The 72,089-nt window shown below is 42.3% G+C and overlaps 1 protein-coding gene and 1 long non-coding RNA gene across 2 annotated transcripts; both read left to right on the forward strand.

Moving 5' to 3' along the window:
• The first annotated feature begins 1,977 nt into the window (after positions 1-1,977).
• Positions 1,978-30,006, forward strand: TMEM167A (transmembrane protein 167A). The gene is made up of 4 exons (XM_062613864.1): positions 1,978-2,082; positions 14,632-14,741; positions 25,043-25,077; positions 29,594-30,006. Exons 1-4 carry the CDS (start codon positions 2,080-2,082, stop codon positions 29,662-29,664), a joined length of 219 nt encoding a protein of 72 aa, XP_062469848.1. The 5' UTR covers positions 1,978-2,079; the 3' UTR covers positions 29,665-30,006.
• A 2,721-nt stretch (positions 30,007-32,727) lies between these two features.
• On the forward strand, positions 32,728-42,916 carry LOC134161214 (uncharacterized). Its single transcript, XR_009963882.1, has 3 exons — positions 32,728-33,298; positions 39,266-40,849; positions 40,928-42,916. It is a non-coding gene; the product is annotated as an uncharacterized LOC134161214 (long non-coding RNA).
• The last annotated feature ends 29,173 nt before the right edge of the window (positions 42,917-72,089 follow it).

Here is a 72,089-nt window from a genome sequence, read left to right on the forward strand (position 1 = left end):
TAACAAAATAGGAATAAGAGGTATGAACATGCTATGACAAAATGACCATGCAACTTGCTGATTACTTATTAAATGAGTGAGGAAATATGAAAATTAATGAACCACCATAGTTACTAGACTAATGTAATCCCGAGACAAATAAGAAGAAATCTAAAATCAGTATGTATGAAATGTACAGTACAGAAAAAACAGTTATATAAGAAAATACACCTTAAACTCTACATCTGCTTATGTTGAAAAATATTCATTTTGGTGATGATTAACCTGAAACTACTGTTTTACAGAGAACTCAAAACTGCAGTTACCAAAGTTACCACTGCAAATGAAGTTGCACTTTAGAAGACAGCAACAGCACTGTAAGTGTATGTTTGTTTCAGTTGCCTTAATATATTTTGCTTTTTGTTTCTTTTTCATACACATACTTCCACTACGCTGCAGCCTGTTACAGCACCTTATGAAAGTATGTCAAATATAACCTCAGCTTCTTCTGGTATGATGAGAAATTTGTTTCTGCTTAACAAAGGGGAAAAAGCAAAACCTGTCCCACATTCAACAAGCAAAACCAATTTGTCCCCAGTATTGAAAGATACAGAATGACAAAGACCTCAAGAGAAAGCAATCATCTTTGTAAAGTTTAACATCATTCAATTTCTATAAGATAAAATGTATTTATAAAAGGAGAACAAGATTGTTCATAGAACTTCAGAACAGAGGTTTGCCATGACACCAACACCTCAGCACCGTACACTAAATACGAAATAATCATAACATTCTTACACAGAACTGGTCAGAATGTATCTAGCCTTTTCTAAAGACCCTCACAGGATCAAAACTAATTCAATAAAAAGAATAATAGTCTCCTGATTTTTTATTTTTTAAAGAAAGCATGCTACAGCTTTCTCATGTTGAGCCAAAATGAAGGCCTCTTTCATATTGCTCAATGGAAGTACAGCATCGTCAAAACCAACTGCAAGTGCAAGTCACAGCAGGTTTTAGTTGTACCAGGTTTCTCTGACACACAAGTTTAATAGGCCTGCCACGCAGAATCCTAGACTCACAGACTGGTTTGGGTTGGAAGAGACCTTAAAGCCATGGGCAGCGACACCTTCTACTGTGCCAAGCTGCTTCAAGCCCCGTCCAGTCTGGCCTTCAGCACTGCCAGGGATACGGCATCATAACCACCTAGATGTAGATGTGGATCTAGATGTAGATGAGTAACACCTAGCTGTTGTAATAATTTTGTGTCATCAATCACACAAGAAACACTGTGGTCATGACAAGGAAACATACCACCATTACCCAAAGCAATTTAAATTTTACTTGATGTGTTAAGTGCAATTGCAAGAAAGGGAAGCATGTGAAAAACCTCTACCAGCAATGAGTACAGGACAAGAGCAAACTGGACCGGAGAGGTCAGACCAGGAGGTTCTGCTTGCTCGAGGACAGCCCCCCCCCCCCCCCCCCCCGCTAAACTCGCTCGTAAAAGGAAGCCAGTCTGTATTTTACATGAGAGAGAACAGAGCCTGAACTTTACAGTAAAAACTAACTCATTAAGGCGATAGCTGTGTTCTTCGCGCTCGGGCCGGGTCTCCCCTCCGCAGGACCGGAGAGCACAGCGCTTCCCACACACCCCGCGGGCGCACGGACAACCAGCCCGCCCCCTGCGCAGCCGGTAAACTGCCCCACCACCCGGCCGAACCGGTTTGGCTGAGCGCTCGATACCCTGAGGGCACCAGCACTAGCTGTCCGAGTAGGGGCCGCTCTCCCCAGCCCCGGTAGCCAGCACCTCCTCATGGCGATGGGGCGGGGCGTCAGGCCAGCCTCACCTACCTCCTGCCGCGCCGCCGCAGCCGCTTCCGCCTGTGCCGAAAAGCCGCGCTCCCTCGGCGGCACGGCAGCCAACGAGAAACCGAGCTCGCCCTTCCGCCTAGCCTCTCTCCAGCCGCATCCGCCAATCGCAGTCCTTTCCCGTACCATCCCCCAATCCCGCTACTGGCCCACCCCGTGCCCCTGAAGGGGCGCTTCCGCCCGGCCCGGCCTAGCCTGCCGGAAGTGTGATGTGGCCGAGAGCGGGTCGCCATGGTAAGTGCGGGGCGCGGGCGGGCTGGCGGTGGCTCCGCCGCTCTGGGGCACTGCGGGACCGGGCCGCTTCCCGGCCCCTTCCTGACGACCCTGCCAGCCGAGCGATAGCCCATGGGCCTGCTGCCGCCCCGCAAGCCCCGCACATCTTGTTTTGGCTGGGCGTGGCCTGGCTGTGTCGGGTCTTTGAGCCTTTTCAAGGCCGAGGCCTCACCCCGCCCTGGGGCAGCGAGCCGGCGGGATCGCAGCCGTCCCAGTTACACCGTAAAGCCTGGCTTAGCAATTGGCCTAGCAGTATGTCAACCCGGGCATGTCTGCGACCCTTTGCCTTCCTGCCTGGCCTGGGTGCTCGGTGGCGCAGCAGTCCCCGCTCCGACCTGCAGTGCGCCTCCCACGGTGGTGTTTCTGTTCTTCCATTCTGATTTAATGCATATGTCGATGGGCATCCTTGCTTCCAGAGCAGTAAGCTGAATCTTGGCACTGACTGCTGTTCTCCTTTTGCAGGAGTAGTGCCAGGGGCCTAGGTCTGTCTTCTAATGGAAAGTGTTACGTCGTGTATAGAAATGATGTAGAGGTTTATTAGCATTGCCATTAATGTTTTCTGTGATTTCTGCTTTTTGGGGGTTGGGTTTTGGGTTGTTTGGTTTTTGGGTTGTTTACATTCTGTGTATAAAGAGTGTAAACAACTTATCTATATTCTTTATATGACAGGAAAAGGTGGAACGGCTTTAATCTGACAGAGGGGAGATTAAGATGAGCTCTTAGGCAGAAGTTCTTCCCTTTGAAGCTGGTGAGGCCCTGGCACAGGTTGCCCAGAGAAGCTGTGGCTGCCCCATCCCTGGCAGTGCTCAAGGCCAGATTGGATGAGGCTTGGAGCAACCTGGTTTAGTGGAAGGTGTCCCTGCCTGTGGCAGGGAATTGGAACTGGATGAGCTTTTAAGGTTCCTTCGCAAACCAGGCTGTGAGTTTGTGATTCTGTTTGCATTTGGGTTAGAGTTAAAGCTGTGCTGTGAAATAATCTTTGGCAGTTGAGACAAAGATCTTTATATAAAGCAGTGCAGATACATGATTTTAAAATTAGAAGGAAAAACAAAGGAACAGGTAAAAGGAAAAAATGAAAACCGTTTTCTCTGTACAAGTAAAGGTACATAACCTTCACTTCAACACAGAATTGTTTTGAGTATTTTCATAATTTTTCTTAGAATCACAGACTATTGTGGATTGGAAGGGACCCTTCAATATCTCCTAGTCTGATACCATCTGCTACAGGCAGGGACACCTTCCAGTAGACAAGGTTCATCCAGCCCCTGTCCAACCTGGCCTTGACAGGTTATCCATCACCAGTGATTTACACTTTGCAGCTTCCGCAGTGTTTTTGTACTTCCCATGTATTTATTAAAAGATCAGTATCTCTTGGATTTTCTGATGGTTTAGTTCAAGAAAAAGTTCTTAGGCTCCAGATCTTGTCACCAGCAGGAAATTGCTGGAAGTTGCTCACCTGAGCATTCCTTGGCATATCTTTTAGATAAACCTGTTCTAATCTGTGGCTTCAAGCAGTGAACAAAGGGTTTTTATGCTAAGAGGCATAAATTATCTCAGAAGATCTAAACATACAGAGAGCAAGTGAGGTAGAGGGGAAGTGAATACCTCACCTCTAATCAGTGCCTTGAAAAGGTAGATTGCACAGAAGTAGAGCATCACCTTGCTATTTTCTGTAGTACTTAAAACGATTTGAGATTGTAAAAAGGCAAGATAACCTTGATGATCAGCAGATGAGACAATTGCGTTGCTAGTTTAGAACTTAAATATAATATTTATACCTAACAAAAAGATTGCATGTGTACAAGATCTTCCAGGAATTTTTTTAGCTGTCCATCTTGCTTGTTGGAGGCTACTCAGTATGCTTAAAGGAACCAGAGATAAGATAGAATCTTTCAGTGAGATTTTTCCTGTGATTTTATGTCAGCATAGGTTAGAGTAAGATTCCTCAGTCTTGTGTTTGAATTTCCTCAGGGAAAACAATAGTTACCACAGAATATTCAGGACTTTGGATTTTCCAGGAATCTACCTTGGTGCCATGGCTGTTTTTAAAAAAAATTGTTTCGTAAGATTATCAGTCATGAGCTGTAATTAATGACACTTTTCTTTTGAGCTCACCCTTGGCTGTGGGATAGGAAGCAGCTGCTGTCTGTGTATCAGCAGATGGCAGAGAGCAGAGATACAACTCCAGTTCATTCTCTTTCTCCAAAGAAAATGAGCTGCAAACTGTGGCCATTAGCACTGTGAACAGAGTAATTTTTGAAGCAGAATTTCCAAAGGACTTTATCCCTTGGAACTTTCTATCCCATTGTCTCCCAGGCTTCCTTATTATGTTCTTACTAAGCAAGTCCTGATTTGTCCTGGGTGAACGGCCAGCTGCTGCTGAACAGAAAGCACAACTTGTGTTTGTTTTTCTCCTGTTTGCTGCGAGTGAGTAGGAAAAAAAAATCCACTATTTTAACTTATACCATCTTTGAAAGCACGTAGAAGCTGCTCAATGGATAAAAAAGTTACTGGAAAAAGAAGGGATTCAGTATAATGACACAGCTGCTTAATTAATTTAGAAGTGTATGTATTGTTTACTGACCTTCAGAAATAATGTGTCAACTTCTGCAGTTTTGTTTCTGGAAACGAAACTTTCCCTGGTGGGGTTGAGAAAATTGCCACATGCCCGTGGTGGGTAGGAAAAAGGGAGGAAGCCTAAAGTAATATTAAAATTGATAATGAGCCTCTCACATGCCAAAGTGTCACTTTCCCTCGTAGCAAAAAGGTACAGTTTCAGCTAAACATGAGTACACATGCAAAAAGTGGCTTAGTGGATACATTTTCTGTCTGCAATTGCAATTTGGTGATGGAGAATCAAGAATTGCAGAGGACTTCACAAAGATGTCTGCTTTCCCTTCACCCTCTGGTTAGGTCTGACCTCAAGCCCCACATTACTGCTGAAAAAAATAATTTGGGAACTTTCCATGAGGGCAAACATTTCTGCTACAATCTTTGTTGCTCTCTTAGAATGGTGTTTATAGAAGGAAGGGGAATTGCTCATATAACCAATTGTAAAAACATTCATTAGTAAATATTGATCCAAACCAAGCCCTTGGATATAAACATACCAGAATCTGAGACACTGTTGTGCAAAAATGCTCTCAGGAATCAAGTACAAAGTTTTATGTTTGGCATATTCAGTGTTACAAAGAGGAATCGATCCTGATTCAAATTTGCCAATACCTTTGCTTTTATTGTGGCCTAAAGGTAGATAGGGTTGAAAACATCTTCTAGTTTGTCTTACAGTCTTAAGGTGTCTTGGTGTTGTGAATATGTTTTGGAATAATAATGGACAACTTTTTACATGTTAAGTGTTATAACACCATGAGGCGTTGTATTTTTTTAAATAAGAAGCAGTTAGAATTTCAGGCAGTTACAGCTGAAGTAACACATTTTTCATCTGATAAATCCTTTTCTACCCAACTAATTTGATTTTGCTGGAGATCTGAGAGTTTTACACCAAATCTGTAATGTAAGAAGATGCTAGGACCTCCTTTGCCGCCAGGTGTGCAACAACTGACTCGCATCCCTGCAGTCAGTACTTGCAGCTCTGGCATGCCCCTAGCAGTAGGAAGAAACACTGCTAATTGAGGAAGAAGCAAGAAGGCTTGCTTTCCATGTACCTTTCCTCACATCAGAATGACAAGTTTCTCAGAGAACTGAAAAGGAGAGAGGAGAGGAGAAACGCAAGATGCAGTGCGGCTAGGCAGGGACAATGACACTAATAAAGTGCGTAGTAAATCTTACACCATCTATAACTACACCTGTAAATAGTAATGCTACTGTGGAGTGGGCATGTTGTGAGTTACTACCTGAAGTGTTCAATATAGATATTTCTGTGTCAGTTTACAAGAAGATATGAGAATATGGCATCAATATTTCGCTTCTGCCATTATAGAAAAGGAAACTATTCTGCTGTTGTAAGATGCATCTCTTGATCTAATTTGGGAAGAGTAGGATGCAGTGAGTCTGCTTTTACAAATTTTACCACATACCTGAACAGGCCAGGAATGACACTGCTGTGAGAAACCATTTCTTTGCTGAGTGCTGAACAGTTGTTGCTAAACATCTTTGACATTCTGTCTACTATTAAGCATCTTCATTTTATTCAGTAATAACATGAGACGTGTGGATCATTTTTTTTCTGTAAGCCATTTAAAATTAAGATTATACATTGCAGATTTTCCACTCATGATCCAAACTCTTAAGTTGAACAAAAAAAAAAGGAAGGTACCATAAAATCATCAATGTCACAATATTTCGGTTGGCTACAGCATTAGACACCATGCACATCCATGGTAATAGAAGAATCACAGCCTGGTTTGGGTTGGAAGGGACCTTAAAGCTCATCCAGTTCCAACCCTCTGCCACAAGCTAACAGCTATAGTGTTGAAATGTTTTTCTGCTGATGCACAGAACTTGGTGTTAAGACTCACCAAAAGTTTTCATTTTCAACTTAATGACCACAGAAAGAAGGTGGAAACAGCTGGCATCTAAAAATGATACCTGTTTTAGAGATACTAAGGATCAAAATGATGCACCTGAACTCTTCCAAACAAGGGACCTACAGCGGTGCCTGCCCACTGCCATGGGACATCAGAGACTTAGCAGAGCTTTTCAGTGTTTCTTGGCTAACAAAATATGTTTTTTCCTTACAAAGAAGTGTTTATTTTTCATGTTTTAAAGACGTGGTTCTATTACTGAAAAAGAACAAAAAAGTATAGAAATGCTATATATAAGTTGTGTTTTGTTTTTTTTAAATTCTTAAATAAATACTAGCTTTTTGTGTAGCCTTTAGAACAGAAAGATCATACTATCCCTCTAGTGCATGGAGCAACTTCTTAGGCTTTCTGTAAAGATGTTTAGGAACGCAGTTCAGCTTTGAGTTGCACAGGCCTTCTGTGGAAGTAAGAGATTCAGTATTATTTTTCTTCTTGTGCTATGGAGCCAATCTCTGGCTAGTTTTTGAGTTTTGCTTGTGACTTTGGTATGACAGTAAAACTTTCACCATAACATTATTTTCCTAAATTCATCAAGCACTGGCAGATAAAATGTTAGCTGTATTGCAGATGTCAAAAGTATGCAACACAACAAAGCAGAAATATTACAGTGTCTTCATTTTTGAGATCTTTGACTTTCTTCGAAGTCTGTTTTACAAACAGAAGCTTTTTGCATGCTGCTTTTGTTAGAGTAAGGATGTTGTGCAGTTCAAAATGTGCTGGCGTGTTAGAATGGCTCTTATGTCTTTCATTCGCACAGGCCTTTGACTCTTCATTGAGATTTTCTTGTAAATTCAGGTTAAACAAACTGGACAGCATGGTGTTGCAGAAGGGAGAGTTAGCTGATACACTAGAAACAATACTGCTCAGTTACCAAAAACACAGGAATGGTAAGAGTTTATAATTAGGCTTACTTCGGTGAACAGAAAGAGAAGCCAGAACTTGCTTACTTGTGGGAGAGAATGTCTTTTTCTTTACATGGATATTTTTTATCATTCTGTTTGACTACACTCTAGAAATCTCTAGTGTCAAGATTTTTAGAGCAGGAGAGGCAAAAGAGCTACAAATCAAGATCTAAGTAATTGTAGAGAGTTCTGTAGCAATGGCTGAGTATCACCTGCTCTATTTATACCTGCAGAATCTTGTTAGGTTCCCTGTTACTCTGGAGAAGCTTCAGCATCTTAAAAAGAGGCTTATAGAGTTTATTCCTGTTATCTAATGGTAGAAGGGAACAGAGGAAAACTCAGTAAAACTGTAAACTATAGAATCTGCAGAGAATGTGTGGAGCAAACAATATGTTAAGCTTTTACTGCCATATCTAACATAAATCTGTGTTGAGTAATTATACAGACATACACCTCTGTATACATAACCCTGTTTAAAAAAAAAAAGCTTAATATTGTAACTTTCACTTTGTTTTTTCATATAAGATTTTTTGCTGAAATACTGCATCTGCCAGCTGCTTACACCAAAAATTCCATTTTGAATCTGTTGCTTAACTACTGGGGGGGGCAAAGAAGAAGGAATTCAAGTAAGCATGGAATTTCAACATCATCACTTGAGGTGTCATTTCAGTGTTGGTCTGTGGACTTGAGTTGCAGTGAAAAAAACGAAGCTTTTGTAGGAAGGGACAACTGTTTCCATCTGTTAATTCATTTTCTACTTGTTTAAATAGATTTGTTCTGTTTTAAACAGATGTATTGGACTTCAGTTGACTGAAAAGCATATGTGTTAGTTCCTATGTGCTGTACTTGCCATTTAAATTGATAACATACTTCTTCAATAAATGTCTAGGGAAAGATTCCCTATTACTGTAATCAAGCCTTAGCCTGTATTTTATGAATGCAAAAATACATATTTTAGAACTTTGAATATTTTAGGCAGAAGTGTGAATTTGTGTTAATTGCACTTAAATACCTTATGAACTAAATGCTAGGGTAAGTGTTCAGTAAATGTAAAGTAAAAAACGCTGTTAGTGTTGGAGCAGTTAGTAACTACTAACTCACATTTGGATACTTACTAAGAACAAACCATTTTTTCTGAAGACCTCTTGCTTAGTTCTTCAGTATAGTTTTGGAGTAATCACTTTAAACTTAACTGATTTTTAAATTTTGTATTTTTCTTACAGTTCTAATTAGCATCCCTCTTTTACAAATGCTTATTTTCATTCATTTTTATCAGATTACATTTGGCAGCAGTGGGAAAACAAATTATTTCAGAATAGGTTGGAAAATAATATGATTATATGCATGTTTTAATTACTTTTTAGCGGTTGCTTTGACCTGCAAGTTGGGAATAGTCCTGCATGGTTTATTTCCTGTTACTGTTTTCATTATTATACTAAACATTAGTTTTAAACTGGGGAAATATGAATTGCAGTACCAAATAGAAACCTTAGATAATGAGCATTTTTTTTTTCACATTTGTAAGGATTTTGTTAAAATGTCGTAGATTGATTTCACTTCTCTGTGATAGGATTTGAAGCTGACATTACTGTGTTAATGTAGGCTTTTACATTTTTATCAGCACTTGCGTAACCACAGTGTAACTACAGTGTAAGCTCTTGGTAATGATTTAATGTTAGAAAGGCAGCTAAGTGATTGAATATCAGCATTTGTTTCATTGGTTCCAGAGAACACAATCATCAATTTTATAACATCGAGGAGGAAAGAGAAAACCAACAAAAAAAACCTGTTCTAGAAAGACTGTACGTTCTTGCAGCATCTTACACAAATGCGATTATTTCTTTAGAATATTCCAGTAGTTTTAACTGTGTTTGCCCACATAAATTGATTGTTTTAATAGTAACCTAGAGCAAAGTTTAACAACTTGCTGGCACTGCAATAGCCTTTCTTTTCATAGCACACACAGATGAAATCATGGTCACACCACAATTAGATAATCATTTTGTAAATACTGAAAGTCTAGGGAAGATTAAGCTTTGGCTTCAGTATTAGGTTTGTTGAGATAAATTGGGAGAGCTTTTGTTTTAGGCTTTCTACCAACCCAGGGGGACTCAGCACAGGGTTTATGTTCTGCATGGGGTGATTGGTTTTGTTTTTTTTTTTCCCTTTAGAACTGTGGTATCACGTGGCTTATTTTAAAGGAACATGTGTGAGGCAAGGGGATATTCAGCGTTACCTTGCCTGACGCATAGAGTTGCATCAGAAGTTACGATGTAACTTATTACAGTGCTATCCAGGGGTTGCAGCAACAAGTGGTTAAGAATTCTGTGCTGCTGTCTGCAGCAACATGGGAAAAAACCATACCTGAATCTGAGAATGTAAGAGTGATGAAATGAATAGAGTACAGAGTTGCTATGCGTGATATTTTCACTGTAGAAAAGTTTAGGATTATTTTATCTGTTATGGCTATGTCTGCTGAGACTTGTGATCTACCAGTGATCACTGAAAATTTAGGTGATCATATGAGCATGACTTTCCTTTAAGCACATTGAATTCAGTACTGCTAAAGTGCAAGAGTTGTGGATAACCAGAACTCTGAGCAGTGTCTTTTGTTTTTTTTCTTCTCCCCAAATTTAATCCAAACTAAATTGCAGAAGACAACATTGTATGTAATCAGGTTGACAGCGCTCTGCAAATGTTACGGCTCATCAGGATTTCCTTTCTAAGCCACACAGGAATTTTTTTTCTCTAAATCAACACTTTATTGAAGTGTACTGAAATTTAATTCATGCTTTTATATATTAAACTTTTGTTACCATGTACTATTCCATAGATTTATTCTTACTCATCCACAAGCTCCTTCTTCCCTCTCTCCTCACTCCAGAAAAAGGAGCTGATTATATCTTCCAGAGGCAACTGGAGACAGTTTCTTTCCTTGTAATTCTCTGGTTTGCCCCAGCATCCTCTGTGATGTCAGCTACACTGTTCAGATGTGGGCTCAGATGGAAATACATTCAAATGTCTCTAATTGTGACATTTTGTCTTCTACCTGCCATATATTCACATGAGTATTTCTAATACATGCCACCACTGCTAATCTGAACAAAAGAAAACTTTCAGGAGTATTCATCCTTTGTTTCTGCAATGTATTATATGGAATTATTAAGATACAGTATGATCAGGGAAATTTTGAGGTTTTTTTTTAACGTCTAATTTGGGAAATTATTTTAAAGAGCCTTTGGGCATGTAGGTCTGAAAGCTAAAATCTGTCGTTTAAAATTTCTAAAGACTTAAGAAAAAGCTTGCTCTTGCAAGTTCTGCTGAATACAATACGTCATTAGTGCTGCAGGTGATGTATAGCACTCAAAAAGTACCTGGAGATAGCACACAGGAGATGGGGGGATGACAACAGTGTAATTACTTAAGTAACACAGAGTGTAACTACTGCTGTGTTTCCACGATGTCAGAAATGTGCCAAATGCAGATGTAGAAAATGTCTGTATACATAATTAATGCCACAGCTTGCACTGTAAAACAAGATTAAAGTACCAGCACTGATTCTTTTCTGGATTTGGAGTCTGAGCCTTGGGAAGTTGGTTGGCTTTTCAGCAGCCTTTGGATGCAGTCTAAAAGATAGCATCAGTTGTTCCGTGTGCAGAAGAGGTTCACAAGACCTACATTAAGCCAGTCAAAATGTTTGAAAAATTACAATTAATTACTTTTGGATAAGAAGAATCCATTTTAACCAAATGAAGTGCAACCCACCCATATTATATTTTCCAAATAGCTTGGTATGTGAATGCAGTATTTTTTTAAAGGATTCCGAGTCATGTATGACTCTTACAGCAGCTCTTAATTGCATCGGTTAAAGCAGCTGGATATAAATCGCCCTTTTGTGTAAATTCAGCTGGGCCATAAGAGTTACTTCAGATGTGAAATGTGAAGCCATTTTCTCCAGAAATAAGTTTTATTTTTCAGTTTAAAATTGTAGTGAAATTTTAAAATATGCATGTCTGTCCTTTTAAAGTGGCTAAGTAGGTAAATGTGTAATTCATAGCATGTTTCAGTGGAATGGCTTTTGTAATTACAGAGATGCCCTACACTGCATATCTGGAGAAACACATGAAGAGCCCAACAAAGAGCAATTATGTACTGCCCGTATTGGTTGACTAATAGCACATTTCATGAGTATACATTTACAGTCCCTGCTTAAGGGGAAGCAAGCGTGTCCTGCCATTTTCGTGTGTTGAAGTACCCGATACCAGCAGCCTCCTTGGGAAGCAGCTGCAGGAGAAAGCTTGCAGGAATTCATGGGAACCAAGCTCTGGCAGGCGCTGCACTGTGATGAGATGTTGAGAGCAGCTGTCTCTCCCAGAGGACTGATCAAATTAATCAGTTGATAGGGGGTATCTGGCTTTGCTGAGAGGCAGCCACTCCTGGATCCAGCCAGCCCCATCAAGTTCCTAGACCCACAGGAGCCAGGACATGCAGCCACTTGTAGGTTGTAAGGGTTGTCTCTGCACTGGAATTGAGAGTTCCCTAGCTTCTGAAGTTGGCAAAAGTTTGTGCCTAGTATAAAGGCAAGATTATACTGATAATGTTGGGAGTGTGTTGTCCTTTAAGAATGATATGCCCCACTATTTACAACATGGTAGAACATAAATGATGACATTGCTATCTAAGCTGAAATACTAAAGCTAAAAAGCTAAACTGAACATGGTTTAGCAAGTGCTGTGGCTTGGGAGGAAAGCAGGACATGAGGGCTGGCTTTGAGTGTTGGATCACCACCTCACTTCTGTAATACCCCCTCTCCATGTTCTCACTCATCACAGACACCTTGCTGGGTGTCAGCTGCATGTAGTTCCCATTTACTCTTCAACTTTTTCCCCTGCCTACCTTCTCACTGCATCCTTACAATCACATTTTCATTCTGTGCCTTTGTCTCTCAGGATATGGTCATACCAAGGGCATGAGAAATGAGGGGATGGGCTTGGGAATTTTGCTTGTTGACCTAGACATTTAAATTAATTTGTGTATCTAGCCCTGCCTAATGCGTGTGTTCACGTTGGCAGTTCTATGTGTGTACTGGTATTGCTTCATATGATTCATGGAGACTTCTGTGTAAGCTAAGATTTTGGGGTTTGGGGTTTGTTTGTTTTGGTTTTGTTGTGTTTTTTTTTGTTACAAGGCTTTATATCTCATATTCAGAAGGCTCATGGATGTTTCAATGGCTTTGTTTCTACTAGAGCTTCTAGGTTTTATCTTTTAATTTCCTGTTAATGCAATAGTGAACTGAAATGTGATTTTCTTTTATAATTCCTCTTAACTATTTAGAAAAAATTGTGTATCAAAACATTAGCATTTAGTGATACAGGAAGAAAGTGCACATATATCATCAGAGATGTGCCTTAGGCTATGGAAATGGGAGCTATGGTATGCTCTTAAATCCCACTGAGATCTGCTTGAAGAAGGAAACTCTAATGCCCCTTCACGAGTGCTAAATATTCACACTTAATTAAGTACTACTATTTGGCCTTCTGGGTTTAGCATTACAAAAAAAATGAGGCATTTAGACACATCATCAGAACTCCGGAATAAAGAGTGAATTTAAGGTATTTGCTTTGCCGTTTCTTTTGGAGTTTAGACTAAATAGGATTTGCAAATCAGGGTAGATGAGCAAAGAGAAGATAAGGCTCTTTGAAGTAAGCAATTGCCTCATATACTACCTGGTGCTGTTAAGTTGACCAAAATGTCATTTGAGACATGCTAAGTTTAAAAAAAAAAAAAAAATCCACAAAAAAAAAACCCACCACAAAAAAAAAACCCGCAACAATAAAACTGCAGCTTCGTGTAGCTGGATTATTTTCACATTGTAAGAAGAATCTAGGTCTCAGATTTGGGAGTAATTAGTAGAATCATGTGGACTAGTAGGTAAATATTTCTACTAAAAGTTTTGGTTAACCTTACGGAAGAAAAAACTGTTGCTAGTGCATATTTTATTGGAATGGTGATGTGGCAATCACGTTGATGGAAATCAGCATCAGCCATTTTTCTTCCAGATTTTGTACTTGGTTGTGAAACTTCAGCAGTCCTTATATGAGTATCTTCTTTCACCCCCATAATGTTTATACTTCTGGAAAACATTGCTTCACATCAGCAATGATAGTTGCTTATAAATTAATATTAAATAATGGGTTGGCCACGCAAGACTTAGACTTCAGATAAAAAAAAACAAAACAACAAATAAATGTTTGTGGGATGTACTTACTGCAGATTACTGATACTTTAAATTTTACCAAATAGCCAGATAACAGTTCTTTCTAAAGAATTGTATCTTTTTACTGGCAGATTAGTTTTGCTATCAGACAACAGAACTTCCTAAGGCAATTCCTCCATTTGTCCATCATTTTCCATATAATTAGCACTTCTAAAAATGTATTTACAGTAAAAATGTTAAAAGATGATTTAAAAATAAAATTTATGTTATCTTTTTGTAGTTCAGTTGGGCTTAATGGTACATATTTCTACAAATCTGATGAATTTTTGGTAGAGTTTTCATAAAGCATTTATTAACAATCCTTTTGTATATTTATTACTTTCTGTCTGGGCTGTCACTTGTTTAGCTGCCAGTTACTCTTCACCTCCACTTTCACCACCACCACCATGTTACATTCATGCAAACTGCAGTTACTTGTGTTCTTGTCCAAGTGGGAACGTATGTTTTCAGTTACTCTTAGCCTGCTGCTAATGGGTTTCCACAAACTGGCTTTGGAACAGGTGCCTAGGAGCCAAAGTGTACGGTTTTTTTACCTTTACATTTGCCTAATGTTTCTTTACCCTTCTTGGGATGGATTGAGAAGGAGAAGCTACCATTTGTGGAAAGGAAACTGCCATTGTGTGCAGCTTGCTGCTAATGGAATTTCTGGCTCACTGGCACTGTAGGTTTCACTTTTGGTTTTGATGAGCATTGTCTAAGGGATCACCTGTTTTCTCCATCTTATGGAGCAACAGAAGTTTTGTGCTGCAAGGATGTAATTTTTCTTTTTTCTAATTTTCTTCTGTAGTCTGCCATCTTCAACTTTCAGAGTCTACTGACAGTCATCTTGCTGCTTATATGCACATGTGCCTATATCAGATCCTTGGCTCCCAGCTTACTGGACAAAAATAAAACCGGGTATGTAGTCTCTTCGTTTTACGAATAGACAAGCTGGTTTTAACTGCAATGTTTTAGTATCCTCTAATGGTGTGCAATAATACAAATCTTATTTTGAAAAATGTCTCATTTTTAACAATAATGATCTTCATTTTGTAACTTACAATAGAATGCAACAAAGTATTTGCAAGCACTTAGTTGCAATTTTATGGTAAGAATTTATTAACTATTAAAAAAGCCAGCTAATACTGCTTTATTAGTTAATTTTGGATTTCCAACTTTCTCATTAGATGCTTATTGAAAATACAGAAAAGAGTGGCATAAAGGAAACATTTTCCTACATGTGGCTATTGCTGTAATGATTTATTTTTTATTCTTAGGGTGGGTAAAAAAATACTAAAAGCAGAAGCTGGATTTTTGTTTGCTTTCAAGATAGTTATTTTGGAGGTACAAGTTTGAAACACATCTTTAGCAATAATCTGTAACTAAAAAATTAAGTATTTTTTAAAGGAAGTGACACTATGCTTGTGTGGTCTTTTTAAGTAATTGGTTTGTATTCACCAAGGTGAAGGAATTTCTAGAGGAGTTTTTGCAAGCTAACATTTTTTTTATTTTATTTTTTTTTTGTCCTTTGGTCACTCTAACTTCAGGTCTTGCTTTTACTCCTAAACGCATGTTCCTAAGTGACCAGTGTTTTTCTTATCTGTGTTCCCATTCTCCAAGAATATGCTTCTTGTTGCAGAGCCAATACTGCTGCAAAACAGTTCTCTACCCTGTTCAACAGCACATTTTGGGGGGCAGTGGGAAATGGGGACAGCCACAGAGCCAAATCTGTGCCTCACTTAATGCTGTTAATACCCTTAATTCTGGTTTACCATTTTTCTTTGTGCTAAAAATGAATATGACTGTATGTTGGGTGCAATGAGCAATATGCAGAGCTGTCAATTAAATGGTGTGAGTTGAAAGTAACAATTGGGCAATTTTGACCTTGAAACCACTATGGCCATGCTTAGCATTTCAGTAATACTGTCACCCAAGGATAACACAAAGGAGATAGTATTTACAGAAATAGGAATAATTCTAGCTGGTGATGTTCTAGGTGGAAAAAATCAGGCAGGCTTTTGGGCACTGGGTGTTTCACTTGTCTACTTTTTCCATTAGATAATTTGCTGTAAAAGAAAATGTGTTGGTCTGGTTTTGGTTTGTTTTTTTTTTTCCCCTTTTTCTGCCACTTCTGCATCTAATTTTCAGAAAAAGTGTCAAGTCTTAAGTAGACTCCTCGCCAAAAAACCTTCACTGTTTGTCTCCTGAAAACCTTTGTTGTAATTAGCCTCTGGAGTTGCTGTTTTATCATATGGATTTTCTTTCAACAGTGTAAGATACTTAAAGTGTGCTAAGGTTTTTTTTTTCAGTTTCGAGTTCTAACGTGAAAATGCTTGTGTCCTTTCATATGAGGCTGTGACGTTGTCACTGACATGAGAGATTTCTTTTGATAAAAGATGGAAAGAAAGGATGACTTCATGAAGGACTGTGTGGGATGGAGGGAGACAAGGGGAATTTGAATGTCTGCTAGTGGAAGATAACACAGTAGTCAATGAGGTATACACAGTAAAGAAGTAAGAATATTTTACTGATTAAAATTTTAGGGCTGTTCTTGGCAAGGAGTGTTTCCTTTAATCTGGAGCTACTCTGTTTATTCTCGAGGCAAATCTGTCTGGAATACAATAGAACTCTCTTCACAGTATGTTTTCAAAGGGTGCTGACACAGTGGAGGAGTTGGGCGTTTGATCTGTAGGTTTGTATTTGTAGAGGTGTTGGACATACTATTTTGGTTTTTATATATAGCTTGTAGAGTACTTTGTACTGGAGAATAGAACGTTGGCCTGGAAGCAATGAAATTTGTTTCCTGGATGGTAAGATGTTTACGTGGAGCTCATAATTAAGTTGTTAAACCCTGTCCCTCTTCACTAACATATTCCATGCTCAAATTGAAATGTCTAGACGTACTGGATAAAACACATTCTAGTAATATTTCATTTTACCCCAGAGATGATCTTACCTCATTATTCCTATTCCAAATGATAAAAAAGTAGTGATAAAATATTCAAGTGACAAAAGAGATGTTGATTTCTGACTGAGTGGTAACTTTGGTGAAGATTTAAATCCGTTGATAGTAAGTAAAGAAACGTGTTTCTGTTGGTTGGGAAAACTGTGTTGCAAAGTGATGTCACCCATCCTCATAATACAGTATTTCATCCTGTCGACTTCTACCAAAATGTGTCTTTTCCTACCAAGGCAACAGAATTTTAGACCTTCATTTTCCCTGACACATCTGAGTGTTTGTGTGTGCTTTGTCCTGAGCAATATCATTTAAGGTTGGGAAAACAAGTTGAGATTGGCTGTTTCATGCTAACTAGAGGAAAATGTGTACCACAACATAGTTTCTTGTCTCCATGCTAAGCAGAAAGATGTGTTAGCTTAAATGCAGCAGAGATTTCCTTTGACTTCCCATGAGCATTGCAGTGGGGTGCCTCTCGCGTACCCTACTGTAGTGGCTATGGGGTTGTCCTGGTGAACACATGGCAGCTGCATTTTTCAGCATTCCCAGTCTAGCAGCTAAAGTCTAAAGCCCCACTAAACCTTTCTCATCTTACTGGGTTTCATTCCTTTGTATTTTTTGTTCTCCAAAAACCAACACCACTCTCACCATCAGTACTTTTAACATTGACAGTGAAAACCAGGAATATGCAGCAGCTCATACACATTTGACTTATGGCTCCCAGAAAACAGCAGGTATTCAAGCCAGATTGACATGTTTAACCTGCATAATGCCGAGGATGAAGATGAACATGATGATGAAGAGAATAAAGAAGAGTGTAATTACTTTGAGTAGGTGCTTCGAAAGAAATTATTTTGGAGCAGATTCGTTCAAGTCAGCATCATTTCTGTAATAAATGATTAAACAAAACAGGTTTTGACTTGAAAGATGCATGTGTTGGACCTGAGATTAGCAGTAATATGAAAGTCCAGGGGAGCAAAAGGCCTGTACAGGCTCTTCTTCCAATGCAAGTTCCCCTGATCATCCAGAGGCTGTGATTATAGCTGTGTAGGAGGCCCAGACTTCAATTTACTTTTGCTCAGCAGCAAACTATGTAGATAAACAGATGTACTGAGCTGTTCCAATAGCAGCACAAGCTTCTTAAAAAGGTGCTGTTGTCATCTGTTGGAAGGCTTGTCAGTCCTCAAACCAGTAATGACTTTAAGACCATAAATTGTTAACTGCAATGAGGATAGATGATGAAAGCCATGTTCTGTTTTGCACATCAGAAAGGAAAATCCATATTTTTGCCAACAAGCAGTTTTTCCAGGGCTATGAATTGCTGAGGTGAGTAGCTCGAGAGAGGGCGCCTTCAACACTGGACCGGGGGCAGATCAGCGTCCAGGAGCCTCAACTCAGAGCGACAAGAGCCACCCAGGGAGCCTCGAGTCCTCGACAGGACCTGCCCAGGAGCCGGCAGCTCAGCTGACGAGAGCGAGCAGCTGACTCACAGGGGGCGGAGCCGGAAGCAGCGGCACCAGCCCTGAGTGGGTAAAAACCTGCCCCAGGGAGCGCGGCGAACAGAGCGGGTCGAGGACAGTTTGCGCGGGCAGGCGAGCGGGATGGTGAGCACTCACCTTATGATCAGGGCCCAGTCCGGGAGCTCTGCTCTGGCTGCCCCGGCGGTGGCCAGCGTAGGCACCCAGACGGAGCTGATGAGAGGGGAGGCTGCAGTGCAGAGCTCGGGGTGTAGAGAGTGTCTGTACTGGCCTTGTGAGGGAATGGTGCACAATGGGCAGGGCTGCACTCGGTGCTCCCTGGTGGAGGTCCTCCTGCAGCAGGTGGCTGAGCTGCGGGATGCTCTTAATAGACTGCAAGATGTCAGGGAAGCTGAGAGGAAGCAGGGATGCTTGCTCCACGCCCAAACTGTGCAGGGGCCTCAAGCTTTACCTCTACCTCATGAAGGAAAGAAGGAGGCCGTTAACCTGGGAAGCTGGGAATTAGTGACAAGAAAAAAAAAAAGAAGGAAAAGGACAACCAAAAGCAAGGGGCTTCCCCCTAAGTCCCCTGTCCCCACGCAGAACCGCTTTGCTGTCCTGCAGGGGGCTAATGAGGAAACGCACTCGAGCCGGAAACAGCCGGCTGATGCCCTGGTAAAGAAGATCTCTACTGGTGCTGCTAGGAAAAAGCGGCAGGTCGTAGTAGTAGGGGACTCTACACTGAAAGGTACAGAAGCACTTGTCTGCCGGCCAGACCCCGTCTCAAGGAAGGTGTGTTGCCTACCAGGGGCATGGATCAGGGATGTGGTAGAGAGGCTGCCTGCTCTAGTAAGTCCCACGGACTATTACCCACTCCTGGTGGTACATGTGGGTGCTACGGATATAGATAGTAGTAGTCTGGGGAACATCAAGAAGGACTACAGAGCCCTGGGGGAGGTGGTTAGGGGCTCTGGAGCTCAGGTGCTCTTTTCATCAATTCTCCAGGGTACAGGGGAGGACCTAAATAAAGCTAGGAGGATTGGCTAGGTTAATAACTGGTTAAAAGGGTGGTGTCATAGTCAGGGGTTTGGGTGTCTTGAACATGTGACCCAAGTTTGTAGGCCAGGTCTAGTGAGGGCTGGTGGAGCTGCTCTGATAAAGAAGGGAAAGAGCAGTTTTGGTAGGAGGCTTGCCAGACTGGTCGAGGAGGCTTTAAACTAGATGTGTTGGGGGAGGGGGGCATCATTCCATCCCAACACACCCAGTCAGTTGCCAGAACCTATAATAAATGCTTGGAGCAATGTAGAGATATCCCAGCCGCTCCAGCCAATGAGCCGGCTTCAGTTGGAGCTCGGCTCAGATGCCTCTATACAAATGCCCGTAGCATGGGGAACAAACAAGAGGAATTAGAGGTGTGTGCACATCTACGGGGGTATGATATAATGGGAATCACAGAAACATGGTGGGATGGCTCCTATGACTGGAGTGCTGGAATGGAAGGTTACAGGCTCTTTAGAAAAGACAGGTCTGGCAGGCGGGGAGGGGAATTTGCCCTTTATGTTAGGGATAGGCTGGAGAGTATGGAACTTTTTCTGGGGACAGGTGAGCAGTCAACAGAGAGTTTGTGGGTCAGGGTTAAAGGGAACATAGCTATGGGAGACATTACTGTGGGGATCTGTTACAGGCTGCCTGATCAAGGAGAATCTGCAGATGAAGCACTCCATAGACAGATAGGAAAAGCCTCACGCTCTCAGGCTCTTGTTCTCATGGGTGACTTCAACCACCCTGACATCTGTTGGAAGGACGGTACGGCCCGGCACAAGCAATCCAGGAGGTTCCTCGATTGTTTGAAAGACAACTTCCTTCTGCAAGTAATAGAGGAGCTGACAAGGAGAGGTGCCATGCTTGACCTTGTGCCCACCAACAGGGAAGGGCTCGTTGGAAATGTGACGCTCCAGGGCAGCCTGGGATGCAGCAATCACGAGATGCTCGAATTTGAGGTCCTCAGGACAGTGAGAAGAGCGTGCAGCAAGCGCACTGCCCTGGACTTCAAAAGAGCAGACTTTGGCCTCTTCAGGAACCTGCTTCGGAAGGTTCCATGGGATACAGCCCTAGAGGGCAGGGAGGCCCAAGACTGTTGGTTGATATTCAAGGATTACCTGCTACAAGCTCAGGAGTGTTGCATCCCAACCAGAAGGAAGTGCAGCAGGAGGGCCAGCAGACCTCCTTGGATGGATAAGGAGCTCCTGAGGAAAATTCAAATGAAAAAAGAGGCTTATAATAAGTGGAAGCAAGGACAGGTGGCATGGGAAGAGTAGAGGGATGCTCTTCTTCTACCGAGAAGCTAGGGACCAGGTTAGGAAAGCTAAGGACCGGTTAGAATTAAACTTAGCTAGAGGTATTAAAGATAACAGGAAGGGATTCTACAGGTACATAGCAAATAAAAAACAGACTAGGGAGAATGTAGGCCCCCTCAGGCAGGTCTCGAGAGAGCTGGCTACACAGGATTTGGAGAAGGCTGAGGTTCTGAATGACTTCTTTGCCTTGGTCTTCACTGGCAAAGGCTCTGACCAAACCACCCAAGTCTTGGAAGGCAGACGCAGGGACTGTGAGAATGAAGACCCTGCGCCCACTGTAGGAGAGGGTCTGGTTCGAGACCATCTTAAGAACCTGAACATGCACAAGTCCATGGGTCCTGATGAGATCCATCCACGGGTCCTGAAGGAGCTGGCAAATGAAGTTGCGAAGCCACTGGCCATCGTATTTGAGAAATCCTGGCAGTCAGGTGAAGTTCCCGATGACTGGAAAAAGGGAAATATAACCCCCATTTTCAAGAAGGGGAAAATGGATGACCCAGGGAATTGCAGACCAGTCAGTCTCACCTCTGTGCCTGGCAAAATCTTGGAGCAGATTCTCCTGGAAGGCATGCTAAGGCACATGAAAATCAACAAGGTGCTTGGTGACAGCCAGCATGGCTTCACTAAGGGGAAATCCTGCCTGACCCATCTGATGGCCTTCTATGATGGGGCTATGGAACTGATGGACAGGGGTAGAGCAGTTGATGCCATCTACCTGGACTTGTGTAAAGCGTTCGACACTGTCCCACAGGACATCCTTGTCTCTAAATTGGAGAGACATCAATTTGATGGATGGACCACTCGGTGGATAAAGAACTGGCCGGGTGGCTGCACACAAAGAGTTGTGGTCAATGGCTCAATGTCCGGCTGGAGACCAGTAACAAGTGGTGTCCCTCAGGGATCGGTGTTGGGATCGGTCTTGTTCAACATCTTTGTTGGTGATATGGACAGTGGGATTGAGTGTGCCCTCAGCAAGTCTGCTGATAACACCAAGCTGTGTGGTTCGGTTGATACCCTGGAGGGAAGGAATGCCATCCAGAGGGACCTCAACACGCTTGTGAGGTGGGCTAATGCCAGCCTCATGAAGTTTAACCATGCCAAGTGCAAGGTCCTACACCTGGGTCGGAGCAATCCCAGGCACAGCTACAGGTTGGGCAGAGAAGAGATTCAGAGCAGCCCTGCGGAGAAGGACTTGGGGGTGTTGGTTGATGAGAAAATGAACATGAGCCGGCAGTGTGCGCTCACAGCCCAGAAAGCCAACCGTATCCTGGGCTGCATCAAAAGGAGCGTGACCAGCAGGTTGAAGGAGGTGATCCTGCCCCTCTACTCTGCTCTTGTGAGACCTCACTTGGAGCATTGTGTGCAGTTCTGGTGTCCTCAACATAAAAAGGACATGTAACTGTAGGAACAAGTCCAGAGAAGGGCCACGAGGATGGTCAGGGGACTGGAGCACCTCCTGTATGAAGACAGGCTGAGAAAGTTGGGGCTGTTCAGCCTGAAGAAGAGAAGGCTGTGTGGAGACCTCATAGCAGCCTTCCAGTATCTGAAGGGGGCCTATAGGGATGCTGGAGAGGGACTCTTCATTAGAGACTGTGTGACAGGACAAGGGGTAATGGGTTAAAACTTAAACAGGGGAAGTTTAGGTTGAATATAAGAAGGAAATTCTTTACTGTGAGGGTGGTGAGGCACTGGAATGGGTTGCCCAGGGAGGTTGTGAATGCTCCATCCCTGGCAGTGTTCAAGGCCTGATTGGATGAGGCCTTGGGTGATATGATTTAGCGTAAGGTGTCCCTGCCCATGGCAGGGGTTTGGAATTAGATGATCTTAAGGTCCTTTCCAACCCTAACAATTCTGTGATTCTAAGAACAATATACATTACTTCAGTTATAACCTCACATCATTACACACGATCAAGAAAACCTTGAGAAGGCAAAAAATACCCTTGCTGAAATTGTTAGGCAAAATTAGCATGTTTATAGACTGCCTGAAGGAGTTAATACGCTTTTTCCCAGGTAAGATTCTACAAATATGTGTAAGAAAAGGATAGTGATGTTTTATTTCTTTGACCTCCTGGGCAGGTTTTTGAGAGATGGCAACATGAGATGCTGGACTGTGGCAGCTTTTGTGTTGACTTTGCAGCAGTAATCTGCAAATGTTAATTTTACAGAGAGTAACAACAGTTTCAAGAGTTTTATGTGCCATCCACACAGTATTAACAGGGCTGTGTGTTTTGCTCTGTGAGATTAAAACATTTACAGGTGAATGCCTTTTTACTTGCATGCATCTTCAAAAAGTGCATATATATCTTCAGGTTACTTTACTGTATGACCTCTTAGACAGGAACAGTATAATCGCCTACATGTAGGGGTTATTACTTCTACTTGTGGAGCTATATAAAAGCAGAAAAAAAATAGCTTTGACAGAAATACTTTTGTCTTGAGTAAAACAATCTAAAGCACAAATGAAAGGGCCTGCATTCTAAAAAACGAAAATGCTGGAATGCTGTTCACAGTGCATTTCACTTTGACTTCAAAAACCTGAATCACTTGCTGTCTCTTGGAACACTTGGTTCTCACCTGTCAACACCAGACTTTTGCTTCAGGAATAAAGGGGAGGCTGTTAAATGGAAAGACAAAGGGATGCTGAAGTAAACAAAGACCATAAAAGGGGCCCTAAAATATGAAGTAGTACAGAAATTATGAAAAAAAAAAAACAACAAAACAGCACAGGATACATTGACTGCTGAAGTACTATGAGCAAGTGGCTCAAAACTACCTGTCTGCATTTATGGAGATAAAAAAATAGGCAATTTTCAGAGACCAAGAAATGGAGAAGAGAGAATGAAAGCATTGTGGATGGGTTCAGAGCACTGTGGGAAGGCACTTGGAGAACTGCCATCACAGCAGGTAGTAGATAGAACCCCACAAATAACATAGACTGAAGTTACTGCTGATACACGTATCAGGAGAAGGAGGAAAAATAATTAGGTTTTTTTTTTTAGTCCATAAATCTACAAATAGACACTATAGTTGAATCCAGATGTTTTTACTGCATTCCATACTATGCAGTCATACTATGAAGGAAACCTTCCTGTAGACAAGCTTTCAACAGAGTTTTGACCATCATTTGTAAGGATAAAAGCTGGCTTCTAGTTGGGGATGCTTCAATATTCTTCCCCTCTTCCTCATATCATAAAGCAGTCTTCAGTCATGTTCCTCTTGAACTGTCAATATGAAATTATTTTAGTTCACAGAGAAATTATAAATCTGGGACATACGTGCACCCTCAGCAAGTTTGCCGATGATACCAAGCTGTGCGGTTCAGTTGATACACTGGAGGGAAGGAATGCCATCCAGAGGGACTTTGACACACTTGTGAGGTGGGCTGATAGCAGCCTTCCAGTATCTGAAGGGGGCCTATAGGGATGCTGGAGAGAGACTCTTCATTAGGGACTGTAGTGATAGGACAAGGGGTAACGGGTTCAAACTTAAACAGGGGAAGTTTAGATTTGATATAAGGAAGAAGTTCTTTACTGTGAGGGTGGTGAGGCAGTGGAATGGGTTGCCCAAGGAAGTTGTGAATGCTCTATCCCTGGCAATCTTTAAGGCCAGATTGGACAGAGCCTTGGGTGACATGGTTTAGTGTGAGGTGTCCCTGCCAATGGCAGGGGTGTTGGAACTAGATAATTTTAAGGCCCTTTCCAATCCTAACTATTCTATGATTCTATGCTTGTACATCCTTTTGGATGTGTTCTGAATAGTTGAATCCTGTTTTTGTCGTGTGTTACTTCACTTGTGAGAATTAATGTTCTGTGCAATTAGCATTAGAGACATGACAAGATAAACCTTCATAGGAGAATAAAACCGAATCTGAGTAATTGTTTTGCTATTTATTTCAACACAAGTGTTTTACATCAGATTACACCTATGAGTATACTCTTCTATAAAAGGCATTTTTATCTACCTTTGCTGAGGAAAATACAAAAGAGGCACTACAAAGCATTAAAAGTACTCAGGTTTATCATCCCTTACACCTGCAAGAAAACTTGCTTCAGAGTCTTAACATAAAAAGTTTCCCATCTGCAATATTTCCTACTCCAGTATTTTTTTTATTCTGTGTTTTTTCTTTGTATAAATTTCTGTCTGGGTTACTTTAATGTAGTATATAAAATTTTGATTAAATCTTTAGATTTGGAACACACTGACTAAGAGCATCTTTGTTTTCTTGCATGCAAAATGCCTTACTGGGCTTAGCAAGAACTTTCTCACTTTTTTGGTTCCTAGCCTGTACACCTCTGTGCAGTTGTCTGGTGTTTTCTGATGTCAAGAAGAGTGTCAAGTTGATAAACTACTGTTAATTTGGATTGGTTTAGCGTAGAAGAAGGAAAACCAGTTGACTTAAGTTATTTTATTAAACCAAGAGACTAATTAATTTATTTTATCTTCACAGATTATTGGGAATATTCTGGAAATGCGCCAGGATTGGTAATTCTTTTTCTTTGAAATCTTTAATTCTTTTTCTAGAGTATGCGTTATTCATTAGGGTAGTGTTTCCTTGTAGCAAGGAAAGCCATATCATATATCACCTTAAAAAATGAAGGTTTTTCCTCCATGAAATATGGTGAAGGTGGGGGGGAGGCAGGGTATGACTGTCTTACGTAGCATCATGGAAGCCCACATTTTCAAATATCAATTCATAGATGTGGTGTTATTGCAAAAATCTTTTGCATGTTTTACTACAAAAAAATAACCATTGACATACTTCTTATTAACAAACAAAGGAATCAATGATTCCTTATAAACTGTTGCCTGTTTGAAATTCTAAAGGATTGCTGGCAAAAGCCAGCTACTTACCTTGTAGTAATAAACAAACATGAAATTCATGATGCAGTAAGGTTCTGTTTAATCACAAATATCTTTTTTCCCTCCTTTCTTTAGTTTCCTTCTCTGCACTTTCGAATTACACAAAGCTGTTGGTGTCAAGTAGCATCTATGGGCAGGCTGATCAACTCTGATTTTAGACAGTTTCCCATAATACTCATTTATGTTTAATCATTCTGAATTTATTTTGAGAAGGAAATGGGAATATGCAACAGAAGTTTGTTCTTAGCATTAAGGTAGATCCAAGATTTTTTAAAATTGACATATCCATCATCAAAACTATATTCTTCAAATAGTGTTGTTAGTGCAGAGCAGGAACATTGAACTTGTAATTGTAGATCTTCCTGCTTGTCACCGAACCTAAAGGAAAAATGTATCATTCCCTCTTGTGCATTAGCAGGCTTTGAAGGGGACATGACATACATTTTTCAGTATGTCAGAAAGCACTAACACAAGAACCAGGGTTTTGTGAAGACCTGTTGTTAAAATAATTGCAGATATTGTGCTATTTAGATAATAGACATAGCAGAACCAATTTTGGTATTGTAATTAAAAGATACTGGCAAGGTGGCAGCTGTCAGAAATGAATTTTGAGCTGTAGCAGGAAAAAAGAAAAAGGTAAAAATTCAGCTGCATTCAGGTTTGTCTGAGATTGAACGTCTTAGCTTACCTTTTTTAGTTAGTTAATATGGAAGCATATTTTTTTCCCATTACCTATGCACAGCAAACTGTTTTAAAAACTATTTAAAGGAGTGCAAAAGAGGTTTAATGAGGCCCCTGTCAACTTGATAAAGTTAAGAACTGCAGTTCTTATGGAACAGTCTTGTTTTCCCATCATGTAGTAACATTAACAAGTTTACATTTGCTGCACCCAAGGTAATGCATGCATTCTTGTTCCCCATACTGAACTGCATCCTTTTTTCTTCATGTAAAATACTAACTTCTTTTCAACTTACATCAGAGTGGTCCAATTTAACTAGAGGAGAATGTAGTATCTTAACGTTTGTTCTGTATATTTCCATTCTTAGCAGTACCATGTTCTCAGCATGGGAAATGGGCTTTGAAGGTGATTCCCATCATTTTATTTGTGTTAATCACAAATGCATGGAGAAAGTGCATGCTTTAAGAAATGAAAATGCTTACTGACTTTCTTTACATTTAACTTGCCCAGTATGTTTAAACAACCTTTTCACATGTGCATAAGATTTGAATAACCAACAAGTGGTTACGTATATACAGAGTTGTGAAAAATGATGTTTAATCCTGCCACATGGTGGTTTCTCTTTTAAGAAAATTAAGAGCAGAAAAGTATAACCCGTATGAAAATTGTAATACTCTAAACTATAGGAGGTGGACTTCCTCAAAAATTTATTTTAAACAGATGTGAAACTGTAGACATTAATTCATTCAGTTATTTGAAGTTTAATTAAATATATGCTAGATCATGACAGTATCTTGTTGCTGCAGCAGGCGCTTCTGCGTATGGAAGGTGTCTCTACAGGTATTTTCTTTTGCTGTGGAAAGTTAGTTCCTCCTGTATTTGAAAGTCCTGCTGGTAATCCTTGGCAGGTTTTTTTTCTTCAATTTTTCTCTGAAAACTGTATCTCAGAAAAGCTGGTTTGTAGTAGGACAAAAGACCTTGCACAGCAAAAGGAAATGGAAATTTGTTTTTTTTTAAATAAACAGGTCCAGCTGTCTTGATGCTTCTGAACACATAAACCCAGGAATCTTCTTCGTTTAAAGAGTCACTGCTGTATTGACACCTCCTAACAGTTTTCATAGAATGATAGAACAGTTTGGGTTGGAAAGGACCTTAAAATCAGCTAGTTCAAACCCCTTGCCGCAGGCAGGGACACCTTACAATAGACCGTGTCACCCAGGGTCCCATCCAACCTGGTATTGAACACTGCCAGATGTGGTACATTTACCACTTCCTTGGGTAACCCATTCCACTGCCACACCACCCTCACAGGGAAGAATTTCTTATATCTAACCTGAACTTCCCCGGTTTAAACCCATTACCCCTTGTCCTGTCACTACAGTCCCTAATGAAGAGTCACTCCCCAGCATCCTTGTAGGCCCCCTTCAGATACTGGAAGACTGCTATGAGGTCTCCACACAGCCTTCTCCAGGCTGAACAGCCCCAACTTTCTCAGCCTGTCTTCATACGGGCTGTTCCAGCCCCCTGATCCTCCTCATGGCCTCCTCTGGCCTTGTTCCAACAGCTCCATGTCCTTCTTATGTTGAGGGCATTCTTGTTTTGTAGACTGGAAGTACCAGTGCAGGGGATTTTGCTCTCCAGAGAGAAGTCAGTGGTTTAAAGAAGAGTAATGCTTAAGTATCATAGAATCCCAGCCTGGTTTGGGTGGAAGGGACCTTAAAGCTCATCCAGTTCCAGCCCCCTGCCACAGGCAGGACACCTTCCACTAGACACTAGATCAGAGTGCTTCAAGCCCTGCCCAGCCTGGCCTTGAGCACTTCTAGGGATATATAAAAGCATAAAGTAGGAGAGTAAAAACACCTGGATAATTGAATAAAGGAACTGCCGATGTAAATAGGCAGCAGTCTGATTAACAATACTAATATTCCCCCTTATTGTGTTTGAGTTGCCTACCTAAGATTTTTTTTATTTTTCGTAGTTTATTTGCAGAACAAGAGAACTTTGTAGCCTTTTTGTTCTGGACCAAATGGGTGGGAATATACATTTCCTGAGTGCCTTTGCCACCAAATACAAGTCTATTAATGGAGTAAATTTAACTTTCATCCATTCTGCCCCTGGAAACCGTGACACTCATTTGAAAGAGTCAGAAAATAGAGGTGTCTGTGCAACTTATGGAATCTGTTGACCATTTTTATCATTAATCTGAAAATCTCTGGACCACATGCTGGCAATGTTATGTCTCTCTAGCAGAGAAATAAGACAGGCATCTGGCCATGTCTGTGCAGCTGTGAGCTCCCCAGACAGTTAGCTGGCTCCTATATGATACCATGCATAGGGGATTGTCGTGGTTTAAACCCAGTCAGGCAACTTGTTCACTCACTCCCAGTGAGTGGTGCCGGGCTGACAACAATCAAGGCTCCCCCCCCCCCCCGCCCCGGGGCTCTCCCCTTCCCTGCTTCCGGAGGAACTGGGAGGAGGATCGAAAGGGTGCAACTCCTATGGGTTAAGACAAGAACAGTCCAGCAACCAATGTACAACACAAATCACCACCACTACCACCGACGACAACACTGATAAGAGAAAATAACAAGGGAAGAGAATACGATACCACCGGCCAAGAAACAAGTCCCACCCGGAAGCCTGTGTCCTTTCGGGTAACTCCCAGTTACCCCCCACCCCGGCCATGACGTGCTGTGGTATGGAATACCTCCCTGGCTAGCCTGGGTCAGGTGTCCCGTCTCTGCTTCCTCCTGGCTTCCCCTCCTCCCTGGCAGAGCATGAGCCTCACAAAGTCCTTGGTCAGGGTAAACATCACTTAGCAACAACCGAAAACATCGGCTTCACCAACACTGTTCCCAGGCTGGAAGTCAAAACACAGCACTGCACCAGCTACCCCAAAGGAGAAACATGACTGCTACTGCTGAACCCAGGACAGGGATGCACACTGCATATAGCAGCTGTTGTGGCTAGAGAGCGTTGAGGTACACCTCAGCTAAGGCACAACAGCTTTTGAGCAGCTATAGCCTTTAGCCAGAATTGAGAAGAGAGCCAGTGAAAGGTTTGATGTCTTGATCAGGTTTCCAGTGCCTGCCTTCTTACTCTGTCACTAAGAAACAGCAGCAATATATTGTTTTTTGCTTTTAATATATTCTGGAAACGGCATCTCAGAAAAAATGGTTTGTAGTAAGATAGAAGTCCTAGCGTCAACCTTTGCTTAAAGCAAACACCTCCCAGTCTGTATTTAAAATGAAATATATCCTGTCCTACATCTTAGTTTTTCCACCCCCATGCATGTTCTACAGTTACACATCTGTAGTTGTAATAGCATTTCTTCCAGCTAGAAATGTTGAATATTAATTTGCAGTTGCAATGGGATTAATTAGTGTGTTAGGCTAGGAGCTGCCTAGATATGCTTGGTCATGCCCAAGTTTTGGTTTGGTTTGGTATTTTTTCTTTCAGGTGAACGGAAGAGCCCATACGTGGCTGTCAGCTGTGTCGTGATGGCTTTCACCATTCTGTTTGTGCAGTAGCAACTGAAGAGTGTGCTCTATGCCCTTCTGGCAAACATCAGAGCATGGAAGAAGTTCTGACAGGGAAAGACAGGAAAGCGTCATCAAGTCTCCTCTCACGCTGGATAGCGCTATTGGATAGCTTGCCTCATAATGGATGCTCCCCCTCCTGCTAACACACCATCATGTACAGTAGTAGTGATCATAATGCAGCTAACTCCAGATGACACATGCTCATTAATGTCAAGACAGTACTGGCACTCCTGATGCAATTCTTGAAAGGGTGTCTGATGTATATCTGAGCTTTACGGAAATTGTAATTTTTTTTTTTTTTTTGGTTGGCTGGTTGTGGGCTTTTTGTTTGTATTTTTTTTTTGGTTTGTTTGGTTTGGTTTGGTTTGTCTTTTTTAATAGACCTATTTAATGAAACTTCAAAATGATAAATGTAGCAATAGCAATAAGACCACTCATACAAGAATAAGGATCATTGTGAGTTTCAGATATTTTTCATGACTGTATTTTAGTTTTTACTGTCTGAATAGTTCCTGACATTTTGTGATAACTGTACTCACATATTAAAAATGGGATCTGTGGCCTAAGCTTTCATTTCAGCTTTCGTTTTTTAAACTTGTAATTCCTCAAATTATCTATAAATATTTTTACTTTAAGACAAGATATGAATAAAGGTAGGGACCAGGCCTCCAGTGTGTGGATGATAACTTCCTCCTGCAAATGGTGGATGAGCCGACCAGGAGAGGAGCGCTGCTGGATCTCATCCTCACTAACAAGGAGGGTCTGGTTGAAGCAGTAAGGGTAGAGGGCTGCCTTGGTTGCAGCGACCACGAGATGGTGAAGTTCAGGATCTTGTGTGGTAGGACTAGTAGGATACCAAGTAGAATTGCAACCCTGGACTTTAGCAGGGCAAACTTTGGCCTTTTCAAGCAATTGCTAGGGAAAATCCCATGGGCAAGGCTGCTTGAAGGAAAAGGGGCCCAAGATAGTTGGTTGACATTCAAGGACTGCTTTTTCCGTGCTCAAGATCGGAGCATCCCGACACGTAGGAAGTCAAGGAAGAGGGCCAAGAGACCTGTGTGGCTAAATAGGGAATTGCTGGGTATGCTCAAGTGGAAGAGGAGAGTTTACAGGTCATGGAAGGAGGGGCTGGCCACTTGGGAGGAATATAAGGCTGCTGCTAGGGGATGTAGGAAGGCAGCTAGGAGGACTAAGGCTTCCTTAGAATTAAACCTGGCAGGAAGGGTCAAGGACAGCAAAAAGAGCTTTTTCAGGTACATGGCAGACAAAACTAACACCAGAGGCAATGTAGGCCCACTGATGAACGGGATGGGTGCCCTGGTGACAGAAGATGCAGAGATGGCAGAGTTACTGAATGCCTTCTTTGTCTCTGTCTACTCTGCTGCAGGCAGTCCTGAAGAGCCCTATACCCCTGAGACCTTAGATGAAGTCAGGTCGACGGAGCGACTTGCCTTAGTCGATGAGGAATGGGTTAGAGATCAGTTGAGCAATCTGGACGTCCATAAATCCATGGGTCCAGATGGGATGCACCCGCGGGTGCTGAGGGAACTGGCGGAAGTCATTGCTAGACCACTCGCCATCATCTTTACCAAGTCTTGGGAAACGGGAGAGGTGCCTGAGGACTGGAGGAAGGCAAATGTCACTCCGGTCTTCAAAAAGGGCAAGAAGGAGGACCCGGGTAACTATAGACCGGTCAGCCTCACCTCCATCCCTGGGAAAGTGATGGAACACCTTGTCCTTGGTGCCATCTTAAAGCATATCAAGGATAAGAGGGTTATGAGGGGCAGTCAACATGGCTTCACCAGGGGGAAATCATGTTTGACCAATCTCTTAGCCTTTTATGAGGAAATAACACGGTGGATGGATGATGGCAGAGCGGTGGATGTGGTCTACCTTGACTTCAGCAAAGCCTTTGACACAGTCTCTCACAGCATCCTCACGGCTAAATTGAGGAAGTGTGGACTGGATGACCAGGTAGTGAGGTGGACTGCGAACTGGCTGAAGGAGAGAAGCCAGAGAGTTGTAGTCTATGGGGCTGAGTCTAGTTGGAGGCCTGTAACTAGTGGAGTGCCTCAAGGGTCAGTACTGGGACCAGTATTATTTAATATATTCATCAATGATTTAGATGAGGGAATTGAGTGTACTATCAGCAAGTTTGCTGATGACACTAAGCTGGGAGGAGTGGCTGACACGCCAGAAGGCTGTGCTGCCATCCAGCGAGACCTGGACAGGCTGGAGAGTTGGGCAGGGAATAACGGGATGAAATATAACAAGGGAAAGTGTAGAGTCCTGCATCTGGGCAGGAACAACCCCAGGTTCCAGTATAGGTTGGGGAACGACCTGCTAGAGAGCAGTGTAGGGGAGAGGGACCTGGGGGTCCTAGTGGACGACAGGATGACCATGAGCCAACACTGTGCCCTTGTGGCTAAGAAGGCCAATGGCATCCTGGGGTGTATTAGAAGGGCGGTGGTTAGTAGGTCGAGAGAGGTCCTCCTTCCCCTCTACTCTGCCCTGGTGAGACCCCATCTGGAATATTGTGTCCAGTTCTGGGCCCCTCAGTTCAAGAAGGACAGGGAGCTGCTGGAGAGAGTCCAGCGCAGGGCAACCAAGATGATTAAGGGAGTGGAGCATCTCCCTTATGAGGAAAGACTGAGGGAGCTGGGTCTTTATAGTTTAGAGAAGAGGAGACTGAGGGGTGACCTTATAAGTGTCTATAAATATATAAAGGGGGAGTGTCACGAGGATGGAGCCAGGCTCTACTCAGTGGCAAACAATGATAGGACAAGGGGTAATGGGTGCAAACTGGAACACAAGAGGTTCCACTTAAACTTGAGAAGGAACTTCTTCTCAGTGAGGGTGACGGAACACTGGAACAGGCTGCCCAGGGAGGTTGTGGAGTCTCCTTCCCTGGAGACATTCAAAGCCCGCCTGGACACATTCCTGTGTAACGTTATCTAGGTGTTCCTGCTCTGGCAGGGGGATTGGACTAGATGATCTTTTGAGGTCCCTTCCAATCTCCAGCATACTGTGATACTGTGATACTGTGACTGTAGTCATGTCTGACTAGCTGCCGAGAAGGCACAGACATGGGATTTGATGTCTTGGACTGCTCTGTGTAAAGTATCGTATGTATTCAGTTTTAGAGATCTAGGTCTCGGGTAAATCTCGAGTAGATTGGTTTGAGTTGGAAGGGATCTTAAAGCTCATCCAGTTCCACCCCAGCAGGCAGGGACACCTTCCACTAGACCATATTGCTCAAAGCCAGGCCTTGAAGATTCTCCAGCTTTCTTGAGTATTATTAGAAGAGGCTTCTAAACGCTCTACTGCTGCTGTTGCATGTTGTGTAGGGTTGTGAAATCATCTAGGTGAACAGTTAGCTCCTTAGAGGGTCCACGGATAAGGAAATCGTGTGTCCCAGTAGTCGAAAGGTGGAAGAAAACAACTAAATGAGATTACATTCATTGTTAATTAAGATTAAGTTACCTTTAGTAATACTTTCCATTACCATTCATTCTATAATTTGGCAAACTTTAGTAGTCTAGTAACTTATTTTAATAATGCCTGACAGTGTGTTTACTCCAGGCAACAATATAACTTCTTACTGACTGCGTTTGAGAGAGTTGTTTGTCAGTGTCGTGGTTTAAACCCAGTCAGGTAACTTGTTCACTCACTCCCAGTGAGTGGTGCCAGGCTGACAATCGAGGGCCGCCCCCCCCCCCCCCCCCGGGGTCTCCCCTTCCCTGCTCCCGGAGGAACTGGGAGGAGGATCGAAAGAGTGCAACTCCCACGGGTTGAGACAAGAACAGTCCAGCAACCAATGTACAACACAAATCACCACCGCTACCACCGACGACAACACTGATAAGAGAAAATAACAAGGGAAGAGAATACGATACCACCGGACAAGAAACGAGTCCCACCCGGAAGCTTGTGTCCTTCCGGGTAACTCCCAGTTACCCCCCACCCCGGCCATGACGTGCTGTGGTATGGAATACCTCCCTGGCTAGCCTGGGTCAGGCGCCCCGTCTCTGCTTTCTCACGGCTTCCCCTCCTCCCTGGCAGAGCATGAGCCTCACAAAGTCCTTGGTCAGGGTAAACATCACTTAGCAACAACCGAAAACATCGGCTTCACCAACACTGTTCCCAGGCTGGAAGTCAAAACACAGCACTGCACCAGCTACCCCAAAGGAGAAACATGACTGCTACTGCTGAACCCAGGACATTATCCACCCCTTATTCCATACCATTCATGTCGTGCTCAGATCCCACATTTTCAATGCACCATCGCTCTCCCACATATATACATTCATATACATATAGACCAAGAGGAAAAGATCATTTTCTTAGTGCATGGACCAATCCCTATAATGCTGCCGAGTCCATTCTGTCCATGATGTCAGGTTCCATCTCTTGTAACAATCTTTCAGGGCAGGAAAGGCTGTGTGCAGTATTGGATCGTTGCCTGCTGCTGGTCATTCCTTTACTGTGGAACTCATCTGGTTCTATCAAAGTTCATTCTCTGTTGGGATGATGGTTGGAGGGAAGTCAGGGCCAGTCGCTGGTGACCTGAAGACATCTAGTTGATGGGCTATAAAAGTATTACACAGCAGGCAACAGCATACAGTTGAGTTCACTGGCTCTTTTCCCCTAAAATCAAATCCCCTTGAGGTATACATCGGACTTCCCCATCTTCCCGCATTACCCACCAAGTATATCCAGGTCCCTGAGCAAAAGCAATCCCACGAGTGGGTTTGCCTTTACCTGAAGCAGGAATAACCCAGACTGTCTTCCCCAGCAAATTCTTCATATGCACCACGGGAACTTTGTCCCCCTCTACAATATGTAAAAGTTCTGACTGGGCTGGGCCAGCCCTGTTGGCAGATCCTCTGGTGTTGACCAACCAGGTGGCCTTTGGTAAGTGTGTATCCCAATGCTTGAAAGTTCCCCCACCCATTGCTCTCAGTGTAGTTTTTAACAGCCCATTGTACCGTTCGATTTTCCCAGAGGCTGGTGCATGGTAGGGGATGTGATATACCCACTCAATGCCATGCTCTTTGGCCCAAATATCTATAAGGTTATTCCGGAAATGAGTCCCATTGTCTGACTCAATTCTCTCTGGGGTGCCGTGTCGCCACAAAATCTGTTTCTCAAGGCCCAGGATAGTGTTCCGGGCAGTGGCATGAGGCACAGCGTATGTTTCCAGCCACCAGCTGCCTTCTATCTCCGATGCTTTCCCACAATATGGCAGGACCCATCAGTAAACAAGGCATACTGCTTTTCACTTTCTGACAGTTTATTATATGGTGGGGCCTCTTCAGCACGCACCGCCTCCTCCTCTGGTGACATTCCGAAATCTTTGCCCTCTGGCCAGTCCATGATGACTTCTAGAATGCCTGGATGACTGAGATTTCCTATTCAAGTTCATTGTGTAATTAGTGCAGCCCATTTACTCCATGTAGCATCAGTTGCATGATGTGTAGAGGAGACCCTGCCTTTGAACATCCAGCCCAGCACGGGCAACCGGGGTGCCAGGAGGAGCTGTGCTTCAGTGCCAATCACTTCCGAAGCAGCTCGAATCCCTTCATAGGCTGCCAGTATCTCTTTCTCAGTTGGGGTATAGCTGGCCTCAGATCCTTTATATCCCCGACTCCAAAAGCCGAGGGGTCGACCTCGAGTCTCCCCTGGAGCTTTCTGCCAGAGGCTTCAGGTAGGACCGTTCTCCCCAGCTGCAGTGTACAGTACATTTTTTACATCTGGTCCGGTCCGGACTGGTCCAAGGGCCACTGCATGAACTATCTCGCGTTTAATTTGCTCAAAGGCTTGTTGTTGCTCAGGGCCCCATTTAAAATCATTCTTCTTCCGGGTCACATGATAGAGAGGGCTTACAATCAAACTGTAATTTGGGATGTGCATTCTCCAGAACCCCACAGCACCCAAGAAAGCTTGTGTTTCTTTCTTATTAGTTGGTGGAGACGTTGTTATCTTGTTGATCACATCTGTGGGGATCTGTCTACGTCCATCTTGCCATTTTATTCCCAAAAATTGAATCTCCTGTGCAGGTCCCTTGACCTTACTCCGTTTTATGGCAAAACCGGCTTTCAGCAGGATTTGGATTATTTTCCTCCCTTTCTGAAAGACTTCTTCCGCTGTATCACCCCACACAATAATGTCATCAATGTATTGCAGGTGTTCTGGAGCTTGCACCTGTTCCAGTGCAGTCTGGATCAGTCCGTGACAAATGGTAGGGCTGTGTTTCCACCCCTGGGACATCGGTTCCAAGTGAACTGGACACCCCTCCAAGTAAAAGCAAACTGTGGCCTGCACTCTGCTGCCAAAGGGATTGAGAAAAATGCATTGGCAATATCAGTCGTGGCATACCACTTGGCTGCCTTTGACTCTAGTTCATACTGAAGTTCTAGCATGTCCGGTACGGCAGCACTCAATGGTGGTGTGACTTCATTCAGGCCACGATAGTCTACTGTTAGTCTCCGTTCTCCATTAGACTTTCGCACTGGCCATATGGGGCTATTAAAGGGCGAGGGGGTCCTGCTGATCACTCCTTGACTCTCCAGTCTACGGATAAGCTGATGGATGGGAATCAGGGAGTCTCGGTTGGTGTGATACTGCCGCCGGTGCACTGTTGTGGTCGCAACTGACACTTGCTGTTCTTTGACTTTCAGCAACCCCACAAGAGAAGGATCCTCTGAGAGACGAGGCAAGGTGGACAGCTGCTCAATTTCCTCAGTCTCCAAAGCAGCAATACCAAAAGCCCATTGGTACCCTTTTGGGTCTTTGAAGTACCCTCTCTTGAGGTAGTCTATGCCGAGGATGCATGGAGCCTCTGGACCAGTCACAATAGGGTGCTTTTGCCATTCCCTCCCAGTCAGGCTGATTTCAGCCTCCAGCACAGTCAACTCTTGGGATCCTCCTGTCACTCCAGAAATACAGATGGATTCCACCCCTTGACAGCTTGATGGCATCAGGGTACACTGTGCACCGGTATCTACTAGAGCCTTATACTTCTGTGGGACTGATGTGCCAGGCCATCTGATCCACACAGTCCAGTAAATCCGATTGTCCCCTACCTCCACCTGGCTGGAGGCAGGGCCCCTCTAATGGTCGTCACAGCATTAGACACTTAAGTCGTGGTGAAAGGGATTATTCTTCGTTACCACAGGAGCTGGAGTAAAATCAGCTCTTCCATTCCATCTGGGAAACTGCTCACCAGAGGCTGAAGCCGTAGCTCTCATGGGACGATCAGTCTTGGCCCTTGCTCCCCTCTTCAGTTCACTCACCCGTTCCTCCAAAGCTGAAGTAGGTTTTCCATCCCACTTTGTCGTGTCTTCTCCGTGATCCAGCAGGTAAAACCATAGGGTGCCCCGTGGCGTATACCTCCTGTATCTCCTCTCTTGAACAATAGGACGCCTTTTGTTAATAGCTGAGACGTGTGTTGGTACACGTGAGGAGCTGGATAAATCAGATAGATCGTCCCTCAATTGTTTTGAGGTCCTGGGACAGTTTTTCCACAGCTGAGATGATGGAAGGGGTGAGATTGTCTTCGAACTCTCGGAGTTTATGAATCATTTCATCCACTGTTAGTGGTACTATGTCATTCCAGGTTACTGTTGCCAATGAATGAGCATATGATGACGGTGCATTCCCTGTAAGTTTTCGCCACATGGGTCGTGTACATTCAACTTCATCTGGATCTATAGGTGTATCCCCGTTATTCGGCTTGATGTGATAGATCATCTCTACGATGCCCGATTCCCTCAGAGACTGGATGCCTTTGTCTATAGTAGTCCACTTGGCCGAACGACTCGTAACATCGTCCTTGTACGGAAACCTTTCTTTCACAGCTGCCAAGAGCCGCCTCCAAAGGCTGAGGGACTTTTTCTCTCTTGCAATTGCTTTGTCAATTCCTCCTTCTCTAGCAAGTGATCCCAGCTGCTTGGCTTCTGTACCTTCTAGTTCGTGACCATCGGCCCCATTGTCCCAGCATCAGAGTAACCAGGTGATGATGTGCTCCCCTGGTTGACGGGTAAAATCTTTTCGCACTTTTGATCTCACACTTTTGAGATCAGACAAAATGGTTGTGGGTAGAACACAGCCTGTGTGTGTGCCAACATGCTGATCCCCATCACAATCAGCAGGCAGGTCCCAAGGACACCCAAAGGCCATTCAAAACCTTCAGAACTCTCAGTTGATGCTGCTGTACTTGTCACTGGGGCTGGTGTAGCTGCTGTGCTTGCCGGCTCTCCCACCACCAGCTTCTCTTTTCCTGAGTCCAGCGCTTCCTCCTCTGCCTTGCTGGGAAATGCTGCGTGGTCTCCTGCATCCTCCTGGGGCTCGGCGGGCGGCTTCCGGGGAATGCTCTCGGCCGTCGCGGGGCTGGGCTCGGCCGCGGGGCTCGGCTCCTCTGCAGGGCTCGGCTCCTCTGCGGCCTCCGGCTCCTCCGCGGGGCTCGGCTCCTCCGCGGGGCTCGGCTCCTCCGCAGCCTTCTCCCGCTGCTCGACAGCCGCCTCCTTCCCCTCCTCGACCGCCCCTCCCCGACCGCCTCCGGCCCCGCTCCCGCCGCCTGGTCCCCGGGACCTCTCTCCCGGGCCGCTTCAGCACCCGCCGGCTCCCGGGGCCGCTCCCCCTCGGCTCCCCGCGGCCTCACGAAGACGGAGGCGAGGACGAGGGCCAGGCCGGTGAAGGGCAGCCGGACGGCCAGGTACAAGTCCACGGCCACGTCCGTCCCGCCCTGCTGCTGGAGCCCGCCCGTATTACAAGCCATTGCCATAAAGCACAGTGAGACAAGAACCTTAGCCCAAGCCCCACACTTGATAAACACCAACACAGCAAATACCGGCTCTAAGTAATGTACTGCATTCTGAAGGTGTGAGATCAAGAGGAACAACTCTGAGAGCCAATAAATCAGCATTGTGACGAGCTACTATTAATCCAGTCAGATCTGTCGTTATCTCAACCCCTCGTGCCCCATGTTGGGCACCAAAAAGAACTGTTGTGGTTTAAACCCAGTCAGGTAACTTGTTCACTCACTCTCAGTGAGTGGTGCCGGGCTGACAACAATCGAGGCCCCCCCCTCCACCGGGGCTCTCCCCTTCCCCACTCCCGGAGGAACGGGGAGGAGGATCGAAAGGGTGCAACTCCTGCGGGTTGAGACAAGAACAGTCCAGCAACCAATGTACAACACAAATCACCACCGCTACTACCAACTACAACAATGATAAGAGAAAATAACAAGGGAAGAGAATACGATACCACCGGCCAAGAAACAAGTCCCACCTGGAAGCCTGTGTCCTTCCAGGTAACTCCCAGTTACCCCCCACCCCGGGCATGACGTGCTGTGGTATGGAATACCTCTTTGGCTAGCCTGGGTCAGGTGTCCCGTCTCTGCTTCCTCCTGGCTTCCCCTCCTCCCTGGCAGAGCATGAGCCTCACAGAGTCCTTGGTCAGGGTAAACATCACTTAGCAACAACAGAAAACATTGGCTTCACCAACACTGTTCCCAGGCTGGAAATCAAAACACAGCACTGCACCAGCTACCACAAAGGAGAAACATGACTGCTACTGCTGAACCCAGGACTGTCAGCAGTAGCTTTCTGTTGCTCTAAAAACTTGTATGATCAGAATGAGCTAAGATGACAATAAAACACACTGAAAGGCATGTAACTCTTGTCATTTTTGTTTGAAAAAACTTGTTTCATGGACCCAGATTAACCTGCATTTAGAAAAAAAAGTTATTAGGTATTAACTTTGTCTGATTTCACATATACCTGCGTATCTAAATCAGCACTAGAAGTAATCATCCAAAACTGGTCTCTAATTTGGAGCCAGGAAAATAGATTTCTGCGATTTAGGCCAAATAAATACTCCTGGCTGTAAACCAGGCAGCTTCAAAGCTGTACAGAGCTGTATGATGGTGACCATACTGCACACGCATAGAAGGCTTAAACTGCAGGGGACCTGGGGAGAGACAGAATCTCTTTCTGTGACTTTAAACATGGATACTGCTCCAAACACAGTATCAAAGCAACTCATTTCTGGATTTCAAAGGTGCCATTCCGAGATGAGGGAAATTTCTGAGGAGTCTTTGGGTTTGACTCTGGGGTGTATACATGTTCAAAATATGCAAAGAATCATCTGTTAACTAGCTGTATTAAGCGATTATATTCTAGTTGTTAATATTTATGGGGCTTTGTTATAAAAGTGTTTATATGGTATTTCACACATTTCTAATTCATCCAAAGATGTTCTAGTTACCAGATTAATTCTTAATAATCTGATACGTTTAGCTGTAACTAGGAACACCAGTGAAACAACCCAAGGAAATTTTTAGTTCTAAGAATTATGAAAACTATTGAAATTGTATTGCAAAAGCCTTTCCTGTTCAGAGCATTTTATCACTGAAGTTCATGCAAACAGGCCTCTTCCTATTTGTTGCTTGCTGTTCATACTTGAAAGTTATTTCTTATACAGGTCTTCATTTTGTCCTAGATGCAGGTTATTGATGGATACTTTCTAGTCTGGGATGGTTTTTATTTTCCTCGTTATATGACATTTATGGGATGTTCATGGTGTGCTAGCTGCATGGTTGCTCAACAGTGCTACTTTAGCAGCAAAGTAAATAACACAATTCTCAGTAGCTGCTGGCAATACAAGTTCAGCGGCCCTAAATTGTACCTAAGAGTTAAAAAGTGAGTGTAGGCAGATGTGTTATCTATGATTGAGCTGCTCAACACTTGCCTTTAGTCAGAGTAGCTGCAAACAGGATCTTTAAACTGTGACAAACTTCTGTTGTTTCAGAATGACTGCTTTAGGCAGGTGTTCGCCTCAGGATGAGTTCTTTATTTTTCAAAATACTGTCTTTGAGGAGACTGATACCTCAGCTTACACTAAGAGATGAGGAAAATACTGTTTTCCCATGTTAGAAGCCATTTTGCTTTCATTCCTTTCCGTTTCTCAAGCAAAAGAGACATAAGAAACCAAGAAAACTGTGACATTTGACCATGGTATAAATGCTGTGAGAAAGAAGGGGAAAGTATAGCTTCAGGCAAACATACTTAATAAAGCTTCCTCCTTAAGGAAGTCATCCTGCTTAAACAGGCTGAACTGTGTCGTTTTCAAAGAGTAATGAATAAGTTCAGATATGGCTCTGTCAGAAGAGGTGTGTCCTGGGTTCAGCAGTAGCAGTCATTTTTCTCCTTAGTAGCTGGTACAGTGCTGCTGTTTAAATCACGACAAGGTGTTAGGGAAAATAACCTTTTCTTGCACTCTGTCTTTGCTCTGAGACCTAGACTGAGAATTTAAATGTTTACTAGCAGATGATTTAGGTGCTAAAGAAGCCTGAAATAGCAGATGCACAGTTGCAGGATTTGACATAAATTGACAGAGTAGATTACAGCCATCAAGTGTGGCTGAGGAGATTCTAGCTGAAGTACAGGAGCTTACAAGTCTGTACACCTCATCCTGTGTAGAGGATGGAAGTTGCATGGGGAGTGGATGGAATAGTGATTAAATATAATGTCTGCTATAGTTGTGTCTACTACTATAGAAAAATACTTCCATGTTGGCACTTCATCCTTTTATCTAAACATCATGGATGGTGGCTCTAGCATTTGGCAGACTGCCTGTCTGTAGATACTGCACACCTTTCATGAAAGGTGAGGGTGGTACAGGCTGTGGCTTTAAAGTGTAGGTAAGAGGAGGCATCCTGTCTGTTTTAATTTGCTAATAAGAGAACAGTGATAATACCGGATTATAGAAGAGCATTTTTCAGTAGGACAGTGTACCCTGAATCAAGATTATGCAACTTGAAAAATGTCAAGTGTTCTCCTTTCTAAGTTGCACATGCAGAAGGAAGAGGTACAGACTTGTCTTTGGCACATGATGGGTGCAGTCTGCAGAATTTTATGCTTGTGATTGCAACTCATAGAGACCTGAGCCATCTTCTGAATTGACAGAATGGCTGGCAAGGAGTTCATCTGCAAACCCTTCCTGTCAGCTGTCAGCTGACCTGAGCTGTTGCGCTCAGCTCTATTGCTGTTGCTTCATTAAAGGTGTACCATGCTAAAATTTACCAAAATGGCACAGATTTGCAATCTTGGAAAAAATGTGTCACAGAATCCTACAATGGTTGGGGGTTAGAAGAGACCTTAAAGCTCATCCAGTTCCAACACCCTGCTGTGGGCAGGGCCGCCTTCCACCAGACCAGGTTGATCCAAGCCCCATCCAGCCTGGCGTGTCGATCTGTTTACTGTATGCAAATAGAAATTTGCTGCTTAACAATGCAACTAATAGTAAATTAATGCAGTAAGGCTTGAAACATGATTTGTTGTTCTTGGAATACACAGAATATTTTATACCTTTGCATGTACTTGCTGTCAATTAATGTTATATTAACTTTCATCCATATCTGCACTCTTACTGACCTCAAATTCAAAGCAGGAATTTAGGAAGACTAAACTGAAAAGCAGTAATAGCCATGTTGGGAAATGAGTAAAGCATGAATAAGAGATGGGATCACCGTGGAGGTCTGATGTGCTGGAGAGACTGGTAAGCAAACGAGCAGATGCAGTTAGTGGAAGAGGAAAGAAAAAGTGGAGTCCAAGGATGACTTCTGTGTTCTTGGAACAATGTTACTGTTCTATGAATGCCGTTTCTGCCTCTTTAGCGACAGCCAGCGAGCAATGGAAATACACTGTCACCAAGAGGTGAAGTTGGAGAGGGGTAGAGGAAATAATTACTCTTAGTGCTCTAAGGCTTTGGCTTTTATTCTTTCAGTACATTCACCATCTGAAACAATTCATGTTGCCTGTGAAAACAACACATTATTCACAGATAAAATAACCTGCAGTCATTCTCTGCAGCCCCTAGAAGCAAAGCATTAAACATACCATTTTGCAATGGACAGTTAGAAATACAGTGAGGATTGCTTTTAATCCCAGTATTATGACTGGTGTTTGCCTACTGCTAAACCCTCCAAAACATGCCTGGGTCTCTCATTATGTATTGCAGTAAAGCCACCCTTTTCATCCTTCCCAGTGTTTCCTCAACACATCTGTAAGGATGAGGGAGGCCCAGTGTCTGCAGTTCTATCCTGTTGACATCAGTGGGGGAGCCCACCACTGGGGGCCTTTAGAAAGGCTCACTGTGATCTAGTGATTGCTTCCACTCCTCTCTTTCATGCCACAGCTACTCTCTAAGAAAATAAAACCAACATCTTCCTAATACATTGCAAAAACCACCAGAAGCCAGGAAAATGTGATCTAAGTCTGCTCCTCATACTCATGTGGTATCTTTATCTAGTCAAAACATTCACAATTAGGGAAGGTTTTCCAGTCTGCTTTTTTCCTGCCTTTTCTCTTGTTTTGCTTGAACATTGTTAGGCAGCCCAGGCACATCTGAAGAGTGCTTTGAACATACATTATGAGGCCCATATAGTTTCCATATGTATTTGATGGGACTTGGCTAGCTAGAAAACTAGCTTCCTTTAGCTCATGTATGCAGTGTAATCAGCATGCTGGGTGTGGATGGTACATGTACACACTGAAAACAAGGTCTTGGCTATGTGGCCTGAATTGTTTGTTGACTACAGTTCTTACAGTCTTATAAATTTCACCCTTTCTTATTATGCACTGAGTTCATAACCAAGGCAAAATGCATGAAGAAAACAGTTATTTTGCAAGACTTGCTGACAGTTGGAAAAAAAAAAGTGCTTTTGATCAGGGAGGATGTTCTTCAGGTCCAAAATGACAAATGTCACATGAAGAACTAATGTAGAATCAGCTTTCAATTTCTCAACTCTGTTTCTAACCTGAAGGGCTTGTGTGCCCAAAGGCACATCTATTTTTTTCAGTCAATAACTGACAAGATATGATGTGTCTCTGGACAATTCTTGCCTAAATTTCATGACTGGTTCATCGGCTAACAGACCACAGGTAGTCCTCAAGAAGTAGTTTCTCCCTTCATGGTGCACCCTTCTGTTTGGCTATGGGGTAGCTGGAGCCCAGGCTCCTCTGATGAAATGTCAGGCCGAGTCTTCACTCAGGCTTCAGAAACTTCAGAAATAAAATAGCCCTTAGCTCTGCAGCTCACCCATTACCTCTTGTGTTATCACATCGTTGTCATTACTTGAAAGAGCTTTTTGGAAGCTGTACCATGAGAAAAGAGATTTTCTCTTTAGCTCAACTGAGTGGGAAGCAGTCAGTGCCCATCTCCAGCAAAACAAAGCGTATCCAGCAGCAACATCATTTCAGTAAATGGCCATGTTTGTGTAGACCACAGACAAATGTTGCCTGTGAAACACAGACCAAATCACCAATTTGTTTTAGGCCTAATTAAGTGCTGTGTCATGACACTGATCCCTTTTTCATGATGCAAGCACATATAATCCAAACACACTGCACCAGGCTCCTCAACATCCTCTGCATCATGCATTTGCGTCATACATAAACTACTCAGAGGAGCCTATCACATCACTCATACCCCATGACAGCACTTACTTCTGCAAAGCTCAGTGATTAAAATACTCTTATTTTCTCTTCAAGAAAAGGAGGTTTTAAAAGGGTAAAATTGTATATGGTTTCATTTATTCTGAAAAAAAAAAAGACTTGTTTTAAGACACAAAAGACTTCTTGTTTTAAAGCAAAGTCAAGTCAGGTCAGCATATAAAATTACCTTTTTCCATTCTAAAGTCTTCACATCTGGTCATTCCCATATGCAAAAAACTTAAATAACCTTTCAGGGCTGCAGTAGGGCTAACGAAAAGTCCAACAAAATGATAGGTGTATTTGGACATTTGTGTCACACCCAGTGGGATTAAAAGGAAATAAATAGTAAATTAACAGCATTGGCAAGCTGCTTTTTTGACTATGTAGCACCACCAGCATATTTTACATGTGTATCACAGTCATGAATAAATCAGACTAGACACACATTCACAAACCAGTTTTGATTTCCTATTAAGCTATATGCTTATTTTCCTTCCCCCACCGTTTTCAGCTATTAAAGGAAGCTAAGGGAATGCACTGGTCTTTGTCTCTTTAGAACAAATATTAACTCCAAATTCTCATTATTGATTTTCACAGACTGATAAAACTCCGAGAGAGAAGAAAAAAAATTCTCATTATTGATTTTCACAGACTGATAAAACTCCGAGAGAGAAGAAAAAAAAAAAATAAAATCCCTTCCTAATTATAAACTATTCTTTATATTTGAATTGGTTTTTATTTATTACAGACATAAAATCCTGACACCAAAGATGGCAGTTAAAATTACCATCATCATTAGCAATGTGCCTGGGGCTAGAGGGCTTGAACTGGGTTCCTCATTCAAGGGAATTTCATGAGTGAACAAAAGCAAGATTTTTCTTCCCTATACCCCTTCCCTGCACTGATAGCGTATCTGCCTGCCAAGGAATAAGTTTTGACATCCTTCTGATAGTTTAATAATAACTTTTCTTAAGAGACCGAAGGCATGGAATAGATTTTAGTCTCTGGTGGCTTCCTGAAGTAATAAAAGTTGTCTCCTTATCTTCTTCTCACAAGGAAGAACAAATACTTTGAAATTCAGCTGCTTCAGACCATAGCCTGATTTGTTGGTTTGACCGTACCACCATCTTCATATCTCTCCTGCCCAAATTTTCACTTTCACAGCCATTTAAACTCTTTCCCACTGACACAGAAGGCTCTGCCTCCTTACTCTGACCTGCAACAAACCCAGATTTGAAGGCAAATTTCCCCTGAACAGCTCTCTTCTCATGTGTGCCGGTCTTTGTGTGTGTAAAGTAGCTAACTTCATTTGAAATTAAGTGTCCTGTTCTTCATTTCAAGTCCATCCATAGCTAATTACTTTTGAAACTACACCTGTGGAGTGCCAGTTAACCAAGTCATAATGCCTTGGAAGTACCTGGTCACAGTCTGTTTACAGATGACAGAGGAAATAGCCATGGCACCACAACGTTACACGTTTTTTGATACAGGGTGCTATGTAGCTGCGCCAAATGGTGCCATAGAAGCTTTGCTAACCAGAGTTGCTGCTGAACATGGTGCAAGAACATCTATATGAAACCTAAGTCACAATTCTTCTGCGCCCTTTGGCACCAGAAGTTCCGGTGTTGTGTCTGACGCCCCAAAACCTTGGGGGAACCTAAAACCAGAGGTATTTACCCAGCAACAACTGAGCTGCTCAGTCCAGATCTGCCAGGGAAGAGTGTCTCCTTTCCAAGATCAGAAATACAGAATTTAATTAAAAAGGGACACAACTGGTTAAGCTCCCTTCATTGTTCCATCCCATTTATCATCTGTTTTGCACTCCTGGTTTTATCTGCTAGATAGCGCCACACTAGTGCAGCCTCTTCCTAGCACAACACAGCTCCACCATGGAAAGCAAGGCACTTCATGCTTTTTCATGGTTTTCCCTTTTGTATGTTTGAGGTGATGGTGTTGCTGGCTTGCAAACTTAATGGAATGATTCAGTATGTGCTCACAACAACTGTAACAGTATAGGCTATTCCCTAAGCTCATTCAGCCCATTCATCTCACATTTGGAAAACATGTTTCTAAGGAAAAACAGGTCACAAATCACAAAAGTGCTCCCTATGACAAGTTTATTGTACTTAGTATGCCTTGGTGAAGGGCTCTGAACTGTGCATACACAAACAGACCTCATCACTCCTTGTCATAATAAAGTACAATATAATACACAGACAAGTGCTCCAGTGGCATGACCTGAACAGGAATAGAAGCTTGGTCCTCTTCACTTCCATTACCAAATAATTCACTATTCTTGGGAGTCATTTATCAAATCCTTGCTGAGCCAGCAGATTGTGTTCTAAAAAGCCCAAAACCACCACCTGCCCTTTCTCAGTCCCAGGGTTCAGACTCCAGATGGAGAAGTAGGAAAACAAAGAGCTTTTAAGACCATCGTAGTTAGCACCATCATAAGCAATATGTGACCATGCAGTGCATGTGTCTATTGTGGTCTGTGTCTTGCAAATGTTGACCTAACTATTTGTTTGGTTATGTTCCAGACCTCCCTAACTTCAGCATTTTCTCCTGCAATTCTTCTCTTAAGTGAAAAGCCCATGCTCAATCAGGGACTGAACAAGCTTGTTTCAAAACCATCACATCTATTCAACATGAACAATGCAAAATGCCTAGTGAGAAGGGGCAGGGACAGAGGAAAACAAAATACACAGTTGAAAATCAACATGAGGAGAGTATGTGAGAGAAAGCAGGAAAAAAAACAAGTGTCCCAGACTATGTTTTTGTGCTGCTTCAGTCATTTGAAGGATTTCATCATTTGCCTTGCACTTTACCCAGCTTCAGGGTGAGCCCTGCAAGGTGCCTCCCATCTGCATGGCTAGAGAAGTGGGAGCAGTCCCCAGAGAGGAGGTGTGCACCCGAGGCTGAGGAAGATGAAGAACTCATGTCTGGATAAACATTCAAAGCAGTCAGTTAGCATGCTGACAGCATTTCTGGGTAAAAGTAATCAACACTTCTACCAGAGCTCCCTACCTAGTTCTCCAAACCACAGAAGAGCCACACTGAGCAGATTTAAACACTCAGGGGATGTTATGCCCCAAACCCCAAGTCCCCAAACTTCCCAATGGCTTTCTTACGTTGAGACACATGCCTTTCACCTAAGCATTGTTGTAGGCAGGACTGTAAACTCAGGAGTACTCATGGAGAGATTTTATATCAGTAGCACGTGTTAGTTTTGAATACCCGCTTTGTATGACCTGGGAGACAATATTTCAGAATGCTTTCAACACCGTGTAACGTTTTATATGTCTAAAGCACAACTCCCATTGTCTGTGACTATACCTGAAGTTGACCAACGCTTTTGAAAAGAAAAAAAAATAATGTTGGAAAGAATATTAGTGAACATGTGAGGGAAAAGGAGATCACATAACCTAACGCCACTCAGCACAGAAAGAGAAAATGCAATTTCATGTTTTTTGTGATAGCTGTGATGAGCATCAAGCTGTCTATCTTGTTAGCCCATAACACATTCGTTCTGCATCTTCCAGCCTCCTCATGAAAGCACCAAGTTCCCATCCCTATTTAACCCTAATTCATTCCTGGAATAGTTTCACCCCTAGCACTGAAAGAGGTGCAGAGCCTCTGAGAAAATACGTGTGTCAACACCATGTGCCTGAGCTTGGTCTGACAGTACTAGAGTGGCCACCCAAGGTTCAGGAACTGGACAAAGTTAAGTGGAATCTGCTTAGACAGTATTAAAATTTGTACAGTAACAAGCTCCAAAGCTTAGCAGCAGTCATGTTTGGACTTTCCTTTTGTCCCTCTAAATCTAGTTCTAGAAGCTGCATTACACCATTTGATCCTGGGAAGTAACTGAACAGTTTCTATTGCGTTCTTCTTAGCATGATATTTAAACAGATTCTGGATGAACATTTTTTTTTAATTTTTTTTTTTCCATGCAATCTCAAGCATTCTGAAGATAAAATAATTCTGTCTAAAAATACTCCTGGTTATAGCATACCATTCTGTTGATGGGAAAACTGGCATACGCACAATTAGAGACCTCATCAAAACAAATTGGTTGAGTTTTTAACAGATGGATATGCTGCTAAGCAATTCCATAGCCCCACTAGAAATACTGAGGCATCTTCACATGAAGCTTTTAGGAGTCAGCAAAAATACTCTTCATCAAGTTATGTGTGATCTTACTTTATTTTATGTTGTCTGCAATGATCTCCTGAGTTCTTCTCCAGTGCTGAATTATAGAATGATAGAATCCCAGGCTGGTTTGGGTTAGAAGGGACCTTAAAGCTCATCCATTTCCAACCCCCTACCATGTGGAGGGACACCTTCCACTAGACCAGGTTGCTCCAAGCCCCGTCCAACCTGGCCTTGTACACTGCCAGGGATGGGGCAGCCACAGCTTCTCTGGGTATTTTTTGTTAGAGCTTCACCATGCTCATACCATTAAACACAAGACTCTTCCTGCCCCTTTGTTGCAGTTTCTCTACATGTGGTGCATTTTGTTTTCATCAATCTGATGGCACAAAGGAGGCAACACGGCACCAAAAAGAAAACAAAGTCTCCCAAGTCCACAGATCGCAAATTCTCGGTTATTAATTTCCTCCATTATCCTCCTGCTAGCGTCAAGGAGTAGCCTGAGCAGAGACAGTGACAAGGAGATGATCCAAGCACTCTGCTGTGGCTCCGGTGCTAACTGGCACCGTGGTACTTCTTTAGCCAGCAGACAGCAGCCTTTTATGCCACTTCAATTTATTGTCAACACCCCAGGGTCTCACCATGCAGCAGGGATCAAGAAACCTGGAAGGCTACTGTACTCTAAGCCCCTTCATCTGTGTACTCTCCTGCCTTCAGGTACATGGAGCAATTCAGCTATCCACTAATGGCTTTAGACCTTTCTCAGAGGGCATTGACCTTTACTTATTCCACTGTGTCAGAACACCCTCTAGTTATTCAGAAGTAAGCACACAACTCAGGATGGGAAAGGAACACCTTATCCAGCTCCAGTTCTAGGAGAGCCAAGACCATTGACAGACCACTGGCTAGCACTAAGTAATGTGAAGAATGCCCATTAAATTTTATTTATATAGAGAGAAAGGTATATTTTCTGAAGGAGTGGGATCTACTCAGAAGTCTTCTAGACAAGTCCTTGCTGATTTAAACTGTAGTCCAGACTGTAGCCATTTAAACAATAATAACTCAAAGTAAGACCCTTTAAGAAGGTATTTTATTGCTTTATTACAGATTATAAATATAATTACCAGGTACTGTGTTATTCTGCTATGCTGCTGCTATAAAGATTGGACATTTCCACCTTCCGAGCTGCGATTTCTCTATTGCATAGCTACCTGGAATGAACTTGCTTGGCTAAATTAGCTAAAGTGAAGCTAAGCTAAATCATCTTTACTTCCAAAAAAGCTGAACTAAATCAGCTTTACTTCCAAAAACTTCTATTCCAACAGGCTGTTGTTATATTCTGTTAGAAAGCTTTCTGCTTTGAAATAAGACTCTTACAACATTTTTTTATCTCAGAAAAGGCATTAGTACTCCTTCTTTAAGAATGAAATATTCTTGTTTTGGAGGGAAGAGAAAACCTTTCCATTCATTGTAATCATAAAGAATGATGCTTCTCTTACAACTCATGTTTACAAAATCCACAGTTCACAAATGTGTATGATATCACCAGATGATATTCATAGGGAATGACAATAAAAGTATGCCCAACTGGATACTATTGCTCTTCCAAAAGTGCTAACTAATCTTTGCTGTCCCTGTGATTTACAACGATGCTGATGGAAGTAGTTTAGCAGCATGCTCTGGCAAGCAAAAGCATGTGAACTAGTGTGAGGGAGGAAATACCCTGTACTGGAGGAAAAGTACGTGTTTACTGAAGTGGAGAAGGAGCATGTAAAGGTAAAAAACACAAGTAGAATTAAAACACTCCAGTCCCTGGGTTTCCCTCTGTGTTTCTGGATATCCATTAGTCAGACTAGATTCACTTGTTCTGAGAATTAATCCAACAACAGTTGATATCTGAAATATCAAGACCCAAACAGGACCAAAGTGGTTTTAAATCAGATCTTGGGTCCTTCCTTTAACTGATACAAAATTGTTCTAACATCATGTCAAAGGTGCAAGTAAAGCCTCCTGAATCTACTTGATCTCCTTTCTGCTGTTCTGTGATGACAATGCTCTGTTTTGTGGTAATGGTGCTCCATTGTGTTTATACTTGGAAGCCTCTCTTCTCTTCCTGTTTCATTTTCAGGTGCAACACTGCCTTTTCCTCAGATGTTAGATTGTTTCCAATCTATTCTTGCAGGGTAACTCATGTAATTTCTTTTCTCACTCACACTATTTCTGCTAAGTCTAATAGAAATAGCATCTTACCTGAAACTGTCCCACCGGCTAGGTTATTTTCCCAGTATTTCCCCCTCTTTCTGATGGAAACCCAACAGCTAGTGAAGAATACAAGAAAGATACTTAATACTTTTTTCAGTATGTTTTTTTCAGCTGTAACACTGACAAAATAATACTTATTTTGTTTTCTGAGGACTTAAGTTTTTGTGGCCATTGTTTCTTGCTCTTTGGTTCCTGCTTGGTGGGCTTTCCACAAGCAGCCTGGAAGAGAAACTTAAGGAAAACTGTGAGACCACAAGGGAAATCAAACGGCATAATTACAAATGACACAAACAGCAAATGAAAGTCTTTCCTGCCTCAAGCCCGTTACATTTCTAAAGGCTAAGGGACTGAAATGCTAGGATTAATTAAGTATAGCACCAGTGAATCCTGCAGAAGTTAGTAGGTCCCTTTTTTTTACCTTTTTAACTGTAAGAAAATTGAAGAGACTAGAAATAGGAGATTGTTTCTCTTTTCTAGTCTATCTGGTTAAAAAAGAGTGTTTTTGTAGGCAAGTATGAAAATCGTAGAATGATAGAATGGTTTGGGTCGGAAAGGACTTTAACATAATTTACTTCCAACCCCCCTGGCATGGGCAGAGGTGCCTCACTACAGACCATGTTGCCCAAGGCTCTGTCTAGCCTGGCCTTGAACACAGCCAAGGAAGGAGCATTCACCGCATTGGGCAACCTGTTCCAGTGCCTCACCACCCTCACAGACAAAAAAAGAAAAAAGGAGATGAAAGAGGAATTTTCCTCCAAAAAAGAGACTTGATTACAATTAGAGAATGAGTGGGGAATAAATCAAACCAGAAGTAGCTGCTGCCAACCTGCACAAATGTTATGGCTAATTGTCAACATTCAGTCAAGTATTTGTTCAAGAGAACAAATACATGTCTGCTTGTTTCTAATCAGTCTGCGGTAGTTAGCAGATGACAGAATAACACTCGTCTGGCTAAAAGAGCCAGCTTCTCTTTCACTGCGGGTGAACTTGTGAACCATGACCCCTTCCTCACCCGTGCACAGGACAAAAGAAAAATCCTTGGTGCTGTACAGCAGCAGTGGCCAGGTAAGACAGAAAAACTTAAGAGGAAAGGTAGCTGTCCCAGCCAAAAAATCTTGTTTCTGCAGCTCTCTGCTTTTAAGCATCATCTGGAGAAAATACATGACTCTTTCTGGTGTGCCACCCCCAGGCTCTTTGCAAATAGCAAGTTGGCTGCCACACTGTGCATAGCTAGGACAAAAAGACAGATCTGCTCTTCATACAAGAGTCAGCTGGCTTTTGTTTACCAAATGTCCTTTTGTTACTAGAAGTTTTCATCGTCTTCATTGGAATAATGAAGGACATGCAAACCACAGTGTAACCTGACCAATCTATTCTCATGAAGAGCTCAAAAGTCAAGTCCCCAGCTGTCTCTCAGAGAAATGCATGCAGAAAATGATATGAATTATAATTTTTAAGATGCTGTAGAGATGCCTACATTCTTGCATTTTTAAATTAAAACATCTGTGAACAATGTTAACAATCTGCTAACAGGCTGGTTTGTAATTCTATGTGACCATGATAAGATTATTACAATGCCCAGCCTCATGGTTAGGTTTTAATTTTGTCAGGCCAGATGGTAGCAGTGCTACATCGCTTTTGCAAGGTGAAATGAGAACAATTATCTCAGGGAACATCTTCTGTAATTCTCATAGAATAATGAAATGGTTTGGATTTGAAGGGACCTGAAAGCTCATCCAGTTTCAACCCCTGCCATGGGCAGGGACACCTTCCATGAGACCAGGTTGCTCATATAATCTTTGCTTACAATAGGCACCTGCCTGGCAATCTGGGCATTAAACCAAACTATTACAGTAATAAGAGTTCATACAGATTTCCAAACTATATAGTTCTTAAAACATTAAGTCCAAGTAGAGTTAAGACTATGAAACTTCATCATTGACGCTTATTTTCTAAACAGCCGTAGAGCACCCAGTTAGACATGTTATTCTTGCTACAAAAGGAATATAGTAAGCTTTCATACTCCAAGCTTCTCTTCAAGGTCCAGGGAACAAGGTCCAAAGAAAGGACTCTAAAGTATTGTTGTCCTCTTTCTCAGTGATTAGTCCATGGCATAGGGAAATACTCTCCCAAGTGTGTGTCTCCCACTGATTACCCATTAAAGGAGCTCTGTTTAACTTAAGTTGCATCAGAATTGTGTTTAGCACTAAAAATTCAGGGTTTGTTTCTCAGCACTGTGACAATTTTGTGAAGACAGTTGTTGGCATGGCAGTCACATCTTCATGTGCCACAGCATTTGTGAGAATACCAACCTTTGTTCTCACTCTGGATCAAATGACAAAAAAATCTAGTAAGTATGACTGTGGTTGGCTAGCCTTTGGCTCCAGAATTTTGGACCAATGTAACCACTTTCAAACTTTCACCTAACCACTAACATACTGTGGAACTGGTAATTGTTCACCTTTTTCTAGTTAATATGGATCACCTATAAAACAGTTACTGTGGCTCTACAAATTCAGTGGCATAGGCCTAAAGGAGCAACCAATTGCACGTGATGCCCCATATGGAATAGACTCTCACTTGTTTGCCACTTATGAAGCAAATGTTGAGTGCATTTTAAAATCGGAGTTTCTTTGGTATTTTTCATCCCTTCTGCTTGTCTCTTTGATATTCTTGTTCCCCAAAAAAATATTTTTAAAGGTTACTGTCATTTTTGCAAATTCATTTGATTCAAGATTTTGGAAAGTGCTAACTATGTAAGACCAGCTAAGAAATACAGATCAATATAACCTGCAAGTAGAGATTATGAAGGTCTTCAGCAGTAGAGCTCGTGATGGGTTAAATATAAGGGGAGCAATTAATTGCCAACCAGAGATAATTAATGCCATTTTAGAAGGTATATGTGCTTGGCTGGTGGGTATAACACAGGATCTGTGCCTCTGTAGAATCATAGAATCACAGCCTGGTTTGGGTTGGAAGGGACCTTAAAGCTCATCCAGTTCCAACCCCTGCCACCTCAGGGACACCTTCCACTAGACCAGGTTGCTCCAACCCTGTGCAGCCTGGCTTTGGACACTGCCAGGGATGGGGCAGCCACAGCTTCTCTGGGCAACCTGTGCCAGGGCCTCACCACCCTCACAGGGAAGAACTTCTGCCTAAGAGCTCATCTCATTCTCCCCTCTGTCAGGTTAAAGCCATTCCCCCTTGTCTTGTCCCTACAGGCCCTTGTCCAAAGCCCCTCTCCAGGTTTCTTATAGGCCCTTCAGGCACTGGCATCTGCTCTAAGGTCTCCCCTTAAGGATCCTTCTCTTCTCCAGGCTGAACCAGCCCAGCTCTCTCAGCCTGTCTCCAGAGCAGAGCTGCTCCAGCCCTCACAGCATCTCCGTGGCCTCCTCTGGACTCACTCCAACAGCTCCATGTCCCTCTTGTGCTGTTGCCCCACAGCTGGACGCAGGACTGCAGGGGGTTCTCCCCAGAGCACAGCAGAGGGAGAGAATCCTCTCCCTCAACCTGCTGCTCATGATCTGTGGGATGCAGGCCACATGGTCTTCACAGAGCAACAGCAGAAGAGATAACTCAAGAGTTGCTGCGGCCAGGGCAATACATGGACATTGGGGCAAATGAAACCACATAATGTGTCTGAAGCCATGGCAGATTCTAATGGAACACTCCTTGTATAATTAGAGGTGACAGGAGCTAGGCATCTTCCTGTTCCCCATGGAAATGTTTGTATTTTTGAAGTGGATTTTATTCCAGTGTAGAACAGCACACCAGGCTGGGGGTGGGAAAAAAAAAAAAAAAAATGGAAAAAAAAAGATTAAATATATATATAACAGAATAATCTGAAAAGATTCTGAGCAGGTGAAGAGAAAGACAAGGCCAGAGACCTAGTAACCTAGAATGGAGAAGAGATAAGCATGGAGAAGTATCACAGAGTCAAATGGTACAAGTGGGAAAGGGAGTTTTAGTGGAAAGGTCACTTACATATCAGTGAGCTAACAGTCAGGAAAAATAAGCCCACCACTGTTAAACCTTACTTTCACTTTGATGAACCAAGTCAGAGTGCTTTGATGACTAGCACATGATGAGAAACCAGGTCCATGTTCCAAGCAGAAGGAAAGCAGCAGCAGGAAGGCACAGCATTGTGTGCTGTATCTTGGTATGAATACAGCCTGAAATCACTTTTAAAAATATAAAAATATGAAGAACTTCCAGAAACCTGTTACATATTTGAAAGACATTTTTCATAAATTCTAGTGCCTGGAGTCTGGGGACTGCAGGAAAATCAAGGTCAGACCTTCCACCCCAGCTATAATCTACAGACCTGCATTTCAGAAGAAAAACAGCAGGAATGAAAATGACAGCTGAAATGCCAGGCTTTCTTGAGCAGCAAATCCGTATTCGAGCACAAACAAGCTGCATTGATTTATGCTGCTGACTCTCTCCCATAAGTACTGCTGACATAAAAAACTCTCCAAGAGTGCCAACAGCCCCCTTCCTCCCTGCAGCAGAAAACTGCTGGGAAATTTTAGCTACGCCAGAAGCTGAATTCCTGAAATGAAAGGTACCATTCAGAGCAAGTTGTGCAAGGAAACAGCATCTAAGCAATATCTACATCATAAAATCCAGAAAGAGTTCTAGAGGAGATTTACCTGAGATTTTATTTGGACTGTCAAAAAAAACTCTTTCAAAGGACCCATCAGTGTTACTGGTAACACCGGGCGCAAAGTGAAAGACATAGTACAGCCCTATAAATGAAAACCCTATTAATGAATGAATTAATGAATTAAACCCTATAAATGAACAGTAGCTTTCACTTGATGCACAAGAGCAAAAGAAGGTTACATTTTGGCAGCCATTTTCATGGTACATTTGGGTTACCCCAAGCAGCTATAACTTGATTCTCACCCAGCAACAGAAGGTATTTACATTATCCTTTTGTCAGCCTAGATAACTTGCTCTTTTAGGCCAGCTATTTTTCCTGTTCTTGGCTCCAGCTCTTCCCTTATTAACCAGTATAATGTTCAGCAAAAGAAATCCAGCTGGTTGAATGATGACTACAGAAATTAAATAGGAAACTCACAGCATGCCAGTTTTTCATCTAAACAACATGTGCATTTAAGTATGGGTAACAAAAGCTCCCATGGCTTCAAGATTTCATTTATAGGTCCTTGTGATAAAACAAAAAAAAAACAAAAGCCACACTGCAAAATGTTAACAGGTCTACAGCTATTCTATTTCTAAGTAGCCTAAGGTAATATTCTATTTCTAAGTAGCCTAAGGTAATATAGTATAAAACTAGGGGCATACAATAGTTAGCATCTGAGAGATCCAGAAGTCTGCTGGTCTTTTAAATGCTTTCCTCAGAAAGAAATGGATTTAAAAGCTTGAAGAGTTTATCACCTTCTCTTCAAGCTGAGCTGAACTTGACCACACGTCAGAGGTCAAAATCTCCTGTGACTAGGAAATTTCTTTCCCCCAGACAAGTCCCTTGGGTCCTCTTTGGTTCTTCAAATACTTCACTGGCATAAAAGGACCAGAAGAAAGTTGACCATTTTTCCCATTGTAACCAACCAAAGCTTTGCCCAAAATATTCATGTTATGTGAGCCAAAACATGTATGAATTATTTCAACTGGGAGGTTCTTAACATTTTGTATAGTATATAATACTTAAGTGGTAGCTTGTAAAAATCATTCTCTGAGCAGAAACTTCATCTTTTCTTGCTGTGTTAGGTAATACATGACAACAGCTTGCTGAGGGTTTTTTAACTTTGTTTAGTTCCTTAGCATAATAGTTATGGACAAGAATACAGAGATAAGGCTAAAAATATGTTATTTTTGCTCTATCTTGATTGCGTACAGGGCTGGAATACAGCATATGTAGAATATATCTCTAGAAAATATCTTCAGATTAAGTTTAAGAAAGTAAAACAAACTTTTGGTCTTCAGTGGGATTTTGAAATTATTGTAATGGAATTAGAAGACTCCCATTGAAATTGTATAGAAAGTAATCCCAATAACACTTATGTTGTGAGTTTGGAAAATCCCTGCTTCCCTATCAGAATGTACTATGTGATTTCTTGTTACAGCAGAAGCACAAATGGGTGAGCTAGCAGGACTACTCTTGGTAATTTCCAAGAGACCAGCTCTGAGCCTAGCTGTCTCAGAATACAGAGTGCTTTCTTTCTTGTTCTTCAGTAAATTATGCTCAAGAATCATTCCAATACCACAACCCAAACCCTGAGGTCTACTCTATAGCATCCACCATGGGAGGTGCCCTTATTTGTAGATGATCAGCATTAATCAAGGCACACAAATTAAGCTTTTCCTTTATCATCTGCAGTTCATCCTCCACAACATCCCTTTTCTTCTACCATTTTACCTAAACCTAGCAGAAACTATTTTGGATGTTCAAACATTAATAGTCCCTATTTAGCTGGGAAGCAGTTCACATAGCCACTTGGTTTCTAAAGCGTAAAATCCTGGACTGAGAGAAGCATAGGCATTTTCATGGAAAGAATCTGGGGTTTGCCCAAAATGTGTCATATCTGTCAATGTTTCCGGTTTTGGGAGGTATGTATTATTTGGAATTTTGACACTTCTTCCTCCCTTTTGACTGCCCACATGGATTTCCAACAGCTCACTGTCTTTGGTACTAGATATGCCTGTTGGGAGTTAATAATAAGCAGTGAGATAATACAAAATGTATTTTGCTCTGATTTAGTCAGCATGCAAGGCACTTTCTGGCACAAACATTATTGCGAGAGTGGCAATTTTACTCTCTGTGAATTCTCTGTTGGTGAATTTTGGACTAGGTAATCCAAGAATAAATGGGACAGTAACATGATTGGAACAAAGTCGCTAAAAGTGAGCAAAAATCTGCAGCGTTTTACTGGTTCTTCTACTGCAAAGGCTAAGCTTTCTATATTTATGCATGTAACTAGGCTCAATGTGGCTATTTAGCACTCCGCTGCTTCCATTAACCTTCGTGGCATAGACAGGCATTACCTCTACAGATCATCAGCCACACACTGGTATCTACTACAAGCTTCTAGACAAATACAGTGATGTTAGCTAATTTGATGCACAGAGAATGCAATCTTTAATTTCTTACAGGTCCAAATGGCCACAAAAATGGGAGACAATTCTTTGCAGATCTTAGTGTCTCTCTTGGACTCCACAGTACCAACTCATTTTTCTAGTTCTGGGAACACCCAACACATGTATTCGTGTGACAAGAGGCTACCTTGGCAGCTTGCCTCTTGTTTCCCAATACCATACGTCCCTTAGCACTACAATTCTGGGAAGAGCTGTTAGTGGAAAAGGTTCACTGGGCAAGTGAGGCGGTCAAGGAAGGAGGTGGAAGAAATGGGAAAATTTGAGGTAAATGAGCTAAACACAAGGCAGAGACAGAATATCTTCCAGGACCAGTGTTAGATCCTTTATTCCAAGGAAAACAGAGTCAGAAAAAAGTGAATCTTTACCAACACCAGACAAGATCTTGGCATGAGGTAGCTCCAAACACCTAAAGGATGTCAAGTCTGAACAATAAACACAGTGCTTAGAGATTCAATATTCCTGCAGAGCAAGACTGGTAATGTCTGCAAAACAAAAATGCTCCTCCCCCCTCAGCCCCCCCCCCCCCCCCCAATTTCCTAGCAGTCAATGTTGTGTCACTGCATCACTTCCTTCACTAATAAATAAATAAATAAATAAATAAATAAATAAATAAATAAATAATGTCCTCCTCTTTTTAGGGAAAACACATGAGCATTACATGGGTTTCCTATTTATCTACTTTGGAAGGTTGTAATAGAGTGAAGATGGATCGATACTTTTTCTTCTTACAGGAAGCGTTGATGCTCATGATCATCAGAGTATTTGTTCTCATTAGAGACTCTCTTACTAAGCAGAAATCAGAAAACCAGTATGTGTAGTCTTTCCCACTCTCATCCGTTGGTATGCAAAGACCCACAGCTCTGGGAAGAGAGTGAACTGGAGATATTAACTGCTACACTAACATTCATAGCCATGTAATTTCTGCAGGATATAGAAAACAATTATTTTTTTTTGCTCCAGGCTTATCACAGAAAATTGATTCTTTCCTCAGTTTATCTGGAATAAGATAAAGTCTTCAGACAAAGGCATACATTTGCTAAGAAAATTAAATAAATGAGTATACTTTGTTTTGTTCTTGGAGGAGTCAAAGCAAGGACTTCCCTATTGCTGGCAGTGGTGTCAAGTGCAATAATCTGGCCACTGTAAAGCCATATCTGGTCCTAATTCCCAGACTAACACCAGGTGTTTTCAAGGCATGTTCCCTTGCAAGCCTGCTTTGCTGGAGAACAATAATGCAGGGATTTCAGCTTCCATGTTTCAGCACCTCATCATGGTTGTTAGAGAATGGTGAGAGGGATTTGAGAGCTGTAATGCTGCCAAAGGTGGCTACAGTGGCCAAGGAGGGTTTTACAGTAGTGTTGAAGTTGTGGATGCTAACTCAGCCCTTGAGTTAGTGCCTGACCCAGGGTCAGTGGGTCCCTCTGCCAGAGCATCCCACTAAGGCATAGCAGGATCTGGCACCCCTCCAGCCAGCGCTCCGCAACACCCAGCCACTCTCACACAGATCAGGTTGTGGGACATTCATGTCTCCAGGCAAGCTTCAGTAATTTAGAGGAGCTGGACTTAGCAATGGGGCAGAAGATGTGAGTGTTACAAGCAAGTCACTGTATTGTGGATCAACCCCTCATCCCAAAACAGCTCTTGACAGTTGGCTTCATGGCTCGTTTCCCCAGAATGTCCAAACAGGTGCCCCTGGACAGCCGGCAGCTGGGGCAGGCAAGCTTCCATAAGACTTCCAGTCCCTGCTTCTGGCTGAATAAACTGGGTTTCCCATTCTTCTGCCTCCCCATGGCTTACAAGAACAGCAAAGCAGGGATCACTCATCTCACTGTCATGCATGAGGAGCAAGGAACATGCATTCAGAGTTCCTTTGAAGGTGTCACTGCTCGTGGCAGGGGGTTGGAACTGGATGAAGTTTAAGGTCCTTTCAAACCCAAACCAGTCTGTGATTTAAAAAATAAATGGTTATCACAAGCTCTCCCTGTATCACACCAGACATGCTGGCTCTACTTTTCAGGCACAGCTCAAGTCCCTAAAGAGGTGTACAGATAAAAAGAAGACTTATTTTGCTGCTTTTGTTTCACATACACCTGTAGTGAGTATTGTGGATTAGGATTGATCTTCCTGTGCTTATTTTTGTCTATAATGATAGTGTAGTGGTTCCCACTGAATAAATAATAGCAGTAAAACCTTCCCTCACAACAGTCTGTACAATATATTTAAGTTTGCCATACTGCTTGAGCAAGACAAATTATTGTCAGAAATTATCCATATAAAATCTTGATTTGAGAAAATCAGGTATAAAAATGAATCACTTTTCATCACATCTAACCCAGGAAGGAGCCCAATTGTTGGTGAGTTGTTTGGACTATGAAGTCTCCAGAAAAAATATAGAGTAATTCTGAAATGCATACGGCTTCTTTCTTAGAAACAATTCACCAATATCCCCCAAAGTCCCAAAGGCTTCAAAGAAGATGAAGAAAGTGGCAAAATGGACAAATATACTTGGTGTTGGCATATGCCATAGAAACCCAGACTGGTTTGCGGTGGAAGGAACCTTAAAGCTCATCCAGTTCCAACCCCTGCCACAGGCAGGGACACCTTCCACTAGACCAGGTTGCTCCAAGCCCTGTCCAACCTGGCCTTGAACACTGCCAGGGATGGGGCAGCCACAGCTTCTCTGGGCACCCTGTGCCAGCGCCTCCCCACCCTTGCAGGGAAGAACTTCTGCCTAAGAGCTCATCTCATTCTCCCCTCTGTCAGGTTAAAGCCATTCCTCCTTGTCCTGTCCCTACAGGCCCTTCTCAAAAGTCCCTCTCCAGGTTTCTTGTAGCCCCTTTAGGTACTGGAGCTGCTGTAAGGTCTCCTCAGAGTTTTTATATCATATACAGTCACAAGGGGTTTTTGTAGCAACAGAATGGACATAGCCCGCTCCTACCTTGCCATAAGACGAGCCTGTATTGCTATTGCTGTTCGAAAGCATGTAATTTGGTAAATCAATGAGTGATCCCATGAAGTTTATCTGCCTCCAAACAAAGGCTTTACAGGTGCTAGAAAGAGATTGAGTGTACTAATTGTGGTTTGTCATTAAAGTTAAGTGCTCAAACTTGTCTCTTTTATTTTTACAATTGCACTTCAGTGAAAAACCCTTGAAGTCCCAGCTAAGTAAAGTTGTATTTTACTAAGTCCAGTAATTGCAGTAGGACACCATTCTCCTGAACAGAAAACATTTTAAAGGACCAGAAAAATAGCACTTTAAAGAGCTATTAATGACAGTCTAATAGCACAAGGATTTGCAAAACCCTCATGTCTGGCTCTAACTCCATCTGCTAAGTGCTACTTGTCACTCCACCACCATTTCTACTTTAATCTGATCTTCTGTCTAGTGATGGAGAGAGGTGTTTATTTCCATCCAGAATAAGCAGTAGCACCTGCAAAAGTCTCCAGAAGTCTCTGTGATGTAACACATCACCAGCTCTCTTATGCGATAACAGGTCTCTACTTCCACATTCCAGTGGTGCTTTATCCTGTGATTAGAGCCATGAATATGAGGCTCATCAAACATGAAGTGAGGCACATCACTGCAGTACTCCACTCTTTGTGTCATCTGTACCAGACTACTGCTCAGCTGCAAGCAGTGTGCTAGCTCTGCCAGGCCAGCCTGGTCCTCTGCCTTTCCAGATAGGCACTGTGGTTGCATGTTGCCGCCGCTCCTCCAAAGAGCAGCAGTCACAGAAATTACTTGCATCAGGACCCTCATTAACTGACATTCGAGCAGTCCTAATTTAGATCACAGGAAATTTCATATCAGGTCCTGACTGTACTCACACAGATACAAAAACATTTCAGTAACTCTGAATTGAACTATGCAAGCCTCCTGCAAAAGCAGAAATTCCCACCAAAGACTCTAACATACGAGATTTTTTATATGAATAATTTCTCATAAAATATAAGCTGTTATTCTGATAGCTGACAGATTAAGTTCTTCACGGGAAGATTGTTTTCCCTTTAGGATAAGTTAATGGGAAGGGAAGAAAAAGAAAAGGAACCTCAAATCAAAACAAGTTCATCATCAAGAGAAATAAAGAGTGGCATAGTGGGTCTGCAAAAGGTACATGAGCATGTCTGTAGGAATCACAGGCCTGGCCCCACCTAAGCTTATGCTAATACCTTCTTAATACCCACAAAACCCACCTTTGCTATCCTCTGTGCCTAGCTTGGGATACTGCCTTGAGGGGCAGTCTCCCCAAGGTGGGGACAAGCCTTGGGGGACTGCAAACATCCTTGCTGCTACAAACTTCTTTAAGCACATGGTTCTGGTTTCCTTGTCTTCTGCTAATCTGTCTCTCCCCCCTTTCCCCCTTTACCACTACCATGCATCAACTGCTTTGAATTGCTCCATGCAGAATATCATGCTGGCATGCAGAAGACGCCCAGGTTTCCTAGTGTGTATGGGATGAAATATATAACACAAACTTGTACATTTTAGAATAACACTGTGGGCAAACCAGCTATTTCCTAACCTTGCTGGGCACTGAAGTCCACCCTCTGCTGTTGCTTCAGCTTTCATGGCTGTTGTCTTCCTTCCCAGCTCTCATGGTTTCTTTTCCCCCTCTAATCAACACTAGAGAGTGAGCAACTCCTGCTCCGTGAGCTCCTGCACTCCTGTGCTGTGTCACGGCACTCAGGCAGCCCCTTGTCAGCAGGGTGCCAGAGAGCCTCACAGGCATTAACTTATTAGCCCTCACCTCCTCTGACGATATGGGCAGCTATTATTATCCCCATTTACTGGCTGGCAGAAGGGGGAACAGAAACTTTTCCAGATGAAGCATCCCAACCCAAGGTCATGCAGGAAGCACAGCCAAGCTGGTTTCTTACTCTCTTGTTTCTAAGGTCCTCCTGAGGAAGACAACGCCTCTTTGCAGCTGCGAAAAAGATCATCTTGTTTGATAGTCAGTATTTATCCCCATGCAGCAGCAGGCAGTGGGGATCAATGTAAGCATTAAATGTGTTTCAGAGAACAAGGAAGAGCATCCTCCAGTGTGCAGGGCACAGAAACAGGCATCTTCAGGTCAGGCAAAAAAATAAGCATCAGTTCTCAGCAGACTAGTCTTGGGCAGATTGTTTATTTTGCCTTTGTGCTACGTTTTTCATTTGTTGGGACATACAAGCTATGCCCTCGAAACATCCTTGCCGCAGAGAGGACGTGAGCAGCCAAGGATGTGTCTGAGGACATGGCTCCCACCTTGCATGCCGTGCACCATCAAGGGTGGGTCTAGCCTTCTGCACAACCCACATCACTCCAGCTAAAACAATACCAGGTGAAAACTCCTGTCACATCACAAAAGAGACTAGCCTTGAGCAGAAAGGTGACAGAGTATCACTCTGAGGGAAGGAGAGAGGTGGTCAAACCGCGCTTATTTATGGAAACGAAATTGTTCAATTTCTTCCCATCTGCAATTTTTCCACCTACAAAATGGTCATAATGACTGCACATGTTATGGCTGTTGCAGAGACTTGCTTTTCCACAATAGGAAGTTCAAGAAGTTTAGATTTTATCCTGCTTCAAAAAGAAAATATCAAAACCACTTTTTGTGGCTGTTGTTGCAAAATGGATTCTGTGTTTAATAGCCATGCCTAAAAATGAGTAACTGAAGTTTTCAAATGAATTGCAAATGTAAGATTAAGGCACCTTAGTACAACTGTATTTGAAAAAGCAGGCAGGCATTTAATCTTGCATGAAAGACATTTGCCCTCTCCACCCAGATAGTTTGATGCAGTTCAGATGTTTACTGTATGATGGGTGTGTACCTTCTGTCTCCGATGAATAAACCAGCCCAGATCCTTGGGTTACTTTTCTCTTGCAGCTTAGGAGGACTTAAACCTGGTTTATTCTAGTCGGTCTACTTACATTATTATGAAAGAATCGCAATAGGAAAAGGCTGGCTTAGGTTTTGTTGCCTAGCAAACTCAGCCACAACATTCATATATTCAAAGGTTTTTAGCATGCAAGTATATAATAAACTGAGACTTCTAAATTTATGGTTTTGCAAAAAAAAAGAAATAAATTCAGAAAGCAGCCTTTCTTCCATGTTTCCTGAGGTTTTATTCCAAAACAGAAAGCTAGAGGTATAGAGCAATGACCAAACAAACAAACAAAAAAAAATTAATTAAAATCTGAATCAAGTATATGCCACTCTGAGTAACCTGATGTTTTGGTCTGAGATGTGAGATGAGTCACACTCCATTTCATGTACTCAGCTCAAGCTAGTATGTCTTTTGTGTTTGGTCAACAGCTACTTTATTTACCTTAGGAATTTGCTGTCTTCAAAAACATGCATTCATTTTATTTTTGTGGCAGCGCAAGCTGTCATATCTGTCAGCGTGCTCTCTCAGTGCTCTCTCACAGGATCTAGGATGTTATTTCTTGTTCTGCTAATAGGATGTACCTGTCATTGAGAAAGCTTGTCGTTGTTTTTCATGTAATGGCAAATGTAGCAGAGATGATGTAGCAAATGTTCTTCTGTTATCCGTGGACATTCCTTGCACAGCACACCTGGGGGTCACAGAATCACAGACTGGTTTGGGTTGGAAGGGACCTTAAAGCTCATCCAGTTCCAACCGCTGCCATGGGTGGGGATACCTTCCATTAGACCAGGTTGCTCAGAGCTCCTCTGAACTCACTCAAACAGCTCCACTTCCTTCTTGCGATGGATGCACCAAAGCCTTCCTGTACACACAAATGTACTCTGAGACTTGTACTGTGATTTCCCCATGAACCAAAGGCAACCCATCTCATAGATTCCCAGATAGTTCTTCAGGTCTCTTTTTTGAAGATGGGTGCAAGATTTTGCATTCTCCACTCATGAAGGACCTCTCAATTTCCATGGGCTTTCAAATATGATAGAAAGCACCCACTATTATACATCTTTTCTCTAGTTTCCCCTTTCACTACTAATGTGGTAACACAAGAATTAATAAGTGGGGAGGATTTGGTCTTTCTGTTCCACAATACAGTCAGAACAGCATGCATTTATCCTTCATGAAACTATTTCAAGAGTGTTGAGTGGCACTAGGAATAAATTTCTCTGCTGTGCTCTGGTTTATTTCCTTATCTTGCTTGTATGTGTGATAATTCAGTCACCCTGGCATTCTCCAGGCTCTGTGAAATGCCAAGCAAATAATTTATTCATTGTTTTGCTCTTGCTGCTTTCCTACATGAATAGATTCCTAATTATAGAAATATAACTTGGAGGTTTGTCTGCTTTTGCATGGATTTCTGCAGGTTCTTACTACTACAACTGACAGTGTTAGCAGTGACAGTGAGATTATTTCTAATGATTTGGTCGCTTTATCATTATGCATCTTCCTGGAATTGTTAATACATACCACATACCACCTTTGTTCCTCATAACTAACCTAGAAGGTAGCCAAAAGCTATTTAGATATTGGAGATTTTGTGTTTATTTGTGTATTTCCTTGGTTTTGATCAAAACCGCAAGTTGCCATCTGTTTGAAAGGGAAATGGCAATTAGCCATGCTAATAACTAGCTGAATTAGAAAGTTTTGCTTTTCTTACCATTCCACCATTTTCAGTGTACAGAGTGAGTATGGTGGCATAAATATTTTCTCTCTTCAAATACAAATGCTAGATCTATGCAGTCATGCAATGGATTCAATATAGGACTGGTACTGTAATATAGTCACCAAATAGATGATATTTAAAGAAATAAATGAGTATATGAACAATTTTGGGAGACTTGAGGTAGGGATTTACAGCATGTTTGATACACTCTGGTAACTGCTCTTAGGCAAGATCTTACCTTGAAATAGCATATTCTTCATAGGAAGTACTTTACTCTGCAATAAAAGCTGGATCACTGTAGGATAGGAAGATATATTCAGCCCTTAGCTGTCATGCTATAGAAAAGTTTAACCATCTTTTTTGCCCATATGATCAGAGGGTTGGAGCACCTCTGCTATGGAGCAGCCTGAGAGAGCTGGGCTGCTTCAGCCTGGAGAAGAGAAGGCTCCTTAAGGGGAGACCTTAGAGCAGCCGCCAGTGCCTAAAGGGGATACAAGAAACCTGGAGAGGGGCTTTGGACAAGGGCCTTTTGTAGGGACAGGACAAGGAGGAATGGCTTTAACCTGACAGAGGGGAGACTGAGGTGAGCTCTTAGGCAGAAGTTCTTCCCTGTGAGGGGGGTGAGGCCCTGGCACAGGTTTCCCAGAGAAGCTGTGTATTCAAGTTGTCAGTGAGGAATACGTCACAAGAGATTACTGAAAGGATCCCAGTTTCATGTTTTTAAAATTACAGCCGTTCAGAAAAGCTGGAAGACAGTTGTATCTCTCCTCCACTATTACCCTTAATTTCTGCAATAAGGGTGCTGCACACAGATGAAGAATGGGTTGTCCTGGCTGAGCTCTATTAGGAGCAAGTAAGTTGAAGTAAGCAAAATATTCCCTTACAGCTGTCATCATAATAATACTGTCATTGAAGGGAACCTGGAAAAAGAACATCAGAAGGAGAAATGCTCAATTTCACTGTGCAAGTAAGTGGAACTGATGAGGGGGTAAATTAAGTCATATGCTCTACTGGGCCCAGACATTTCCTGATGTTAAGAAATTGAAGTACACAGAGCCTCCTTTTCCATCTTCCCTGTTCTTAAGGCCACTCTGGGCACTATTGAAGCAACCTGGCACTGAAAGAGTGATTTTCAGAGTGCTCTAACCTGAGTCCTTCTGAAAGCCCCTCCTGATTGCTCTGCTTGTTGTTAACTGTCCCTGCTGCAGAACCTCCTCTTGTCCCAGACACCTATTCAAAGTATGTGTATGTGAGGAAGGGGGAAGCAAGAACCAGCATGCAGCAGCTGGTTATATTCATTCAAGGGGACTCCGAAACCAGCTGTTACCATCAACTTCCCATTGACAGTGGCCAGAAAAAATAGAGCAGGGGCCAGGATATATTAAAGTGTTAACTGCAGGCTGTTATCTATGCTCTGCAATTATGAGTGCTATAGAAACTTGTATGCTTTTCTTCATCACACTTCTGTTCTCCCATGCCAACATGTACATAGCAGATTTTTGTTTTTTAATCTTAAGCATATCATTGCTTACTTGCTTTCTTGAAAGTCAGCTGCTGGGGTGGGAAACTAAGACAACCAGATGTTTTACTTTTCATGCTGAGGAAGTGAAAATAGAGCTCTTCCTGAGACTTTTTGTGGAAGAAAGTTCAGAAATATGAGAAAAGCTATACTTTTAACCCTGCACAGCTTAAGCACTGAATCCAGTAGTTCATAATCACTGGTAAAAAAAAAGAGAAAGGAATAAATGATGTTTAATCAAGGAAGGGAAAGGGAGCACAGGAGGAAGAAAATGGGATAAAGATCATCATTCTCAGTTATAGCTGGAAAATGTATCATCTTCATCTGCATTATTTAAATCGCTATTACTTAAAAATTACTGATCTACAAGTCCAGCAATATTTATAATTTAGAACAAATATTTCTATGTCTGGCCTTCCAGAGCTGATGCTACAACTTACCCACTGATAAAACGGGTACGTGCCTTTTTATTGTAAAAGCCACATGTTGTGGCTAGCATCTTAAATACATGTAAGTAGAGAAATCTCAGTAACATTCTTGCAGACATGCTTTTCTTAAGGAGTATCTGACAGTCTTCAAAAGGGCTATTGCACTATCAAGTCAGAGTATAGGAGGTTTTAGACAATCAGCCTAGAGTAGGAAGGTTTCATATGCTGCAAACTCTCAGCAGTAAGTGCTGCCTGAAGGAACTTTCATAGCGTGGCCCTATTTAGTTTCTCTATGTTATCACAAATGGGAAATTAAACGTCTTATGATAGAATACATTTGCTGGTTTCCAACCATGTTCTTTTAATTTCATTTTTGCTCATAACAAATATATTTCTCATTCAACTGCAGCTTCTTTCTCATCTATATCTTACTTTTTTGTGTTGTGCTGTGATTGAATAGTATTTCTAGGTGGACACTGGCTCCAACCATAACTCCAAATTCAAACCCCATTCAACTCTAGGACTGCTTAAATTTAGCCTTTAGCCCAGATCTAAAATTTTTCAGTTGACTTCTGTCTTTTAAATACTCCAAATTCTCCAAATCACATCCCTAGAGCTAAAGTCCTCTTTACTGTTAACTGGTTGAAATGAGGGTCCATATCAAATTCACCGCTTGAGCTCATTTCTTGGAAGAAATAGTGAGATCCAGGCATGAAGCCTCATGTATGTTTTCTAACACTCTTTTTGCTAATTTCCTTAGTATTAATTCACGCAACCACCTTTTTAGTTCAGACATATATTCAGGTCTTACTTAGCCTTCCAACTCAACTACGAGCCCAAGGGATGCTCCAAAAGTGAAATTCCAGAAGTAACCCTACATTTGAACATCAGCATCAGCAGTCACATTGTTTCACAGGAATAGAGGGAATAAAGGAAGCCAGAAAAATCCAAAGAGCACTTGTTTATTATGTCATTTGTCACATGAGCTTCACACTGCCTAAGAAAGCAGTCATTATGAAGTTAAAAGGTCCAAACCCCTCTCCTAACATGCAAGACCCAGTGTGTGTACAATACAACGGCCCTAGGTCTGCTCTTAAATCTTCTGGAACAGCTCAGAGAACAGCATGGGATAGGTCCCAAGCTACTGAGGGGGGTCATTTTGATGCACAGCAGGGATGGCAGTGTACTTAACCAAACTGGATCCAGAACAGTGCAAACAGAGGGCAGCTCTGTTGAGCTCCCAATTCATGGCCTGCTTTAATTTTTTTCTTCTGCAAACCAGCACAACAATAAGTGTTAAAAATGCATATATTAGAAAGATAAAAATCCATGGTTTCTTGTGTTTGCTTATTAAGAACTTCATGCCATTTTTTCTAAAAGAAAAAATACCAAAAAACAGAAAGGTAATCTATTTTCAACAGATAAACCCTTAAAGAATATTCCTGCTGGAAAAAAAAATTTACAAAGAAGAAAATAAAAGGCTTATGAGGCTGTTTTAGATGTTTTTATCCCCTGGTGATGTGTTTCTGAAACATCAGCCCCAGGAAAAATTTCGAAGAGTATGACAGAAAGAAATACTCTTTGGATCCCAGGGAAAATGCAACAGGTTTTAATGCCAAATGACGGCCATTCTTGTTTTCTTCATTAGAAAAAGCATGCTTCCCCTTGTATTATTAAAAACAAGTTAATATTTTCTGTACCTAGAAATATAGATTCACTGAGTAAGTGGCCTGAACTGATTTAGGCAATGATGAAACCTTTTTTAGAACCTGGTCTCTACCCACATAGAGATGTGGAATTTTACCCCTTGAACATGGCAAAATTTTTCCACTGCATGAGAAAATAAAGATTCTCTTCTTTCCTTCTGTCATGGGCAAAAAGCAAGGAAAAAGGTTTCGATGTCTGCACATACCATATTTTTTTTTCCTCAATGTGAATTACAGTTGTTTTTCAAACATCTCCTGTGTCAGTTTCAACAAAAGGTGCCATAATGTAAAAATCTGTTTCTCTGCCTGTCAACCTACTTCGCTTTACCTAAGCACAGACTGTTGTACAAGAAAAGGGCCTCTGCATCTAAGAACCAGCATGACTAAGAATACCTGTCTGGGATTGCTGACCTGCCTCTGCATCTCCTCGGGCTTTGATTCTTCGCCACTCTTGAAAGAAAATGCAGTCACAAGGCAGATATTCTCACCTGTCCATGACCTAGAATTATACTCATGAATCCCATCTCATTTCTTATAAGGAAATCGGTACCTTCAAAGAGAAAAAGGTATATTCCTTTCATTACTTTCTAAGAGTTACTTAGGAATGACTACAATGATGGACGTACAGCATTGTTAGTACTAAATTTGTAACTGGAGAGCTTGGCACGTCTTACACTTTTTGTTACACTTCTGGTAGAAGGAAAAGCTGAAACCAAGACCAAATATTTATAAGCTACAGAAAAAAACTCCGGAATAACTTAAAACTGGTTCTTTGAAAGTGTGTTCTTAAGTCCTCAAAAAATTGCTTAACCTGACAACCACATAAAGAGCTCCTTGTGGGAAAACTTATAATGCAGAAACATTTCTTAAAAACTAAATATTATCTATCTGAATTGCTAATGCAGCACTTGATGTTAATTTAATAGAGTAAATTATAGCTAATAATTTTCTAAACATACTTGCTATAAAATTCCTGTGAAAAAAGTGGTTGATGATAGACATGTCATAAATCTATAAACCTATAAGAGACGGAGGGCACCTTATCAGGACTGAACTGAAGAAAAGCTAAAAAAAAAAGAAAAAAACCCAAATACATGTTTGGTGGTTGTTTTTTTTTTTTCCTGGTTTGTTACATAGTGCATTTTATTTGTGGTACTCACTGCAATATGATGTCATGCAGACAAAGAGCATGAGCAGCTTTAAAAGGAATTAGAGACATTCATGGGGGAAAGCCCATTAGGGTATCTGCTGGTAATAGCAGATGCACTGTAAATCCATATCTTGTCTGCAGCAGCCTTTTCTCAGCAATGAGGCCCTTATGTGTGGTTGGGAATGCTGACCTCCAGACATCTACAGCAGAGAGGGTGACCTGGGCAGGAACCTGAACCTGATGGTAGTGCTCCAAATGGTACCACACCAGGAAATGGCACTGCAGCACTTCATCACTTTTTACTGACCCCAAAAATGAAGGTAGACTAAGGGCACTGTGTTCCTAATCCCTCTCAGGGGGAGCCTACTAGAAGGCTTCCTTCGAAGGAAGAGGCCAGTGAAAAGGCCATGTAAATTATTAATCAGTGTGTTTCAGTGAGTCCCATGCACTGCACTGGGTCATCTGAGCCCTGGGAAGGGGATACCCATGGCTCTCTGTAACCTTACACGTACACTTCAGCTTCCCAAAGAGCTGTGTGTCAGAAGGAGGCTGGAAAATTCTGAGCCTCCAGCATGTACACTTCCTAGAGCTTGGTAAACCAATTCTTCATCATTTTTCTGGCACAAGACTGAAAACCTATCTGCAGTTTCCCAATTACTTTGCAAATCCCTACTGACATGCATACATGACATATGGCTGCACATCGATCTCTAACCTAACTGGAACTGGAAGCAACCCAGCTGCATGATGTCAATTTCCAAGTGAGCTAATTTACCCTGATTGAATAAAAGGTCCTGCTGCGCTGCTTGACGAAGTGGCTTTTGCTAAACCAGCTCTTCACACTGCCTCATTCTCTGTAGACTTCCTAAATGTGCTACCTCTGTCCTCCCCCACCACCCTCCCATGACTCCACTGATCTGCCCTTCAGCACCAGGGCATAATAATTGACCCACTGACCCCAGGGTTAAGCAGAGTTCAAAGGAAGTCCTAGGGACCACCAGCAATCACCTCAATTATTACCGCAGTTTCCTGCTGCACGTCTCTCCTTCCACCCCCAGCTATGCCTTCTCACCCTGAACAGCAGAGCAGGAGAAAGCATCACATGCCCCACTGGTGAGGACCAGCTAGCTTTGCCTAATCCACTTAATCTTCAGCAGCCCTCCTGCTGATGACAGCATGAAAGCTGAGACTTGCCAGAGGATGTTCTAAGCTTTACAGAATAATACTGCAGCTCAAAATTCATCAGATCAGCAACAGCATTTTGGACCATTTTGTTCTATTTTTCTTTTTTGTGTGGAGCATGAAAAAGCTGCCTTGTACTGTGTCAATTCCATATATAAAATGAACTGTAAAGACATATGGAGCAGCCCTATTTAGCCTACGGGTTTCCTGCATGCTCTGTCTTCACTAAGTCCCCACAGAAGCATTTTTGGATGAGAACGAATACAATTTCCTAAACTAATTACACTGTTATGTACAATATTATTTTTTTTGAATGAAAAAAAATAGAACAACCACAAAACCCAACAAATTAACACTAACAAATCCAAGCCGAATAAAACAAGAAAGCCTTCACTCTTTTCCTTTTTATTGAGTATACTCACAAGTATTCTGAACTTTTCACAGGATTTTAACATTCTGGCCTTAGCCAGCTGAGATGCTGACTCACATGTACTCCTGTGATGTATTCCCCTTGACAAAATGAAAACAAGTTTAAACCCATAAGACAGGAATCTTGCAAGTCAAACTGACCAATACAATGCAGTTCAGTCCTATGAAACATTGGGTAATTCTACAGACATTTGCAGAGGTTGCTTCACATACCATTGGCTTTCGTCCCTCTGTAGATAGTTATCCTGAAGTCTCCCATGCAAAGAAACCATTTTGGCATCCAGCACTTAGATGATTATGCTACCTTTAGGACCATGACAAAAATAATTTCAGTATGAAATTTACCCCTACTGCACAGGCATAATCCATACTTGCAAGAATGT

This window comes from Pezoporus occidentalis, unplaced genomic scaffold, assembly GCF_034315485.1.
Source record: "Pezoporus occidentalis ecotype Australia unplaced genomic scaffold, CSIRO_AGI_Poc_V1 ctg170, whole genome shotgun sequence".
Taxonomy (NCBI): domain Eukaryota; kingdom Metazoa; phylum Chordata; class Aves; order Psittaciformes; family Psittacidae; genus Pezoporus; species Pezoporus occidentalis.

What these genes read in the sequence shown, in the direction of transcription:
- TMEM167A (XM_062613864.1), top strand. An exon ending in CTGGACAAAAATAAAACCGG is followed by an intron (nt 14,742 to 25,042) that starts GTATGTAGTCTC and finishes TTATCTTCACAG; the next exon opens with ATTATTGGGAATATTCTGGA. An exon ending in CTGGAAATGCGCCAGGATTG is followed by an intron (nt 25,078 to 29,593) that starts GTAATTCTTTTT and finishes TTTTTCTTTCAG; the next exon opens with GTGAACGGAAGAGCCCATAC.